The following is a 54,860-nucleotide window of genomic DNA, read 5'->3' as shown; positions in this document are numbered from 1 at the left end:
ATGAAATAACAAAATCAACATGCTAGTAATTGAAGACAGCGTAGAGCTTGAAATGATAAAACAATCGAACACCAGTGACAATCATTTCATCACTTATTTAGTGTTAAATAGGCAGTTTTGATAGAAAGTAATAGGGGGAATTAGATTTAAACTAATTGCCATATTTAACTCAAGATCTGCAAATCAGCAGTTAAATGTTAATGCATTGTCAATGAGCTAACCACCTAGGCAAAGACATTTAAAGGGCATGGGACATGTTGAAGACTAATTTGCCATGAATTATGGTTTAAAAGTTAACCATTATGATGGTGTGCCATTCATCCTCAAAAAAGCTGAAAAGAAGAAAATGAAAATAATATTCCTCGTAGCATAAAGATTCTTTATGAAATTTGCTCTTATTTTATGTTTAATCCGTGTTTGTATTGACAGGTATGGAATTATGAGGGGGCGTGTCTACGAACATTGACGGGACATCAAGACGCAGTGACCTGCCTACAATTTGACTCGACGCGGATAGTCAGTGGTTCGTTAGACTGCACCCTGAAGTTCTGGGACATCCATAATGGGACCTGTATAAACACCATAGACTGGAAGGACGCGGAGGGTCACACTGGTGTCGTGAGGTATGGATCAAACGGGAGGGGATCTAAATGTGGGGTGTAAGACAGCACTAAGAGATTGTCATTGACTTAATGAACACTCAGCGGTGACAGTGGTGTTGGTGGTTGTTCGTGCTGTATATTTTACCACATGATTTTACCACAATTAATGACTTCGGAAGGAGGTGCATCTTTGAGAAAGTGACATAGCTAAACTTGACCTTTCCCGAGAACTGTTCAACATGTATCTTTCAGGAATCATAGAGTGCTGATTTTGACAACAATTTTTGTTTTATTACTTTTAAAATTGTTGTGGACAGATGACTCTTCATTCTTGCATACCAGAATGTTGGTCTTTATTAATTTTACTGCCTGCCAAACCTCTAAATCAGTCCTATCAAGTTTTGTGCTTCATTTGGTCATAATTAGACAATTTCTTTGTATTCTTAAGAATCACAAGGGCAAATCCAGTAGGTCAGCTAGCAGAGGGTAAAATTGGAATGACAGCCTTACATACAAGAATGATAAATCTACGGGAAAGATAAGTTTGTCTAACCCTGCACTCCATATTTCCTGAAGAGGAACTGCTTGAAATAGCTACTTTGATGTCAAAATTACCACCAAGGAGGGGAAACATCATCTTTTTAATATCATATCTCTGAATCATGGTCATTTTGATTGTATTAAGTAAAATAGGTTCATCATCACTGCGATCAGCATAATAGTGGATAAATCCTCTTGTCCTGTCGGGGGTGGGGGGTATTCCTGTTTAGATTTTGTCTGTTGTAATTCTGTTGCAGTGGAACCCCGTTATTACGTTCCCCCTTTAATACGTTAGTCCGCATATTACGTTGGAATTTCAAAGCACAAAACCATTTCTTAACAAACGTATATAAAATAGACCTCGTTATTACGTTGTCCTAAGATGCCGAGACTCGGTATTACGTTGTAAAAATTCTGACGAAAACATAATAAACCCCTAATTATTCAATAGTGATTCTCAAAATAATAAGCCATTCACACCTTGACTGCCTGAGGCAGTCACCACGTAAATTTCCTGGTCTGTTTGGGGATTAGAGACGCTTGACTGATCACGCTTCTATAGATCTAGCGACATCAATACAGGTGAATACCCCGTATCGAAGCCAGTGATAAACAATTAAATAATGTTTATTTAGAAATTGTACTCTATGAAATTTACTTCATTTTTCATATTTTGATAATCGAAGAAATTTCTCAACTACCTGCGTGTTCAGCATAGTGTGATTACCTTCGCTATTAAAACTCTATTTACGGACAGCTTTGGTACCAAAGACAAGATTTATCGTAGCAATGTTAAAACCGCTTGGGTAACTTCTTGGACATAGGTGACTAAAGGTGTTCAATTAATAAATTGTCCGTCGTTTGGACATGCAGCTTGGGTGTTCGTAGATCTCGTCCATACATACACCAATCAAACTGTCCTGTGTTATCGACCGATTCGTGCACGGCATTTACCTCAGTTAATATTCTAAAATCCCTTGATGTGCACGTGATTTTAGTGCCATCACTTAGCGTTGTAAATGAAATCTTCGTGCATCATTATATTTTTTTATGTGGATTGCACTTAAATTGTTCTCCGTGTTTATCGTTGGTGAGAAAAGTGTGTAAGTGTTGGGTATCGTGCGTGTGTGTTTTGTGTCTATAGTTTTGTTGTTTTTTGGGTGGGATTTTTTTTATTGCGTTGTGTATTGTGTAATTAGCGAACTTAATAAAAACGATGTTTTGTTATTTTTTTAATGCGAATGTTGAATACGAACCGGAACGAGTTATTGAGAGAAATTTTCATGAACGCATTGTTTTAAAGTTGAACAAAATGGCGGTCCAAACGAATGCAGAAAAGCAACGTTTATCAAAACATCCTTATGTATCCTACACCAGAAATAAAGAAAAGGGATAAGAACATGAAGAATTACGGACATTAAAGATAAGATGTAAATAAAACAAAGTATCATAGTCTTTTAAACAAAGAAACAGTAAAGATATATTCACACACCCCTTCACGGAGTACCAACGGACGATATACAATTTCCAAATGATATTTTAAACGGATTTCACTGGGAACGTTTATTACGTTGACCCCGGTATTACGTTATTTTATCGTGACAAAATGGAAAACGTAATAACGGGGTTCCACTGTATAAATGTATTATTTCTGATTTGTTGTTGTTGTAGGTGTTGTAATTCTGTTATAAATGTATTATTTCTGATTTGTTGTTGTTGTAGGTGTTATAATTCTGTTATAAATGTATTATTTCTGATTTGTTGTTGTTGTAGGTGTTATAATTCTGTTATAAATGTATTATTTCTGATTTGTTGTTGTTGTAGGTGTTATAATTCTGTTATAAATGTATTATTTCTGATTTGTTGTTGTAGGTGTTTGCAGGCAGACAGTTGGAGGTTAGTGAGTGCAGCAGACGACAAAACTATCAAGGTCAGTACAATGTTACATTCTGTACATGTGATCAGGTGAATGCCCATCCGTGATCACATAATGTACAGTGATACACGTGTTCAGGTGACTTACTGCTGTTCACACTCATCACATAATGTACAGTGATACACACGTTCAGATGACATACTGCTGTTCACGCTCATCACATAATGTACAGTGATACACATGTTCAGGTGACATACCGCTGTTCACACTCATCACATAATGTACAGTGATACACATGTTCAGGTGACATACTGCTGTTCACGCTCATCACATAATGTACAGTGATACACATGTTCAGGTGACATACCGCTGTTCACGCTCATCACATAATGTACAGTGATACACATGTTCAGGTGACTTGCCGCTGTTCACGCTCATCACATAATGTACAGTGATACACATGTTCAGGTGACTTACTGCTGTTCACGCTCATCACATAATGTACAGTGATACACACGTTCAGGTGACATACTGCTGTTCATGCTCATCACATAATGTACAGTGATACACGTGTTCAGGTGACATACTGCTGTTCATGCTCATCACATAATGTACAGTGATACACATGTTCAGATGACTTGCCGCTGTTCATGCTAAATATTTGGAATTCTTGTCCTCTGGGTCAGGAGTTTAAGCTCCAGGGAAGGGCTATATGAATCATATAGTAAAAATACTTTAGATATTCAGCATTCTTTTCTACACCTACGAAACAAGCTACTGCATGTAGGTGGACAATTATATTGAACTTTGGTGTCTTTACCAGAATTGTGAAATTCATGGACTAAGGTGAGGTGTTACAAGGCTTATATATTAAAAATGCTTTACATCTTTATGAATTCTCTTCCCTCCTGAGCACCTAACTCAAACTTTGCACACAGGTTGCTGATGAGGGGACAATGTGCCCTGACCCTGAACCAAGGTCATATAAGGATAAGGTCATTGTTTAAAAAAGGGATATAGCTATTTTCTTGAATAAAGAAGTACTTTCTGGGCTGCTACTTAGATTAATCAATGGCTCATACTTGGCACAAAGGATGTTTGTAACCAGAATCAGAAAAGCCAGACGTCCTTTATTAACCGATGTACATCAATTTCTCTGAGTTTTAAAGAGGACATACCATTTACATGCAACACTTTTTATATATTATGTTCTACATTGTGTGATAATCGTACGACAGTTATGGCTCATGTGCCTCCCATTAAATGGAACTTTTTGATCGTGAAATCATGATGCCAAAATCATATTTCTGTCTTAAAGAGCAGTATAAAGGAACAAACTTAAATGCATTGTGCATCGCAGAAATATTTTACCCATCTGAATTGTCGTATTTTCTGTTTTTAGACAAGGTGTGCTATGGTTAATTTGTTTGAGATGAGGTGCATTATGGTATATGGCAATGTCGCAAGTCGTTTAAAATTTTTCATTTGGGTTGTATGTAAGGTGTACCTCGAGATATAGCGTGACTTTACATACTCACATCTTGTAGAAAGTTTTATGTTGATTGAGTTTTAACAGGAGTGACGGTTCTAAGAACCCATAGGCATGGAAGTTTTACAATTATTGTCTCTACATTTTTTCGAATTTGTTGAAAATATTTACTAGAGTTATGTCCCTTAACTGTTTCTTTTGCCCAGTTTCCAACATTTATTTCTCTATGGTTAAAATGATAGATCATTCATAATGTTGTATAATTTATAACAATATAGAATTCATAATGTTGCATAATTTATAACAATATAGAATTCATAATGTTGCATAATTTATACAATATAGAATTCATAATGTTGCATAATTTATAACAATATAGAATTCATAATGAGCATAATTTATACAATATAGAATTCATAATGTTGCATAATTTATAACAATATAGAATTCATAATGTTGCATAATTTATAATGAAACATAATTTATAATAAAAGATGTTTAAAGCTAATATTATAGACTAGTATGCAGAGATAAAAGTTGAATTATTCTTATCTAATTCACTAATGGAGTCCTGTTGTTTGTAGATGTGTAGTGGTTCTCACTGCTGCAACTCGGATTTCAATCTTAGAGATCACTAGTAGCTTTATGCCCCACTCCAACACACGGGTTTCTTCTCAATACTTCCGTTTCTTCTCATACCAATAAACCCTTTACCCGAATATCAGTGCTGATGATTGACATTATTATTATACATGTATACTCATAAATAAACTGTTTCGATACTGTTAAATTCACAGAGTGTGATCCACTGTTGATCTGACTTTCCAGTTCACGTCTCATTGATACTGATGACGTCGCAATACATCAAGGCTCGTTTTTTTTTGTGGAATATGATTGATGGGTCACAAACAAAGCTGCGTATACAAACAATGATTTCACTGTACACTTATCTTTCCATAATAGGAAAACATTCATTTTCTTATAAATGTGTATTTAAAAATACATAAGGGGGGGGGGGGTATATAATGAATTTATCATTACTACAGTATCTTGATCTGATTCAGAAGAGTTCATTGACAGGCGCATATCAGGAGATTAAACTCGACACTTCACATCTTGTTTGATCTGATGATCCACATCTGTCAACTCGACACGCGATCTGATTTCTCGGATCAAGTTAGCGTAGCAATAACAAGTTGTAGATCTTGTTTGTTAATATATGAAGTTGAACTTTAACATTGTTTTTGATGATGATCTTAATATTTAACTCTTTTTCTATTACATGGAGTTTGATGAACTTGGAAATCTTATTTTGGTCAGGTTTGGAATCTGGAGACGGGGGAGAGATTGGTGACCCTCAGGAACCACACAGATGGGGTCACCTGTATGCAGTTTAATGACTTCATCATCGTGTCAGGGTCATATGACAAGACGGTCAAACTGTGGGATTTCAGCTGCTGCTAGCCGTCTCTACGTTCAACAGCAATTCTAACATTTCCACACCCTGCATGCCTGCATATTAAGGGCAGTAGGAATCGACGTCAACTTATGAAGGACCACGTTAAATTCTCTTTTGGTGCAGAATTTGAGAGTAGAGGAATCGTTGAGAATGGGTTATGGGTTTATTTAAGGTGTTACATTTGTGAGAGAAAATGCCTTAAAAGACAGATTATGGTTAGACCTTGATATGATGGTTTTGTTAAGAGAGGAATGCTGTGATATTTGTCGTATCACACAGTACTGAAACACTACGAGGGACTCACAGGTCTCTCAATGTCTTTAATTAATAGAGACTTGCATTTTCACAGATGCTTCTGCTTTGTATTGAGTTTCCAGATTTGTAATCAAAATTTGGGCAGCCTCGCTGTTTTTTGCGCTATATTTGTAACTGAGGAATGGTTGTGAGTGGAGGAGTTCCGTCGATCCAGCTTGTGTTGTGCGTAAATCGAATGAGACACACAGGGGCTGGACTAAATGTTACGATTTTTCTAAGAAAATAAGCCTTGATTTTTTTGTACTGAGAACAAATTTTAGCCCAAAAGTCACGATATTGCAGATCATGGTCACATGATCAGGTGACAGTCTGTGATTCCTGCATTTGATCTCATATATTTTTGTTTTGTTCTATTGTTTGTTAGATAGGTTGTATTTTCAAATTTTAATAGCTACATTTTTTGTAAGACCTAAATATTGAGTGATCTCGTGTTTAGTATATAAGTTGTCTTCTATGTGTTTTTATATTTATGTTGATTAATATAGTACCAGCTGTATCCATTTTTTTGCATCAAAAAAGCTGTATTTTTCATTTTTGTCCAGTGAATTTTTTCTGAGATGTTGAGGTGTATATTATATTTGTTTTTTACCAAAAAAAAAAAAAAAAAGAATTACCGAAAATATTGGTGCAACATGGTATGAACACAGCGTTAAAAAAAATGACCATGAACTCTAGTTGAACATGGTCAGATAAGCAAGTCTTATTCCAATGATTTCCCGTAGATATTTATGATAGACTCTTTTTTTTTTTGTATGTGTAAACACAGATTTTTTTAACACAGTAGGTTGTGGTGTTAGTGTTGTGAGTACTTTTGTGTTGTGTTTGTATTTAAGACTTGCTCATTAGTATAAAAAAAAAATTCTCAGTTATTGGGCTGTGATATTCGTCTTTACAGATGGTTGTGAATGACCGATTGTTTTACACACCGCATGTGTGGCATGGAGTGAGCGATGTGTCCTGGAGACGTTCTTTTATAAGCTTATTTCAACAGTACTTCTCACCAATGCCTTCTTTCTGAATGAACTCGACCGAGTAAAAGTAGTGCGTTGTATAATATTAGGGAATAATTATCTTCTCATTCATTATTTGTGACCATTAATGCTGATTTAATGGTCTCAAACTAAGTTTTACCTGTGTTGCAGTAGTGGAACCAGTAAAAATGGATGTTTGAGATTGTTGAATACGCCAGTTTCGAGATAAGAGCTCTCCTGTGTAGGAGGTACATTTAGTAGAACATTGAGTGCCTAAGTGGGACAGAGTGAATTTACAGTCAGTGAGGAAGACGATAAAATGTATTAAAAAGAGTTTCTCTTTGAATATGTAAATGTAGGAAATACAAAATACTATCAAAAGAAATGTTTTACTAAAGGAGAAACATAAAAACGTCATATTTGAAAGTAATATCCTGGATATGATACCTATGACAAACAAAATTATATGATATGATAAGAATCTCACGTATTTAATTACTCCCTAAATACTTTTCACTTACTTAGTTTGTGTATCAGTTGAATTTTGGTGGTGAAAAAGCGTATGAGAAACTTACTGAGCACATTCACTTATGCCGTGATGAATATTCGTCCCACTCCCGCATGTAAACAAGTTGTTTCGCGCCTTACTATGTACGAGAGTTCTTCAAATGGAAATAACTCAAACGTATTTCGAAACCGGCGTATTAGCACTAATGTTCGCAAATAACAAATGGGAAGATTGTTACTTTCCATTCTAATGCAATTTTACATTTTTTTTAAAAATGTTAACATATAATTTCTTTGGGTTTGCAGTTTCGTTTTATGACAGTAAATATTTACGCTTGACGTTAAGTTTATGTGTTGTGGTATCTAATTTATGATGTCAGAATCAGAAATTCTCTATTTCATTCACCCATGTTACCTGCCTCAAACGTCAGTGTATTAGCTAATCAAAATGCAGATTACAAAACAGCTGTATTAGAATCACAAATTTCATGGGACTTGCAATCAAGGCTCCTCCTTAATTTAGTTTTTATTTACTTCCAACCTATAAAAGCAAGTTATCACACAGCATTGGATACCTTTCCATTCATTTAGTATAGTGAAGATGGATTATTTTTTTCCTTTACAGGGATTATTTTGATAAGAAATCTCAAGATAAACATTGAATTTTTTTGTTTACACACTGTTGTGTTTCATTTTCTTGTAAAACGAGGAGATATGTACAAATTGGCGTGTTTGCTTAAATGTTAAAAACCTGTTTAATATTTCATGATTTTTAAGATTTATGTTTTGTTGATGTGAATTCCCTATAGTCGGGCATCCTGTTGTCAGCTTCTGCTGTGTGTGTGGTGTGTCATTGTAGATTTCAATGTCCCTTCTCCCTTGGGGTAAGAGACACTAGAAGCTCGTACTCATTACAAATGTTGTTTAAGACAAGAGAAGATGTTGTGACCTTGAACTCCAATATGTTTGTGACCTTGAACTCCTGAAGTCTTTGCCCTGATTGTAACTTTGTCAGAGAGAAACATTACAAGTTCATGTTTTACAGAAAGGTTGCTACTGCCCTGATGGTGTCTTAACTTTGAACAAAATTTATTAAACTTTGAAAAGCTGAACTCATAGGATGTAAAAAATACATAACACCAAACCTACAGCATTTAATTTGCATTTACTTCTGTACTGCATGATAATGATGTAATTTGTTTCGATATGAAAGTGATTTGTAAGTCATGTGAAGGTGATTTGTAAGTCATGTGAAGATGGTTTGTAAGTCATGTGAAGGTGATTTGTAAGTCATGTGAAGGTGGTTTGTAAGTCATGTGAAGGTGGTTTGTAAGTCATGTGAAGGTGGTTTGTAAGTCGTGTGAAGGTGGTTTGTAAGTCATGTGAAGGTGATTTGTAAGTCATGTGAAGGTGATTTGTAAGTCATGTGAAGGTGGTTTGTAAGTTGTGTGAAGGTAGTTTGTAAGTTGTGTGAAGGTGGTTTTTAAATCGTGAAGTTAGTTTGTAAGTCATGTTCATATGAAGGTGGTTTTTAAATCATGTGAAGGTAGTTTGTAAGTTGTGTGAAGGTGGTTTGTAAGTCATGTGAAGGTAGTTTGTAAGTCATGAAAGTGATGTGTACATGTACATAAGTAAGTTGTGACTTTTGATGAGGCATAATCCTATAGAGACACAACATTGTACTAACCATTAGTATGCTAGTTAAGTAATAAGAAAGATTCTCCCTAACAAAGTTTTTTAACATTGTACAGAGTAATTACATCCTGAATAGAATATTGTAATATGTGGCTTACTGTCGCCGGTGCTTCTGATGAAAAGGATGTAGTGAGTTGTTAGATAGCAACAATCCTACAACAGTGATGATATATATCTATGGTGAGGTTGCAGAATTCATGTCCTGACATTTTATTACATGTTACTGGAGACATTACATTATTTCATTTGTTTCAAATTTGATCCTTTCATTTACAGTATAGAATGATGTAAATTGTACTATATCATCTATGTAAAGGGCAGATTACGCTTTATTTCACTATTTTTCCTACTGAAAATATAACAATTTGGTCGTCAGTCATCTCTCTCCTTGATAGCAGGCTACATGTTTTTAATATTTTGATGTAGAATACTAGATGCCTAGACAGCAGCTGACTCTTTATTTCACAGTATATTGTTCCATAGAGAGCATTTAAATCCAGAGTAATCTTATTAACCCATAGTACTTTATGGTGGCTCACTACACCCTGAAATAGTTTCTCAAATCAGTACGAATTGTAATCATAAAAGATATGATGTATAAGTATGTATGCCAAAAAGGCATAAAATATGCAAATTTGGAAAAAAACATGATTTTCAAAAAAATTGTTTGAAAACATATGAACAAAAGACTTGGGCAGATTTGAACACAAGATCTGAAGTTCACCACCCAATGCTTTAACCACTGAGCTATGATGATATACAAACAAATTGATTGACACAAATAATTTCACAAAACATTTAAATCGCCGTCTTGTGATGTAGTGTCATAAAGAGTATAAGCTTTAGTGTAGTGAGCTACCTTAAATATCAACAGTACTTTTTGGAAAATGTTTGGTGATAAATTTAATTAGAATGCTACTCGGTTTATTTTCTATTGATGTGCAGCAAGAATTCAGTGTGACAATCATCCACACAAAGACATGGTTATTTTCCCATCCCTGTCTGAGCCATTTATAAGACAAAAAAGAGGTGGTCAATGATTTTAACCTTATCAATTCACATGTTCCTGTAATATTGTGTGAGGTTCTGAATGTTTTTTTCTGAATATTTTATCACAGTTTAAATCTTACCTTAATTGTGCATTTTAAGACTATTGGCTATGTTGATATAGCAATGAACATTGGCTATGTTGATACAGACTCGGTATTTGAAGAAATGGGCATCATGCAGCTATTTTGATATAGACAGTACTTGTATCGTTTCATATGTCTCAGTGGCGGATCCAGAGGAGGGGGTTCTAGAAGTTGGAAACCACCACCACCCCTTTTGTCACAAAATTTTGCAGAAAAAAAATGCAAAAATAAAAATTCCTGGATCCGCCCTTGTCTCTTCATGATCCCGCAATACTGGGATTACTGTAATCTCTGTTTCACGACCCCACAGTACTTGCATTACTGTACTCAGTGTTTATCCAGCATTTTTACACTGTTGTTCATTTTACATGTCAAATAAACTCAAGTGATTCATTTGTTTGTATTTATTTGTGTGTCATAATGCTTTGGCATTACGTGCAAGTGATTCTGGGAAGTGCATTTATCAACTGATTGGTTTTAGAGGGTGTGGTGTTAAAAATTGAGCCTGAAATATTCGAGGTGACGCGGTCTATCCCATGATATTATTTTAAGGAGGTACTTTACATCTTCATAATGGCTGACTTTTCTTTTAAAACATGGGTGAAAATATAAATATCAGTGATATTTGTCTATTCATTTCAAAAGTCATCGCCTAGATGAGTATCTTAGTAGGTTAACATACCGACTGCTGAACTGTAGATCGCGGATTCGAGTCTTGCAGGAGTTTTAAATTTTGTTCAGATTGCTTTTTACTTAAACTGCATTTTTTGACTAAATAAAGTAAATATGAAAATTCAATTTCAAGATATTGATATACAATTGTAGATACCCTCCAGTTTCCATCTATATCAACTTTCTATGGTGTGGCATACGTCCTTAACACTGGAAGCATGAAGTGGTATATAACGATGAGCATACTACCTCCCCTTGAGAATATTGTTTTCCACAAGGTTTTGTATTTAGTATGCACAGTAGCAGTCCACCTAGCCTGGTTCCCTGACTAAAGGCAATTACTCAATCGGAACTCCTCGAATGACTCGCGCACTCGACACAGATATCGGATGTAATACGATGGCATCCATGAGTGAATTTGATGTATTGCCGTGACATGACATCCGTTTCCTCGTACCCTACTCTAGGACAAAGGGCCATCAGCAGTCATTCTTCCCATCTACCATCCGTCTTTGAAATGACCTACCAACAAGAGCTTTCACCGCTTCCACACTGGATGGATTCAAAGACAGCCTCCAGATGACCGCCCCTCCATAATACCAAAATGTTTTAGCTGTACATACTACCATACCAGCTATGGCTTTTAACCGTACCTGCACCTGATGTAAATATTCACCGTACAGTTTGCTAGGACGGTGGTTCCCATGGACATTTGTAAATAGTCATATGAGACAATATACCAGAGGTAGAATGCAGATTATTGGAAGAAGAGAAGATCCCCTATAACCGGATTGTCTGGTAGACAGTAACTGTTGATATGTCGTATGATGGTGAGTTTCTCAGTCCTACAAAGATATCATAAGTCATACTATTCTGAGGAAAATGCAATATCCTTGGTCAACAACCATAAGCAGGCATTTATGTCAAGACAAGAGATCATTTTTTTCCCATTAAAATTTTTGACCCAATATTGCGTCTCAATCCTAAATTAAAAAAATTCTAATGTGGTCTCAATTCTACTCTACGGCAGCGAAACATTGAAAATGACAAAGGGAAAATGGCAAGTCCTGAATACCTTCCTACGCAGGAGTCTAAGGAGGATCTTGCATATATACTTTCCTCAAATGGAGCTGCATGGTACAAAACGAGACAGTAAATGAAAGAGCAGGAATGGGGCCTTTAGTAGCATTGTAAGGAAAAGGGGGTGGAAATGGATAGGGCACGTTTTGAGAATGGAGAAGACCAATCACGCTAGAATAGCACTTACATGGACTACTGAAGAAAGCGCAAGAGAGGCAGACCTAAAGAAACATGGAGAAGAACAGTAAAGAGAAAAGGAAATGAAATTGGATTCAAGACCCGGACAGCGGCAAGAGCGTAGCAGAACGAAAGAATTGTTCACGACCCTATTCTCTACAGGGAGAGAAGGAAATGAATCAAACTTAAGTCATCTTAACCCTAAGGTTCTCTGAATCCACATAACATGTATGCTTCAATAACAAGATGACTAACATCAAGCTTTGCTGTTACGGAGAAGAGAACTGTTTCATGTGTACATGCATTATGTAAAATTTGATTCCTGATACATGTACATTGTGCAATCTATTGTGCGAAATGCACAGTCTCTCTGACCTAACCCGAGTCAGCTTTTTTGGCAGCAATACCCGTCACGCGTCTACATTGATGCAGTAACATTTTTCTGACATTATTCCATCGTGAGATTTCACTGAAAACGATTTTGTGTGGAGTCATCCTGTCTTTGTTAGACGGTAGTTAGCTAAATTATATCTCAGACCCTGGAACCTTACACCAGCACCGAACAGTAATTTTGTGAATTTGGTTATACCTATTGTAAGATACATATGTATATATTTTTTTCATTAATTGTAAACAAAGTTTGAATCTATGAATTGTTTTGTGATTGCTTTTTTCTTTAGGGTTTATTTGGAACCTAACAGAATTGGTGGCTCGTGTGGGATAAAGAATTATTGCGTTTTTCAAGATTTGTATTTCATTTATCTAATGTATTGAATCTCAAAGCTAGCAGAAATCAACATCTTTTCGATCAAATATTTCCTTGTCTCGCTAAATAATTTCTCAAGACTGCTGGCTATGAAATTTCAGATACTTAAAAACACATTTTCACTGTCTGTTTCTTTCTCTCTCTCTCTCTCTCTCTCTCTCTCGATCTCGAACTTTCGGGTAAAATCTCAAACTAATTGTTTATCAAGATGTTCATACTCAGATAAAAAGAGTGTTTCAGAGTATCAGTCTCCCTTTTTCCGAGTCTCCAGTCTCCACCTCACTATGATGTCATGTCCGGTCCAAGATCGGGACGATTTGAAGGTTCCCATGGTATAGGATCACTTCCTAATCCAACGTATTGTAAGAAAAAATGTCATCTGATTAGTAAATGTCTTTCGCTTAAGACAAAAAAGACCTTGACAAACCACAGTCGCATGCTTCCACATTTAGAAATGACAGAAAAGCCTGTTTCGTTTTGTTCTGACACTCCTGAGTTTCAGTGTTCAAAGTCCAGTTCTTTTGATTATATGGTGGATTATGAGCCCTTTTTGTCTCAGGGATTTTTCTCACTCAATGGCTTTATTGAAGTTGAGCCTGTTCAGATTTTGAGCTGTTTGTGTGTCAGTTTTATTACAGGATATAACGCTAGATGTCATTGATGCCCTCTTACATATAATTTATCTGAAATCAGATTTAATCACTGGACAAGTGGTCGTAGGTGTTTCATCTAACCTTCCTGTTCAAGGCGTGTCCTTGTTGTTATGCAACGATTTAGCTGATTGCAAAGTTGTACCAGATCACATAATTTGTAAAAAAAACAATTCTTTTAATGGCGCGTCCGATGATGAAGGCGATGATTTATATTCAGTCTGAGCTGTTTCCAGAGCAATGCCAAGAAGAAAAGAAATCCAATCTGACCATGTTCAACCCCTTAACACGGCTCGTTCGAATAATGAAATTGACCTCGTGACACTGTTTGACCTTGATGACAGTTCACGTAAAAGCAAACAGCCATCCAGCATTTACATATAACAAGGAGTCTCCATGATGGTTCCAATCCGCAAGTTGACCAGAGCAAGGACAACATCAGTGGAGAGCAGTTATTGTCCATGCAAAATAAAGCCCTGATATTGTCCAGTTTAGCAAGATGGCATTTCCACCAGAAGAGTCCGCCAAAGTAGTACTACACCAACATGACGACCATCTGAGGACCCCCAGATAAAGTATGGCGTGTTTTTTACCAGATAGTGGTCCCAGTGATATATCGTAGGGACATCGTGAGATTGGCTCACGACACACCCAGAGCAGGGCATTTAGATGTCAATAAGATTTTGATTCATATTCATTGGCCTAAGTTGAGAAAGGAAATTTCTGAATTAGAAAAAAAGACTTTTTGTCAGAGTGTCCTTTTAAATGATTCGAAATTCTTGACACCTTTTTATACCAAGCGACGTGGCAACCAGTACAGTATCATTATTAAAGAATATACTGGGTATATCGATCGACAAGTATCATCGGGGACAGAGTGTACACCAGCAGAGATGCATGCTTGGGGGGTGGAATGACATTGTGAAGATAACAAACAGTGATCAATACCATAACTCCTATACATAATACAAAAATTATGAGCAGAGAAACAGGTACCCCTGGATATCATAGAGGTGGGATCAGGTTCCTCGGTGAAGTAAGCATCACATGTCGACCGGCCACACTCTCCGCGAGCCCTATATTTTGATCAGGTAAGCGGAGGAGTAATCCGAAGTCAATATCTGCATGAAGTGTATGAAACGTGTCAGATAGCATTTGGTCAAATGTCACAATGAAAAGCGAAGATAACGAACAGTGATCAATCTCATATCTCCTACAAGCAATACAAAGTCGAGAGTTGGTCAAACATGGACACTTGGACACACGAGAGGTGGGATCAGGTGCCTAGGAGGAGTAAACATCCCCTGTCGACCGATCACACCAGCCATGAGGCCTATATCTTGATCAGGTAAACAGAGTTATCCGTAGTCAAAATCAGTGTGCCAAGAACGGCCTAGCAATCGGTATGAAACACGTCAAACAGTATTTGATCCAATGAAAGGTTGTATTGGCAAACATGATCGTTATAGCAACCATAGAATTTGCGAAATGCTGACTTTTGAAACCGGGCACCATCAACTTGTTTGTCAGTAGCCTGCCTCGATTTAAAAACTTACCATACGCAGATTAAGCTCTTGCGTATCGAATCAGTCGACAGATATAAACACCATATGCAGCTGATAATGGAATTTTATTGCTTCATAAATATGGGAAGTTGACAACAGAGAAGCTGAAATCATCCTGTTTGGCATAAAGTTGAGTTGTTAGTTAACCGTTCATATCTACTTTCAATAAAATATCTAAGTAAGAAGCAGAAGTGCACCACTCTGTGGTGTTTTTTATTTCGAGTTTACAGGGATATATCGAATCGACATATGAATGAAAGTTATTATTGTTAATAGATAAAATGTCGTCGATATATCGAAATATCGAACTGAAGGCCACAGCAAGAGATTTTATTTCACGTAGAAGTTTTTGAATAAATTCTGCTTCATAGGAATATAAAAACAGGTCAGCTAACAAAGAATCACAATGTGTGCCCATGGGGATTCCAACAGATTGTTGGACAACCTGATCACCAAAGAACAGGAAGATAGTGTCAATTAGGTACTGTGTGATTTCAACGGTTTTTTTAACCTTGCGTTTTGTTAATGTCAAATATTTCAAATATATAAATGCAGGAGGAATGTGTCTTGTCACTTGTGACTCTTACTGTGGAGGAGGAATGGTGTAACATTTAAAACTTTAACTTTTATTGACACCTAAGCTACGGATTAGATCTTTTAACTGCTTCACTTCATTGTATTTTCAAAATTATAAGGTTTGCTGTCATAGCCGTCTAAACTGTGAATAATCAGTGCTAGTTTAGTTTATAAAACAAAGTCGCTACACTCAGACATATCTCAACAGTGAAGAGTTAAATAGTGAGATCATAAACTTCATAGTAATATTTGTTTGAAAAACATTACTCGTGTAAATAGCATCTTAAAGGAATCAATCAATTGATTTAACTTTACCAGTTGAAAAGTTGAAAACTTTGTTATTCAGATTATGTTTTGTAGATTTCCATCATTCTCGCTGGTATTTGTATATTGAGGAGGGTAAGAGAGCACTCATTGATTTCTTGCTGAACAATCGTTTCCTCCACTAAAACACTGAAGGTAATGTTGTTGTCAGCAACTAGTGCATCCTGTTGGCACTCCGTGTTTCCGGCACAAAGCCGCACAGTTTATCATACAAAATATTTTTTTTTACATAGCCGTACAGTTAATCATACACGGTTTTTCTTGTTCATGCTATAAATATATATTTGTTTGCTGTACAGATCTACATTACACAGCGACAATCACAAATGAACTAGAATAATGTATATTCACAACAATAGGATTTCTCAGATTGATCACTGTTCGTTATCTTCACTTGCCCATCAGTTAACCTTGTAATGCTCTTATAGAAAATACCATAGTACCCTGTTTCAAATCTATTCACATTTTCTTTTTTCTTTCAATATGTTTTCACAGGCATACAGAGCGAAGTATGACATTTTTATTTAATAACAGTGTGGAAATGGATGGATTATGAAAAGGTGAAGATAATAAACAGTGATCAATCTGAAATTTTTTATAAAAATACAAATTAGGAGTAGGCCGAACATGGGCCCTGGGTACATCAGAGAAGGAATAAGGTACCTAGCAGGAAAAAGCTAAGAGCGGAGTATATGCTACAACACCGTAACTGGCAAATAGAATGTTGCGAACGACCAAAACAACATTTGTTAGGCCGTTCTTTACACACTGATTTTAACTGTGCATTACTCCGTTTACCTGATCAAGATGTAGGGCTCACAGCGGCCGGTGTGACCGGTCAGGAGGGGATGCTCACTCCTTCTTGACGCCTGAACCCACCTCCGGTATGTCCAGGAGTCCGTGTTTGCTCTCCGTTTTGTTCTGAATTCTTTATAGGATTCAAGATATTGATCACTGTTTCTTATATATTTACATGTACATATTCATGGAATACTTTGTAGGGGCTTCAGAATAAGAAAGCATCCTTATATCAAACACATTTCCAACTTGTTTCTCGAATTGTTTTCTTACCTTCCGTATTGAAATCTGAGAGTCAGATATGAATTTGTCTGATACATGTGTAAAACGTTTGAGTGATTTCGTGTAAACTGTCAGGCTAAACTTGTAATGCAAAATCACACATCCCTTCTAACACTATCGTCTGTAACGTTTTAAGGTTCGAAGTTTTAACTATCAAAGGTAATCCGTTATCAAATTTGAGGAAGTGAATCGCATATGAAAATGCTTAATACATGTGTATAGTGTTTGGGTAATTTTCTGTAGACTTCCAAGCTAAACTCGGGGTTTGTAGATAGTGGTTAGAATTACAATAATTCCCCCGCCACTTCTAGAATGTGAAAGTCAGCCGCCATATGATAGAGAACACTTTTCGTCCTTTTCTATCAGTTGATTACACATATTTACATTTTAATATATTATTTACAAATGTAAAAATTGCTGATTTACAAACAAGAACTGTTGTAGCTAGATATACCCGCATTTACATAGAAGAGTTTTTCCCAGGTCAATTGATTAATACCGCCAAACAACGATCCGAGCGGGACGCGAAACTGGTGTTAAAATTCCGATATCTAAAAACATTAGTTATACATCCGTTTGCCATTTGAAATCGAAATTGGAATCCACAGAGAAAGCCAGGTAAAGAACTGTGGCGGATCTAATGGGGGGACTTGGGTAACTGCTACCACCAACTTTTTTTTATCCGACACTTAACAAGCAACTCTCTCTCTCTCTCTCTCTCTCTCTCTCTCTCTCTCTCTCTCTCTCTCTCTCTCTCTCTCTCTCTCATAAATACCCCTCCGTTATAAATGTACTCATTACTTATGATACAAAGTTTGAGTGGCTATGCAAATGAAATTTGGTTTATTTGGGTAAATCATCGCATTTCCCGTTTAAATCACGTGACAGGACGGAAGGACTATAAATATAGTGTAGTTGGGCCGGTACATTAAATTCACTCATCATCATCATCAGGTCGATATACCAGGAAAAGGTGGCTGTAAAGAGCTTAAGAGGCCATTTTGGATATTTACAGGTTTGACAACATTATTTTACAATACACATTGTACAACAACTTAAGTGTAAGAAATGTATTACAAAATTGTACTGAATGAGTAAAATTATCAAAATTGAGATAAATATGCTTACAGTGATCATCTTAATTTCATGTAATTCAGAGTGCAGCGGGGGTGGGGGTATATATCTATATTATACATTTTATGATCCTCATATATCAAACATTCCATCTATAAATTTTAAATAAAACATTCAGGCTTTATAGCATAGTGTACTTATCCTGAATTGTAATTAGGTTTCGGTAATTCTGTAGAAATTAACCCATTCTTCCTATGTATATATTTCATGTATGATACAAACAAGAAAGCCAGCCATGTATTTCTTATTTCGATATAAAACCTTGATAATATATACGAGTATTACTTACAACGCATCGCTAAATGGAAATATATTGTTTTAGACAATCCACATTAATGTTAAAGTTGATTTCTTTTATTGACAGTTAACAACTCATGTGACCCCTGACCCCAGAGATGGACCCGCGTGCTCAGGACGTCTTACTGTGTGACCTCTGTGAAACTGACCCCCTACAATATGGCTGTGAACATTGTGATATAAATCTTTGTACTGACTGTGTCCGCAAACATATCTCAGATTCCTCCAAAAAACACGATATCGTACCCTATCATTTACACAGAAAGTTTACTCCTAAATACTCAAAATGTGTGAAACACGCCAACAAAGATTGCGAAATTTATTGTGAAAAATGTGACATTCCTGTTTGTGTTACCTGCATCTCCTCAAGTAAGCACAAAGGTCACAATATATCAGATATTCTCGAAAAACTCGGCTTTAAAAAACAGCGTATACAGAAAGATTTAGAACAACTTGAGAACAGAATTTATCCCCGATATGAAGAAATTTCCTCCGATGTCCAAATAGAGAAAGCCAAAGTAGAAACGAATTACGGGAAACTTGCCACAGCTGCTGACCAACAAGGAGAAGTCTTGCATCGCGAGGTCACCGCCACTGTCAACAAACGGAAAGCAGACATTGCGGAAATGAAAACTAAACATCTTGCTGTATTAGAGCAGCACACAGGCGAAATCACGCACAGAATGACTGAAATCAAACAGGTCATTCTAGAAATGAAAAATATTCTGGACACTGATGATATATCATCCTTAACATCAACTTACAAATCTAGAAATGATGAATTCAATAAACTGCCTCCTAAAATCATAGTTACATTACCAATCTTATCTACGCCAACAATTAGCACAGAAAAAGTTACCGAGATGTTTGGTTCATTAACTTCATTATCCGTTACAACAGCCAGATCTTTGCTCGCTGAACCGCTACTCACCGCCACCATTGACACTGGGTATGACAGACTACGCAGTGTTAGTTGTCTCAATGAGGAACAAGTCTGGACACAGGGGGAAGACAAAATCATGAAGCTCCTCAACCTCAAGGGTGAACTACTGACATCAATACAAACCAAGTCGGGGAACGAACCAGATGATATAGCAGTGACACGGGACGGAAATCTTGTTTATACTGATTGTGATGATGAAACTGTAAACCTAGTGAAGAATAAAAAGATACGGACCGTGATCACACTGCAGGGGTGGGTACCTCTTAATGTTTGCTGTACCTCCTCTGATGACCTCCTGGTTACCATGATCAGTGATGACTGGACACAATCCAAAGTTGTGCGTTACTCTGGCTCCACAGAGAAACAAACCATCCAGTTTGATGATCAGGGTCGTCCTCTCTATTCATCTGGTTATAATGATAAATACATCAGCGAGAACAGAAACCTGGATATATGTGTGGCTGACGGTGGAGCTAGTTCAGTAGTGGTGGTCAATCAGTCAGGAAAACTCCGCTTTAGATACACTGGTCATCCCTCTAATACCGAGGAATCATTTAATCCAGCCGGCATCACTACAGACAGCCAGAGTCACATCCTGACAGCGGACTTTCACAATCACCGTATCCACATCCTAGATCAGGACGGACAGTTTATCCGTTACATTCAGAATTTATTCTTTTCATGGGGTTTATGTGTGGACATCAACGACAACCTCTTTGTGGCTGAGATTAACAATGCTAAAGTGAAGAAAATCCAATATCTATAAACACAGTGTTAGTTGCACCTATCACCACGGTGTACATTACACTTCTACAAAGTTCTGTATTGATTACGGTAATAAACACCATGTTGATTACAGTCCTATGTTGATTACAGATGTGTTAATTACACCGGTGCTTGTAATTTGGAATTTATGTGTGTATTGACCGAAAATGTGTGTTAGATTATGTGTCTGATTGAACATTATTTCGTTTGTTAGTTTGTTATCTCTATTATGTTTAAATATGTATACATACAACATATTATACACCTATTTACTGGTTATGACGACAATAGCAAGTTTATTGTCCCCCAAGACAGCAACTATTTTCCGAGGCGCAGCCATTTCTTCTGGATAACTCTAGCCGTGAAATAGTTTCTGAACTATCTGCCTTAGGAAAATAGTCTCGAAACTATTTACCGGATGCTATATTTTCCCACGTTATTTTTGTTTTCGGAATATCTTTAGTGTTATCAAATCAGTGACGTAAAAGTCCGATAACTCTAATTAGTTTACCAAACCACAATGGAGACGGGTAAACTTCACTTTGGTATGTGTGACACAAGTAAAGTCTACTTTCCCAATTGGTATAATAAAACACCTATTAACTGATATATGAAACACGACTGAAGACGACCCTAACACGGTCGAAATATTTCTACAAAGTGTTTAGAGTATATATACTAGCGGAAAAAAGAAACTGTGCATTATTTAATATATGAAAAAAAAAAAAAAAAAAATTAACAACGAACAAATTTTATTTTTTGCAATACTGTTAACAAATGTATTTCTTACAACATTTCATAATCCATTAATGTTAACGTCGAATAACGTAAATCTCAGCACACTCGAAATGCACTGTTATTCGAACTTGAATTAACAGTTAATAACGCGTGTGACTACCATTTGCATTCATGCATGCTTGACAACGGTGCGTCATTGATGCAACTAAAGTGTTCAGAAATGCTTGAGGGATGTTGTAACAGATGTTGGTTAAAGCCTGACCTAAATCAGCCAATGTCACTGACTGATTTGGTAAACAGCGTAGACGTCGTTCCATTTCATCCCAGACTTGCTCGATCGGCGATAAATCGGGGAAAACAGCTGGTCAAGGCAAGGCAAAAAAGTCCCTGACTACATTTGCAACATGTGGCCTTGCGTTGTCTTGCTGCAGAGTGATGTGATTTTGCTGTCTCTGTGTGAAGGGTATCACATGGCGCTGAATAATTTCGTCTCGATAGTGTACGCCAGTGAGATTTCTATTCACAATTTGTAGAGGGGTCCTTCCACGTGCTGTTATTCCACCCCACGCCATAACGCTACCTCCACCGAATTGTTGACGTTGGACAACACAAGGGTCCTAGTACCGCTCCCCAACGCAACGATACACTCTATAACGGCCGTCACTTCTATCCAAATGAAATCTGGATTAATCAGTGAACAGAATATTGGCCCAGTCCTGTATTCTGAATCACAGATGTCGTCTGCACCATGCTAGTCTAGCGATACGATGACGTTGAAACAGTATTGGGCGCACCGCTGGACGTCTTGGTCTGATGTTGTGCTCGCGCAGATGATTACACACAGTTTTTGGACTAATTGGTTAAAGTCCAGGAATGTTACGAGTAGTCAAACTTGCTGTCTGGAAACGATTTCGCAGATGTACAAGTCTAATGTGTTTTCCTATCGACGCGACGTCACACGAGGACGCCCAGAACGTGGTCGATCCCGAGTGTTACCAGATTGTTGGAAACGTCTCCATAATGACTGGATGGTGTTCCGATGAACTCCAAAGTGTCTTGCTACAATATTTTGTACCACTCCAGCTTGAAGCATCCCAACAACACAATTACGTTGGTTTTCGCTGAGTCGTGGCATGACAGAAGGGTAAATTTTGTCAAAGCTAAAGTGCTCTCCTTAACGAATAGTGTCCAAACAAACCTTTTACACTTCTTACTCCAAACAGTATTGACCAGTAAAACTCGTGCGTACGAACACTTCAATAAACAACATATGTTCACTAACCATGAAAAAAATCCGTGCATCTGAGTCTGGTACTATCCGATATTGTTAAAAAACATCATCTTTATCGATTGTTTAGATTTTATGAATATATAGAAAAATTATACTAAATTTTATAATGCACAGTTTCTTTTCTCCGCTAGTATATACATGTATATAGGGAACATCTTTAAAAATATTTTTCTCAAGAACCCCTGGTCCAGAAATGTTCAAATTTACATGAAAGCTTCCTGACATCGTGCAAATTTAAATTTGTCAAAATCATGACCCCCCGATGGTAGAATGGGGCCACGATAGGGGATCAAAGCTTTTACAAGCGAGTATATAGGCAAGATCTTTAAAACTCTTCTTCACAAGAACCACTAGGCCAGAAAAGTTCGAATTCATATGAAAGCTTCCTGTCATAGTGTAGATTCAAGTTTGTAAAAGTGATGGCCTCCGGGGGTAGAATGGGGCCACAATGGGGATCAAGGTTTTCATGCGAGTATATAGGGAAAATCTTCTCAAGAACCACTGGGCCATGAAAATGCAAATTTACATGAACGCTTCCTGACATAGTGCAGATTCAAGTATGTTAAAACGATGGCCTCGGGGTAGGTTGGGGCCACTATAGGGGATCATAGTGTTATATGCTGGTATATACATGAAAGGTGAAGATAATTAACAGTGATCAATTTCATAACTCCCATAAGGAATACAAAATAGATAGTTGGACAAACACGGACCCCTGGTTACAACAGACATGTATAGGTAGAATGTTTGAAGATATCTCTTGAACTATTGACGCTAGGGTTTTCATATTTTGTGTATACATTCTTTAAGGAAATACCTTTCATGTGATACAATGGTGTGTGATATTTTGATCTTAAGAGGGAAGTTTTACCTATATTTATGTAAAAACCTGACCTATACAATATGTCCTGAACTAATTACCTAAGGCAGATCTTACATACACGTATCTTGTATATACATGTATATTTCTTATGGCAAGACCTTATATTTCATAACTTGATCCTTGACCTTCTGACCTTAATTATAAGAAAACATAACATATCAAATATATCCGGAACTATTTTAGGTGGGCTTTCGTATTCTGTATATAGATTCTTTATGGCAAGACCTTGTAAACAATGGTGTTTGATCTTTTGATGCATAGAAACCAATACGATTAACATGATCTTGCTGTTCTGGGTAAAACCAAGGTCACAAGGTCATTGATCTTGGTATGATATGAAGAATTTGCTTTAAGAAATATACGTACAGAATATGAAAGCTCCATCTTAAATACTTCGGGAGATATAGTTCTGAAGATATTCAACAGATTATGTGTTCTTAAAAGGAAGTCAAATTTTAAGGTCACGGGGTCAAAGTCATAGTATGAATTCGAAATCAAAGGTCTTGCCATAAGAAATCAAAATTATATACAAAATATGAAAGATCGACCTTGAATAGTTAAGAAGATATTGAATTGGTCAGATGTTTAAAATGTAGGTCCAGCTCTAAGGTCAAGGTCACAAGGTCAAACTTAACAAAATAAGGTTTTGTCATAAAGAACTATATACAAAACATGAAAGCCCTACCTTAAATAGTTCAGGAGAAATCGAATAGGTCAGGGACCTTTTTTAAAGTAGGTCAGACTCCAAGGCTTAATTATAAGAAAACATAACATATCAAATATATCCGGAACTATTTTAGGTGGGCTTTCGTATTCTGTATATAGATTCTTTATGGCAAGACCTTGTAAACAATGGTGTTTGATCTTTTGACCTTGGAGTCTGACCTACTTTAAAAAAGGTCCCTGACCTATTCGATTTCTCCTGAACTATTTAAGGTAGGGCTTTCATGTTTTGCATATAGTTCTTTATGACAAAACCTTATTTTGTTAAGTTTGACCTTGTGACCTTGACCTTAGAGCTGGACCTACATTTTAAACATCTGACCAATTCAATATCTTCTTAACTATTCAAGGTCGATCTTTCATATTTTGTATATAATTTTGATTTCTTATGGCAAGACTTTTGATTTCGAATTCATACTATGACTTTGACCCCGTGACCTTAAAATTTGACTTCCTTTTAAGAACACATAATCTGTTGAATATCTTCAGAACTATATCTCCCGAAGTATTTAAGATGGAGCTTTCATATTCTGTACGTATATTTCTTAAAGCAAATTCTTCATATCATACCAAGATCAATGACCTTGTGACCTTGGGTTTACCCAGAACAGCAAGATCATGTTAATCGTATTGGTTTCTATGCATCTCGTATGTGAATTCATTTTCAGTTATGTTTTAATATTGTGCCGCTAGTTGTGACGAAACAAATTGATAGAACTGCATTAAATGCATAAAAGTTAGGGACAGCCGAAATCCGCGTATTCTCTCCATATCAAATTTTCCTACTTAGGATTCTGGTTCCAGCGCACAGGCACTTGTTTCATACATATGGGCCCCCTCCTTAATAATACCACAAGGTACCTAACTAGATTTAGGACACCTCTCGATTCAAGTCTCATTTTACGATAAGTTTGCCATTCATCTTCACCTTTGTGATATAAGTCGCTTTAATAGACATTGTCCTTGCTGATGTATAGTTCCCAGTACCCTACACGAAGCCCCATGGCTATAAACTACTCATTTATTCATCGATTCCTATCGTTTCACATTTTCAGACGATTCATCAACTACAACAACTTCCGGTCGTAAGATCTACGGACAATTTTTTTTTATAGAGATAATACATACTGCGTGTGAAAAATAAAAAGTAATTATTTTATGGAATAATATAATTTTTAGGCCTAAGTAAGACTAACATAAAAGTAATTGAGGTCTGTTGAAAAAAAAAGACTTTCGTTTAAACTTTAGTGTTAAGACTATAATAAATCCAGAGACAACCGAATGAATAGGTAAAATCTAGAGAATTTTGGAGGGAAATGTAAACGAGGGAAAAATCATAATAATGGATTGTTATCCATTAGCCTTATGGTAAACCATTTATCAATATTTTAAGAATTGTAATTTTTTTTAACTATATAAGATGTGAATGTTCAGAGTGGTGGTGGTGGTGGTAAACTCTGGCTAGTTGTGAAATTGCAAAAAAAGTATTCAAAAATCTTTAAATATTTATTTAAATATTAATTCAATATTCTTTTCCACCTCTTTCTTTCCTTTGTTTAAGAAAGGTCTAATTCTCCAATTTCTTGATTACCCCCCCCCCCCCCCCCAATAATTTCATTTTCAATATAATAATTATAGAATTAATTTAATAAAAAAGTTTTCCTGCTCTGTGAAAATTTTAATTTTCTTTCTTTGCCATTAGTGATTTGTTCACTGCAAATATAAATCCTTTTGGGGATCCAGAACATAATAGGTACAATTTAGCTTATGAACACAGGCACTTGTTTCATACATGGACCCCCTCCTTAATAAGTGCCTGTGTTAATGAAATATATGCTCCCTTGCATGCATGCAAGTTGTCAGAAAGGCCTGGGGTCAATTACATAGATCAGTGTAGTGCATTACATTATCATTACTTAGAAAATTTTGACATTACCATATTATCATTACCCCTATTTTGAAGTGTAATGCATTATATTACACATTATTTATGATTATATTACATTACAACACTTTAAAATTTCCTTTAGTATCTGTAGGCTATTCTAATTGGTTGACTGCTCAATGTTTAATTCAAGAATGAAAATGTCACTCAATTAGAAAGAACAATTTCTGAAAACAATTCACAACAGTTTACTTTGAAACCTTAAAAATACCCTTAGGGAAATGCTAAATGAAAATTTGAAGTGTTCCTTAGGTATTAGAATGAAAATGCTGTTCATTAAATTTTATACTGTTAACTTGAAAGACATTAATATACATGAGGTTGATCTTTTTGTCATAAAGTCTAAAAGTCAATCACTAATATAATGCATTAATCTAAACCTCCGAAATATCATCAAATATTTGAAGTAATGTAATGGAATGTAATATGTGCATTACAGTATATTTTCTACAAGTAATGCACTACCATTACTTGCAATGCAAAAATGGCCCATTTATTCCCACCGTAAAATGGTCGACATAATGTCAAAACAGCGTAAAACCATAATACAATGAAATTGGGTGTCATTACATTACCATTACACATTACCATTGCCCCAGGCCTGTTGTAAGAATGTGACCAACTTTCTTGTATATGGTGCACCTTTCATAATAGACTATTTAAAATACGCAGTGTGCTATGAAAAAAGAACCCTTAATACTGCATCTACTCTCTGACACTTAGAGCATGTCATTCTAAACAATTTGGAGCCTTAAATTACCAGCAAGTGGTGACATAAAAAAATGTGCCAAAGTGTCAAGTAAACAACATGCAAACAGATAGAATACACAAACAATAACAGAAACAAACAAAACCAATTTTTATTCAAACATATCTAACAAATATATTTCTTCAAGAAATTCTGCAATATTGTGGTTGACTCTAAATAAGAATTTTGATATTCCCCTTTAATAACTAGATATACCAATAGTAATAATAATGCAGTAATATTGTTATTGTTATCATACATATATAATCTTTCCTTCATATAGTGTTCTTCCCATACATTAATAAGGTTACAAAATTTTGAATAGATTTATAAATATGAAAATAATCATGTATATATAATTGTATATAAAGATTCCTGTGAATTTCACACAAAATTACACAACATTTTCTTAATTGAAACAAAATATGTTCTCTTTGTGCAGAAAAATTACAACGAAATTTGTAACAATGAAGTCATTAAGATAATTATGGTACATGTATTATTTAAGAGCACAATTAAACAAATACATTTTCCAAAAAAAAAATGAATGAGAATATACACTGACAGGAAGGCACAAGTATAGTGTGTAATGAGCCTGATATTAAAAGTCTAGGAAAACATTGATGATTTTGCATAACATACAAATTGAAATTAGGGCTTGATAAGTTTTATTTACTGCAGGTTAAGTGAAAATATCAAAGAAGTTGCTGGTGGAAACCTAAGTCTAGAAAAGATATGTAGCGCATTTAAAAATGAAAAAACTCAAGGAATAAAAGATCCCAAGAGTCTCAGTAATTTGGTTTTAAAACTGTTCCCCAATGCTGTGAGATCTACAACAAGAAGCGAAGTAGATGGAAAACCAGTTAACAGCTACAGAAATGTTGTACTTGCTTCTCATATTGATAGATCTGAAGTATTATTTGAAAATTTAGAAAACATGATACCAAATGATTGGTTTGTTTTGAAGAGAGAGGCAGATACACTTGTATTCGGACATTTTTTAAATATCCAGTTTAATGGGAGGAATTCCTTTTTACAGTTGAAAATATCGAGAAGCAACAAAATCTCAATATGTCTAGATAACAAAGATTTAGATTGTCTTTTACATTACAATATTCCACAAGAGGTAGATTTCAATATAAGCTCTGTTCCAGCATTATTCCGATGTATGAAAGTAATTCGTCCATGTCAAGGGTATGACATATCAAATAATTATGAAAACAAATATACAAACATTTCAAAATGTACCAAAGAGATCTGTGAACAAAATGGTGAAACTGTAACAATATTAAGATCCAAAGACTGTAATCATTTCATTCAATTAATGTCAAGATCATCAGTATGTGAAAAATGCCAAAAAGTTTTTAGAAACAAAAACTACTACTGCAAGTCTAAAATATCTGATAAAGAAAATGTCTGCCAATTTTCAACAGAGGAAGTATTGGAAAAATTAAAAATATTGGCTCCAAATTTGAAGCAAAATCAGATAACATTGATACATTCTCAAATCATTGCTTCCAATACAAGTAAAACAGGAATGAGATGGGACAAGGATGTCATTTGCATAGCTTTAAGTCTGTACAATAGAAATCCAGCAGCATACAGAGATTTAACACAAAATAATTGGTTACATTTGCCATGTGAATCATTACTTCAAAGATACAAAAATGCAGTTCATCAAAAACCTGGGATATCCTTTGACATGATGTCATGGATGAATAATGAGGCCAAATCCCAAAACTTAACAGTAAAAGGATACTATGGTGGTTTGATATTAGATGAGATGGCAATACAAGAAGATCTCCAAATTGTCAACAACAAAAATGAAACAAAGTTTATAGGTCTTTCAGACAGTGGAACTCATGTCAAACAAATGCAAGTGTTAAATACAAGAAAGGCTGAATGTGAATTAGCCAACCATGTTTTACAGTTTGTTTTTACTGGTCTCACAGGTTTCAGATGGCCTTTTGCCAATTTTCCTAACACTCAGGCACCACCTGCTGACATTTTTCTTACATTCTGGACCTGTGTCGATGCTTTGCATTCATGGGGATTCCAGCCTATTTACTCTAGCCTAGATGGTTCTGCTAATAACAGGGCATTTGTCAAAATGCACTTCCCTGACAACAATCCAGCTGAGCATAAAATGATAGCAAAATGTTACAAAAACCCTACTAGAACAATGATATTTTTGATGGACCCATCTCATTTGATTAAAAAAATAAGGAACAGTGTTTTAAGCAGTGGTTTTTTGTCCAGTCATCAAAGGCTTCTCACAGTAAATGGCCATTATATAATATGGAAAATGTGGGTAGATGCATACCAGTGGGACTGCACAAATGGTTTTAGAATTCACCATAAACTGAGTGATGAACATATTTTCCCCAACAATGCCCAGAAAATGCGGAATAAGTTAGCATTTGAGACACTTGATTTAGATATGTTGAATTTAATGACTTGCTACAGTCAGACACTGAATGCTGCTGGACAAGCAGAGATGACAAGTGTTCTTCAATTTCTGAAGTACACAAGCTCCATTGTGTCTTTATTTAATGATTCAAGACCAATCAAAGACATCAATGATACAAGACTTAAATCATTTACTGAGGTTTACAACTACTTTAAGGCTTGGGAAAGTGAACACTTACAAGATGATGAAAAAAATAAGAGACACAAGTCCCTAATTACCATGGAAACAAGAGAAGACATTGATTTCACATACCATGGGTTCATGTCACTTGTAAAAAAGAGTCTCCTTGAGTTGAAAATTGAAATTGCTCCGAGTCGAATTAATAGTGACATAATTGAGAACATTTTCTGTCAGCAGTGTGCTTTATATCATGGTGCAAATACTAACCCCAACAACAATGAGTACAGGACCGGAATAAATAGCATCATTCTTGGTCAGAAAACAACCTCAACAAAATCAAATGCTGGTAAACATTCTGCAAAACCATTTGCTCTTTCACTCCCTCCAAAGAGACCAAAGACAGAAACATAATTGACATTTTCCTAGCATTTCATAGCATCAATGTACTCAATATGACTACATTAATATGAAACATGTTTATGCAATGCTATGTAAATTCTCAATAAAATTCTCTGAAGATGACTAAGAAGTATGTTATTTTGGTAAATTAATTACTGTTAAGTGAAGTCAGTTCATTGAGAAATTTGACTTTGTTATTTCAAACAAAGAGGGCAATACCAGTCTTCCTGTTCAATTCCTATCCATTGATCATCAGAAATGTTAAGACACTGGCGATTGTACCAAGTGTCACATAAATCACACGCTACCCAGTCCTCCCCATCTTCATATTTCTTTTCACATAAAGGACATTGTAATTGACATTTATCTGCTTGTTTACATTTTTTCTTTGTAAACCTAAATTTTGTAGGCTTTCTTTTTCTTGATTTTATGTTTTTCTTTGGGTTTCCAGAAATACATGTACTAGTACAAGGGGGTGATTCTGAATGTGTTGATGATGAGGCAGGCTCACTCTGAGAAAATGTAGATATGGCAGGTTCTGGGGCAGAGGTCAATGTTTGATGGGGGAGATTTTCTATAGTACCACATTCATTCAAGTACAGTGGATGTGTAATCTCATCTGAAGACGCCACTATTGAACAAAGCATTTCTTTGATTTTATCATTTTTTGCTGAGGAGGAAACTTGAATACCATATGCAGAGCATAATTTTAATAAGTCTTTTTTGGTAAAATTTTGCAAACATGACTTGCCACTATCAAAAATAAGTGATTTAAGTTTCAAATGAGAGCTGCGCTTGCACTCAGATTTGTCTTCAAGTAAACTGTTCATTTTAAGCGTACATGATGCATTCTGCTTTAAATCAACTCTCCTCCTTAGTCGTTCAGTTTTTGTTTTTTTTAGGACATGAAGCAATTTTTTCCTAAACTCATTATCTGCAATTTTGCAGAATCTTTCAATAATGTCTTTGAACAATTCAAGCAGACACTCATTAGCATCTTCAATGTTAACCTTAAAGATAGGGTCTTTAGGTTCAAAATCAGAAAACAACCTTTTCCAAAATTCAAAAATACCTAGGTCATTCAAAATTTCATTTCGAGTATAATTCAGCAAATCTGCGCCCAGTGCTGGAAAAGTCTGTTCATTTTGTAAAGAAGACCTTTTGTTTTCTACTTTCATGATAAACTCAAATGATTGATCTTTTATGTTTGTCAATCCATTTGTCAAGTTTTGTTTTCTCTGTGTTTGAAATAGTGTTTCTTTATACTTTGAAGAATTTTCAAGAAATGCGTACGTTTCAGTAAGAGAGTCAAGCATTTTAACTTTCAAAAATAATTTTGAGTTTTGATTTCTATGTGTTGATTTATACACACTATTCATAGATTGTTTCATGTAATGGAAACGACTTTTTGCGATGCACCTCCCAAATATATACCTAAGCTTGCCTCTTCCTGAATCGGACATTTCTTTTATTGGGGAGGGAGAGGGATTACTCGGTGAAATAAGATCACTCTGCCTTTTTAGAACTTCAGATGTGACTCTATCAAAGATTTTGCTACACATTTCAAAGTGCTGACTTGAAGGCTCACATTGAAAAAGAGCTTTGACAAGGGAAACATAGGTCTCCGAAACAGAAAAATGATATACAGCTGAATAATATTTTGTCCAAGTTTTTGCTTCAGTGGGTTTTTGTGACACATCATCACAGTTTTGCACAAATAAATCTTTAATTTCAGAGAAAAGTTTATTGACAAAATACTTCAACTCATTGGGTTGTTTTTGTAAGATGTTTTCAAAAATATTACTCAAAATTTTATCTGAAGGTGCCAGCTGACTTTCAGATTTGAAAAGAGCAGAAATTTGTGCATTGTCTATGATCTCTTCAAATGGTTCATGGTGTGTTGGTTCAACAACATCAGAATCAGGAGACAATAAGAAGTCAATTTCACTCATCTCATTGTCACTGAAATCTGATAATTCATCATGACCAATTTCACCCTCAGAAATATTGTGCTCCCCTGTGGTATCTGAATATGAATACATAGCCCTGCAACATCCAAGATTTCCTTGAGTATCAAATTTGGGGATACCAGTGTTTTCATAGAACTGGTATAAATTAGGATCATGTTTGATTACAGATGAGTCATTGAAACCTAAAACTCTCAACCCCTTTTTTTCAGTAGCTCTACCAATTGCAACACCAAGTTGGCCTGCTGCAAAAATATTGCTGGCATCTACTTCCACTCTTTGCAAGGTCAAACCCTGAGATTTGTGTATGGTGATACTGTATGCAAGACACAGGGGGTACTGTTGTCTTGACGCAACAACCTTGCCATCAGTACAACTGTATAACAAAAATGTTTCTGGCTTAAAATTTGTTATCACATTTTCAGAATTAGGCCCCCCCGAAAAATTTACAGTTACATTGTTTTTTGACAGGCCTGTAACAGTTCCCCTTAATCCATTAACAAGTTTAACACTAAGATTTTTCAGCAACATAACAGGGCAACCAATTTTCAGATGTAATTTCTTTGGAACAGAAAGTTTTTCAAGTTTAGACATATCACCTTCATCAACTGAATTGTAAACAATTTCGTCCCCCTCTAAATCGATCAACTTCATGGCATTGTACATGAAACAATCAAAATTTCTGGCACACAAACGAATAGGCTCAGGACCTGGTGGTAGGGGACGGCTAAGTCTGTGTAACAAATCATGTGTTTCTTTTGGTAAATCCCCCCTAGAAACGTCATTTATTGCCTTAATGAAATCAGGCTGATGTTGGCGCAGAACTTCACTCAGAATGAATTTATGACAAATTTTTTTAGTGAAGGCTTCTGATTTAAAACAATAGTCACCACTGTCATTTTTAAGAAAGTCTGGAACTGGAGGAAGCTGAAAAAAATCCCCCACAGCAATAACCTGCATTCCTCCAAATACAATATCATTTTTCAAAATTTTCCTACAAATATATTCAATTTGATCAAATAGTTTCATTGAAAGCATGGAAATTTCGTCAATTATTAAACAGCTGGTTGTTAAAATGTTATTTTTGTATTTTTTGAAATTTTCATCTGTATTTAGCCGAAAAACAAGATCTTCATTAGTAAATCTACCATCAGCTATTCCGGACCAAGAGTGTACAGTCTGGCCGCCAACATTTAGTGAGGCAATTCCGGTCGTTGCTGTTATTGACACGGTTTTTCTATCGTGAGCCAATGCTCTAGCGATTTCCTTCACTAAATAACTTTTACCTGTGCCACTTTGCCCCAAAACCAGTAAAGAATGGCCATTTTTTTTTACGTTTTCCAAGATCAGCTGTTGCGTTGCTGTCAACGCCATGACCTTTACCTTCAAGTTTGTGACTTTAATTAGTAACCAATCAAATTACGTTCTAACTTTTAGCTCTTACGACCGGAAGTTGTTGTAGTTGATGAATCGTCTGAAAATGTGAAACGATAGGAATCGATGAATAAATGAGTAGTTTATAGCCATGGGGCTTCGTGTAGGGTACTGGGAACTATACATCAGCAAGGACAATGTCTATTAAAGCGACTTATATCACAAAGGTGAAGATGAATGGCAAACTTATCGTAAAATGAGACTTGAATCGAAAGGTGTCCTAAATCTAGTTAGGTACCTTGTACGGAAATAGCCGAGCATCTGGTTTACAAGATTATCGCTAGAATCGAAATCTCGTTAAATCTCACGGAACGTTGTGTAGCCCTATTATCCAGGAACTATTTTAAACATTGACACATTTTGTAAGTAGATATATCCCATAATAGCTTTTAGGGAGTTGTCTTAGTGTACAGAACTCTGAAGTATTTGGTCATCTCTGCGGAACCATGCCGGGAACATCACCTTAGAGATTAAAAGGTAGGTAAGTAAAATATTTCTTACCCAAGCACAGTCATATTAAATGTCCTACTCCTTGCCTAAATGGGGAGTCGTATTAGAAATTACGACGAGTAAGTTTATTTTAAGAACATGATATGCATTAAGAACTATTCATAACGGTACCTTGACCCCATCATAAAACTAAACATCTATAGAGACATACAACTGGCAGAGTATTGGTCATTAAACGAAGGTGGCCAGTATACGGAAGAAGAAACTTACACTTTTTGTAAGCTAAGAACAATAACTCTTAAAGGATTACGAATGACTTTCTCCATATAACCTTTTGCGTATAAAATCAGTCGAGAGATATAAACAATATGTGCAGGTAATAATGGAATATTGCCAAATAAATATGACAAGTTGACGATGAAGAAGCTGCAATCATCCCGTTTGATATAAAGCGTTGTTAGTTTGCCGTTAATATCAATTTTCAATAAAATATCTAAGTATGAAGCAGAAATGGACGACTCTGTGGTGTCTTTTATTTCGAGTTCACAGGGATATATCAAATCGATATATGAATGAAAGTTATCATTGTTAATAGACGTCATCGATATATCTAAAGGTCGCATTTGTGGCCACAGCAAGATATTTTTTCTTCTCATGTAGACGTTTTTTTTAAAAATAAATTCTGCTTCATATGAATATAAAAACAAGCCAGCCAACAAAGGAACACAATTCGTGCCCATGGGAATTCTAACAGAGTGTTGATAGACCTGATCACCAAAGACTACGAAGGTATTGTCAATGGGGAACTGCAGTATATATTTTTTATATCAACTTCAGAGTACTTGTGCGTGGGACAGAGTGGTGTTTAACGAAGTAATGTTTTGGATGACTAATCACCAGATATGAATATTTCCGCTTTCCATTAAAGTCTAGTCGAGTTGAAGGCTACGGCATGAGAATATTTCCTCTCATGTAGAAGGTTTTAAATAAACTCTGCTTCATAAGAATATGAAAACAGTCATAAATCTGCCATATTAATTCAAAGTAAATCTATATAATTATATCCAGAAGGCAAAGACACAATAAGATGAAATATTTTTTTTTTTTTTACGATTTACTGTTCACAGTTGACAAATGATATGCTGGAATTAAAAAAAGAACAACCCAACATTAGAAACTTTTGTATAAGCTAATTCTAGAAATTGAGGTGGAAATTGAAAACATACATTTGTTTTTGTTTACAATTTTATGTGATATGTATATAGCGTTTGTATGTAACTTAACCTTATATACTAATTTGTATTTTATCTGAAGAATACTGCTACATGTATATATGTTTTCAGAACCACATTGTGAACTAGATATGAAACTGACCGTGCTTTCACGCATCATTATCATTTGTTATTCATAAACTGAACATTTAATGGCGACAGTCCCTCCCCTGCTTTTAGTCCAGTCATTTCTTTCATATATATGTTGTGTATTCGGTATATCATGAACATTAGAGGAATGCTTTACGGTGTTTTTCAGAGTTTAGTCTGTGTGAGGAGTGCAATAGAACAAAGTTATCCGTGATGGAGAATCCTACCACAGAAGAAGAGAACGAGTTGAAGGAAGTTCTCACCAAAGCTGAATTGCCACATTTTCTGACAGTCTTTAAGTCCAATGGAGTAACGTTTGAACTTCTGCCCAAATTAACCCACGAAGACCTCAAAAGCATTGGGATGAATCGGCTGGTGGATAGGATCAATTTGTTCAAAGCAATGACATATCATGAAGGTATATCAAACCTGTTCAATACAATCTATATGAAACAATGTTGATTATACCACAGGCATTTTTGGTATGGATAATTTGATAAAGGGGATTTAGGGGTAAATGGTAGAGAAAATCTTAATTGTTAATACGCAACGGAGCACACCCGGTATTGAACACGACCCCCCTCCTGAATTTCCTGTCTGAAATCATTTGTATGACGAATCACAATTAAGTACTGCCCTGAAAGACGGTACCTTGAAATGACATGTATTTCTTTGTAGTCTAGTTCATCTGTTAAAATTTAGTACAAACCTCAAACTAATTGGCACAACGTTAATCACTACTTAAAATAAAGGTATTTATTTGTACAAATAACATGTTAAAACTGTACTAAACCGGGTATAATTTGAGGGAAATTGAATTTTTGGAGTAAAACTTGAATTTTCGTTCAAATATCACAAAACATTGAACTCTGCTTTATTCAATAATTCGTCAGAGGCGAGTTTTGGCAAATAACTGAGAAAACGGCATTAACTAACGAGTGCACGAGAAAGAATGTCTCACGGTGAACTTTAACGGTGAAAAACGATGCTAAAAACAAAAGATACTTCCTTTTTGTTATGAAAAATAATTCTGGACTCCAAATAGATAAAACGGAAATGATCAAAATACTCTAACATCCTTAAAAAGGATACGTGCTGCGATGTAAATCTCCCGGAATTACGGAATTGCATATTGTGCTCTATAAATAAAGTAAGAATTAGGGTGATCTGCTCAATATTTATACAATTGTTATAAGTCAATATCATGCAATGCATTTTGAAACATATCATTTTGCAGGAAATGTATCGAAAGGTTCCACACCTTCCCCACTGTCAGAATTGGAAAGCAATTTTCTGCGTACCACCCACCTAGCCTACGCCATTATACCAAGGGCTATACGGATTTTCTTTGATTCCCGGCATCCTCCAATAAACCTGATTAAACAGCTTGATTCCAAAGAAGGAGAATTAAAGTCATGCAAAGCAGTGTATAAGGAAAATTACCCATTACTTTTTTCGTCACACGGTAATTTTTTTTACATTTGAAACTCAGGACTATTCGCAATTGCTCTGAATTAAACAGCAACATTTTGAACGTACACTTCACATACATTAACCGTATGTGACCTACATGCTTGTACGTATGTAACCGGTATAAAAACACATTATAGATCTGTACATTTATCATAAATTTTCTGTGTACTGCTACCATGTATCATATGCTTTTAAACGTTATAAGTGATACATATATGTACATGGTAAGTAAAAAAGTAAGTAAGTAATTTTTATTTAAAGTCGGAAATTATATACAGGTAAACAATAAACATGAGCTAAGAGCTCTTTAACCGACTATATAGCATTAAAAAAAACCCACAAAGCACTAATGATATATTATTGCATGCATAGACATAAAAACAGAAATTTGAAATAAAACAGGACGCATACATGTATACAGACATCACAAGTCATGCATATATATACACAGGGACTAGCTATATTAAGATGAGCATGCATCACTGAAAACAGTTTGCAACACAAACATGAAAATATGGATAAATACATAGAATAAATAAATATGCATACCTAAGAGACAGAGCGGAGTAAAAATAAAACAGTTAAATTTGTACATGTAAGCTTAGAAGCATAGTTAGAAGTTAGATCAAAACTTTAAGATTTAGGCAGGAGAGGCTGGAATTTGCATGAGCTGCATTTACAATTTAATTCCCCACACCAATTTTGAATATAATTTGAGAATAGATTATATGATGTAATATTTCTTGCTTCGTTTGGCAAAGAGTTCCAGAGCTTTGCTGCCTCATATCTGAAAGATTTAATCCCGTACCTGGTTGTTCTAGGTCTTGGTACTTCCGCTGTATTTGTATATCTAAAATTGTATGAATGGTTTTTTTATAACAACTAGATCTTGTAAAAAAAAGTGGGGACAGTTTGTTGATAATTTTAAAAGTTTCTAAAGCTATTGTTCGCATTCTTCTGGTTTTTAGTGAAGGCAATTTAGATTGTTTTAATAGGTTTTTGTAAGTACTTTTATAGTCACCATAGATAAACCTCAGAGCTCTTTCCTGAATCTTTTCAATTTTGCGGGTGTTTTGTTCAGTGCAGAAGTGCCATGTCAACGGGCAATAACTAAAATTTGACATAATAAATGAATGATATATGGTTAATTTACCTAATTTGCTAAGATGTTTGCCTATTCGTTTAAGAACATTTAATTGCCTTGCTCCCTTTTTACAAATATTGGTAATATGTGTGTTGAAAGAAAGTTTAAAATCAATTGTAATACCCAACAATTTTATTTCTTCATCACATGAAATTTTTATCCCATCTAAATCAAAAACTATGTTTTCATTGTGTGTTTTGTTTCCAACAGAGATAGCTTGGAATTTTTCTGGATTTGCCTGCATTTTGTTTGATTTAAACCATTTAATCAGAGATCTACTGTCATCTTGAAGTGCTGCTATTACATGATTTAAAGATTTATCTGATTTTGATAAAGTATTGTCATCTGCATAGTTGTAGAGATTACATTTATTTACAAAGTGAAAGAGGTCATTGATAAAGATGTTAAAGAGTAAGGGGCCGAGGATAGACCCTTGTGGCACACCTTTGATTATATTTGACATGATGCTGGTGTGCTCCCCTACTTTAACACACTGTTTTCTACATGAGAGATAGCTACTTAACATCTCTCGTGCTGCTTTTGAGAGACCATATGCTTTTAGTTTAAGAAGAAGTAGTTCATGAGGAAGGCAGTCAAAGGCTTTAGAAAGGTCCATTAAAATTGCTGCTGTGTACTTGTTTTTATCCAATGCTTGTTTCCAATCTTCAATTACTCTTAATAAAGTTGACTGACATCCAAAACCTGACCGAAAAGCTGCCAAAAAAGGATTGAAAACATTTTAAAAAAACATTGTTAACTGATTTTCAATTGCTCTTTCAAAAACTTTTGAGATTGCAGGAAGAACACTAACAGGTCTATAGTTGCCCTTCTCTAATGAACTATTCTTCTTGTGTAATGGTGTCACTTGTGCTATCTTAAGCTGGTTAGGGAAAGTTGATGTTGATAGGGACATGTTAATTAGTTGACTTAGAGGTTTGCTGATAACTGGTAAAGCGATGTGTAAGAGTTTTGGAGAAATTCCATCAATACCAGTGGCTTTTTTAATATTTATTTTCTTTATACTTTTTGTTACAAAGTCTTCAGTGACAGCTTTAAAGGAAAATGGATGTTGTTGTGGTAATTCTGTTTTATTTGCTTTTATTGCCTGTATACTTGGGTGATTTTCATCTACTTGTTCTGCATCCCCAATATTTTTAGCAACATTTATGAAAAAGTCATTAAAAATTTCACATACTTCTTTCTGGCTGTTTACAAGCGTGTTATTTTCCGAGAGAATTAAGTCTTTCTGTGTGGTGCATCCTTTGTGGTGGAAGAGTACTAGCCTTCCTCAGGTACCCTATGTTAAACGTATGAGACCGACAGGGTTCCCCATAGTTTAAAACTTAACCTTGGAGTATATAGCGAGACATAAAAACATAAATTAAGCATTTTCATTTAACCATCGAGCATGTATTTCTGCTGGTGGACAGTCCGTCTCCGATGATACTTGTCACTCGATATATTTTCTTTCAAACAATAATAATCTTATAAACAATAACGAGACAATACTGGCTGATACGTCACCCAGTTTAAAAGGGTGTCTATGTGGAGTCTATGAGGGACAAAACCTCTTACAGAATGTTTAGTGTCGATCGAATTATCCTTCGAAATCACTGTTCGTTATCTTTATTGATAATATTACTAGTACTAAACAAATTAAAGAACCAGAGCCACGAATAGCCAAAAATGGCCCTTAGTCAGAACTTGATATTATTCTTGGGGACAGAAGCCAAGAATATCTATTTTTCAAATGTGTTATCCTTTCTCCGATATCTTTTCAATTTTTTTAGGTATTGACATTCGTAGTACCCATTCTTTTTAGCGAGATTTTTATTGACGTCACAATTTTGCAACGTAACGTCACAATTTTACAACGTTTCATGTACATTTACATGAACAATAATAATCTTATAAACAATAACGAGACAATACTGGCTGACACGTCACCCAGTTTAAAAGGGTGTCTATGTCTATTTATGCTGAGCAATATGTAATTACTACTCATGTTTAAATATATAGTTCAGGGTTCTCCATCATTTCAAGTTGTGATGTGTTCCTATATACTGCGTGTGAAGCATTTCGTGATATTTTGAAAAGACTGATGATGTGTAATAAATAGTCTATAGCATAAAAAACAAAAATGGGTTAAACATGCCAACAGCTTATACATGTATGGTGCAAAAATTAAACACTAATCAATTTTGGTCTTTAGCTATTCCTAAAAAAGAAACTCATCAGGATCTGGTCCTTGGGTGGAAACCAGCATCAAACAGTTTAAAATCTTTTTTCTGAATATGTTTCTCAACTGGCTCTTTACTTTCTTGCAAATGAGAACAAGAAATCGGATTGTCCTCTTTTACAATCTACAAAATGTAAATGTAATACTTGTATTGATTTTAATATAGCTTTTCAAATGAACGCAAAAAATACATGCAGTATTAGTCAATGGGATTGTTTATTTATCTGCTATAAAACAGATGTTTTGCACATAAAAACGCCATGCTGGGTCAAAAGATCATAGGGGAAAACGTACATCCGGGTTCTTAATCAATGTGAAATAGCACATGACAACAGTTGGTCAAGAGCGTCTGAAGCATGACTGTGATATGATCAAATTATATCAGTCGTAAAAATACATAGTAATGTTACCACTATTAAACAGTTACAGATGATAATGTTCCATAATGTTTATTCAATTTGATCTTGTGGAGTTGATTGTACGTGTCTATGATGTACATGTATGTCTGCTCGCTACTTTCATTGGCGATGCTTTCTATAAATTACAGTCACTCGCCCTATTATCATTGAAATCAACACCAGCTGGTCCAATATCTTCCGGGTTAATCTGTTCCTGTCCCAGATTTCCGCACACTTCCTGCACAGCATGTTGTGACTGATATTATCAAAATCATGTTATTTCCTTCAATGGCGATTAATTGAAGACAGGAGCAACCGATGGTTTTGATATTTTTTGCAAATTAGGCTGATACATAGCGTAGGCAGGTAAACAAATTCTAAATTTACATGGACATCTACGATACCGAATAATAATAGTGAATAATTTAGTGAATTGTGTAATTAAAATGACAAATAGTTGTTGCCTTTAATTGGCTTGTTTATATTATGTTATTAGTATACATAGTGTAATCTACTTTAAGGTTATAGGATCCTAAAATACTTTTTGCATCAGATATAAAGTAATTTTTTCAGTCAATTCAAAAATGCTTTAAATTAGATCACACACAATCAGTCATAAATACATGGAATACATCAATGAAAGGTGAAGATATCGAACAGTGATCAATCTCATAACTCCTATAAGCAAAACAAAGTAGACAGTTTGGCAATCACGGAACCCTTGATCTATCAGAGTTGGGAGCAGGTGCCTAGGAACAGTAAACATCCCTGTCGATCGGTCACACTCCCCGTGAGCCCCATATCCTGGTAAGGTAAACGGGGTTATCCGTAGTCAAAATCAGTGTGTCAAGAACGAGATAACAATCGGTATGAAACAAGCATATTCCATTATCACCTGCATATGGTGTTTATATCTCTCAACTGTTTCGATACGCAAGAGTTTGTTCTGCGTATAATCAGTTTTAAATCGAGGCAAGCTACTGACAAACAAGTTGATGGTACAGGGTTTTCAACAGAGACTGTCGAAGTCAGCATTTCGCAAATTCTATGGTCGTTATAACGATCTAGTTCGTCAATACAACATATCATTGGTTCAAATGCTGTCTGACATGTTTCATACTGATTTTGACTACGGAGAACTCCGTTCATCTGATCAGGATGTTCACGGTTGGTGTGACCGGTCGACTTCTCCAAGGCACCTGATCTCACCTTTGGTGTGTCCAGGGGTCCGTGTTTCCCCAACTATCAATTTTGTATTGATTCTAGGAGTTATGAGATTGATCACTGTTCGTTATCTTTGCCTTTTACATAGCAGAAAGCATTTGAACCTATTTCCACAATGATAACTTTAAACAAGACTGTTGAAACCTCTGCACCATGAACGTGTTTGTCGGTAGCGTGCCTCGATTTTTAACAAAAAATGATCATACGCAAAACAAGATTTGGTGTATCAAGTCATTTAAGTGATATAACACCATATGCAAGCGACAATGGAGTATTGCTACATACATATTGGGATTTGACGATAGAAAATACTAGTACCAGAATGAGAATATTAGAATCGAACATTTAGCATCCTGCGCACAGAATGAGCGCTGTACTGAGCTATTGTGATGGTATATATTTATGCTGTTACATCCACCTGATATCTCTAGGGGAGAAGTATGGAGACCTTTGGATGATATCTAATGAAACTTAGGCTCCACATTATCCCTCCCTGGGTTAGTATGCTTGTCTTAGTTTGATCCTCTAGATATATCTACAAATCTATATTAGTCTTTTGGCATGGTTGAATATCTTTGCTAATATATTTATAGCTATAGAAGCACGTGTTTCTAGTGCCTCGGGTCCATTTTATCAGATCACATGAGACTATATGTGATTTCATTCTACATATTTTACAGGTTGTACCATGGCCAAATCTGAGAACTTCGACTTGACCCTTTTAATGGCTCTTCTGAGAAATTTCACGAACATTAAAGAACCTGTCACAACGTGGAATAAGATGCCAAAACAAGCTGACACGAGTGAGGGAGCTGATTTAGTCAGGATACGATTTCATCGGAATGCATTGGCACACAATACCAATGCCACCTTATCAAACAAAGAATTCCACGATATGTGGGACGAATTGAAATATGTAATTATAATTACATTAATGATATGATGATAGAGTAGGGGGTCGGGATCCAAATAAAAATGGTAATGGTCAAAATAGATACAGTGACCCCCACCCCCACCCCTTATAACGCCAACATTTGTACCTCGGCAATTTTGGCATTATAACGGGGGTGGCATTATATCGGGGGAGGGTGTGTGTGTGTGCAGCTGTCATTAGAAATCAAACAAATTTTATCTACTACGTCAATGTGCTATTAGATTTCGGTGTGTCCGCCATACTTAGATTTAAAAAAAAAATACTGCATAGTTGTACTCAGATGCATATGATTATCGTTTACGTAACTTATTATCTGCTCCAAACTTTGATACCTGGAGGACTAACGGCGGAAAATTGATTAAGCCTACTCACTGAAATTTTCCTGCCGCTCTTTAGCGATAATTAGAGGGGGTGATTATAACGGTAATTGACCAAATCGTACCTGTAAATAGGTTGGCGGATGGCGGTATGCGGGGGATGGCGTTATAACGGGGTTTTACATAGCAAGGAAAACGGGACTCTGAACTTTTTTGGCGATATGCGGGGGTGGCATTTTAAGGGGGGCAATATAGCGGGGAATCACTGTATTTGTAATTATTCTTATGTATTTTCAGTATCAAAATGCTAAATTCCAGAGACTCTTTTCCCAAATAAAATCTTACGATGAAAATGAAAAAAATATATCTACCTCGTAATGAAATACACATCAGATGAAAGTATGCAAGTTTTATTATCAATAGACACATTCTATAGTCTAATTAAAAAAAAAAGCTAGATCCCACTTCTGGTATAACCAGGGGTCCGTGTTTGCCCAACTCTCTATTTCATATTCCTTTTATGAGTTGTGAGATTGATCACTGTTCGTTATCTTCACCTTTCATCTGAGAAACTAGAAACAAACTAGAAACAAAGAAACTACAATGTATTGTGGTTTTTTTTTTTTTTTTTATATATGTGACATAATCTTTATGCTAGATACAATTCTATATTCGCACATGAGTACCGTAGTTACAGAGTTGTAGCTCTCTGGGGGAGGCTTTAAGAGTAAGGTAAGTATTTTACGTACTTTAAGCTTACATGTTTGTTCTGCTCCTAGTTTTTTTTTTATTGTGGCTGATCACAGTTCTTTCCCAAATTGAGAAATCTCTGACCTTAAAGTCATGGTTTCTGTGGTACTGGAACAGGGTTCTATTGCACATATAGTGAATATGAATTATTTTTATAGACTTGGACACCTAACAACCAATCTGAGTACAATGTAATAATGAAAAGAGAGGCTTCTTCCAAATTAGTGAAATCCATGGTACCTGGGTTAGATTCTTTAATGTAAGACGGAGCTCTGCTTTATATCCTGAACACCAAATAAGTCAACTTATTGGTGAAATGATAAACATAATCTTATGGAATGAGTGGGAAAACTTTGCTTTAAATATAATATTTCTGGTTCCAGGGAAAAACAAAAGTTGGGCAACTCGATTGGGCAATATATACTATGTCATATGTATTAAATCTTCAAAGGTATACTCCTTTACTCATAAGCAAACAACAAGCAAACGATGTATGTGTCCGTATTATATTTTCCACATCCTACTTTGCATATAGGCCACATCCTCGTAATACAGAGCCAATAGAAGCTCCAACTTGCTTCTGACCAGATGGTGTGTAGTGACTCTGAACCAATACTTTAGCCAAAATTTGTGTACAAGTAAACAAAATAATTCTTTGTCCTCTACATACGAGGGTCATAAAAAATACGTGGATAAATTCTCTCTCGTATGTATGTATATTGAAATATAAAATTCAACACATTATGGGATTTAAAATCATATATTTTATTGACCTGCTATGTTTCATTCTATTTGATCATTTAGTATCCGTGATATTTGATTTTAAAAGTAGTATGTCTTTCGCTGCGGAACATCGTCAAGTCAAAAACACAACGTCACAGCGTCCCGTTTTACAGTTTCTCAAAATAGTCTCCTCTACATTTCACACACAGCCTGTGGTGCCCTCTAGCTTTATCGTCATTGTATCTAGCGGGCTGCAACTTTTCTCATTTCCAAATGTTCAGTAAGAATAATGAAGACGGTGCCAGAACTAACATAAAATATATTTGTTAATTCCGCGACATTGAGACCGCCATCATTTCCCATAGCATTACTTATCATTTTGACAAGTTCTTCACAAATAATTCGTTTTACTACCAGGACAACCGTCATCCGATATAGAGTCCCTACTACAAGAAAATAGTTTATGTCATTTTTACACCGAAGCACTATTCACTTTTGACATATCATCCGCTTCTTCCAGCAATTCAACAGTTTATATTGACGATTTCCGGAGTGCGACACAAACTTTTATGGTAATTCGCTGCTCCTTGATTTCCCGCGACGTCATGGATTTTTTACCATCACGAAAGAGAACTACCTGTCTTCTGTAATGACACATATAAAATATGATGCATTTTTGTAAATAACAAACCTTTACCATGCGCCGTGAACTCGTTTTTCGGTTTTAATTTTTGAAATATGTTTTGATATGTCGTAACATATTTTGAGTTTTCTTCAATATAATTGAAATTATTTATTGTCTGATTACGTCTACCAACTTTAGATGCAATATGACGTTCAGAAAAAAAAGTTATAGCAAAAGTCTACGTATTTTAATGACCCTCGAAATTTTATAATAGATAAACATTGCTTCAGATTTCGCACATACGTTGCTAATGAGTAGATCTATACATCCTCCTAGGCACCTGCTACCACTGCTTTTGACTATGGGTTACTCCATTTTGTGACTAGTCGCTAGAGAATGCTTACTCCTCCCTCATCCGACTTCTGGTATATCCAGGGGTCCTCTTTTGCATAACATGGAATTTTGCATTCCTTATATGAGTTATGGGATTGATCGATGTTTGTTATTTACACCTTTTCATATGACATTTTGCCATTGGCGAGGTCGATGTCTTTGGCATTAATAAAGGTAAAAATGATTGCTTAACCTACAACTCTCTTATAACCTTCGATAAAACAAGTCATAATATTTGTGTGGGAATTACTTTTATAGTAGATGAATATCAAAAACTTACACTACTCATGGGGATGAATTATGACCAGACAATGTGTCATGTCCATATCTACTAGCCGAAAACAAATTTCTGGTACACATCTTTGAAATACCCATCTACGATCATCAATATATGATAGAGAAACATCTACCGGTAATAGTTGATATAGACGTGCTTATGACCAAACATAAGGTTGTACCCCTTTACGAGTTACATTATCGTTTGCCGAATCAACGAAACTGGTATAAAACGTTACAAATTTTTGTCCATCTCATATGATCGAGAAATACAAAACTGCTATCAGTGTTTGAAAATACATACTCGCAACGCTATGTGTACATTGTAGGGTTGTTTTATTCAGGTAACCGTTAGGGCCCGATCTTTATGTTTCCTTATAGAGCTACAGATCTGCATATAAACTGACCAATATTTACGAATTCATTGGTTGCATTTCCAAGTCTTTTTTTGTGTGATTGAAAATGAAAATGAATGCATTTGCTTTTATATATACTGACACACAAAGTCAACCACTAACGGTAACAATTGCATTAATTCATTTAAATATATCATATTGTTTTTATAATTAATTAGTTTGGATAATACAGCGAATTTGGAGTTAGCAATCATCAATTTGGCAACAACTTTAGGGCTCAAGAGCTGGTAGTCAAAATGTCCTAATGCATTAAATGATGTGCCCCTGTTACTGCTCAAATTCTCCAATGTATAGAGCGATAGCTATACGTTCTTTGGATAAGTTTTCCTGGGTGAATGATACGTTTGAACAAGATAAACCTGGTGTATTGGTATTAGTTGGCATGTGTTTTGTTTACAGGCCGGATCCCGTTTATCTGGTGGTCGACTGAATAGTGAAATAGACGCCCAGAAATGTGCTGCTTTAGACGACAAAAACAAAGAGATATTGCATCACTTACTGTATCAAGAGAAAATGCTTCAAAGGCAGCAAAGAGAAATAAAGAACATTCAACTGAAGCAAAGCGACCGAATCCCGCCAAACATTAAAGGTAAAAGGAAGACAGATGCAAGTAATAATGATCACAGGCCACAGCACACATATTTTGTAGGCATTTTGCAGGCTGTTAGTATATAATTCCTCACACATACTTCTTTATGCAAGGTAGTTGACTCGTGTAAGATAACAGAGTCCAAGCCTAAAAAAATAATGCTACTTTATGTAATCATAGCTTGGTCTACTAAGGTGACATTTTGACTTTTTGGGGAATTTTCATGGGTTGTACCTCCCCGAACTTTATTTTCGTTGACGCAATACATCTAAATAGATAGTATGTACAATTCAAGTCAAAACTGCTTCAATTCATTTCCTCTATTTGGAATGGTATTTTTGTAGCAATTTATTTCATTTCAATATCTTTCAGATCTTCACCTAGAGATTCTTTCCAGATGGAAGACAGAAGATAAGCCATTTATTCAGACACAGGCGTACTTAAAAATAATAGATATTGTTGATCAGTATACACTGATCTTCATTATCGGACGACCAGGCGAAGGAAAATCTGCTATCGCAAGACACATTGCGCTGCAGTTTGAGCAAAAAAATTATGAAGTTATCCCCTTTACCAAGTCTGAGGAGATTTTTACATACAGAAAATCAGGAATGAAACAAATCTTTGTATCCGATGACATTTTTGGCATTTTTGGTGTACATCAATCTACACATAAAAACGAACTTGATAACATTTTTCATCATTTTACATCAAAAAGAAATGATCTTAAAATAGTTTCCACATGCCGAAAATTGGTGTATAACGAGTTATCAGATATGTACCCCAGGCTTGCTAAATATGAAGCCGTGTGTGACATTAGTGACAAATCATATGAAATGAATGATGACGAAAGAAGAAAAATATTCGCGAGTCATTGTTTTGTGGAAGGTGTGGAGAGTACTGCATACAGAGAAACTTTGCCATTAGGCAAAAATCTTCCAATGTTTCCATTTATGTGCAGACTCTTTTCAAAAGACGAAAAATTTCGAAAATATGGCACAAAATTGTTCACTAATTCTCATGAATGTTTGTTGAAAGAAATTGATAGTTTAATGGTTTCCGAAGAAAATGTTCTTGAAATTCCATCAATGCAATCGATTCCCCACTGTAGAGTAAAATATGCTGCTTTAGTTTTATGTATGCTGCAAAGGAATGAATTATTGGAAAATGTTCTCGACAACAAAGAGTACGAAATAATGAGAAACGAAATATGCAAGAAGTGCAAAATTAAAAGTTTTTCAAGTTGGGAATTTTCAGATGCTCTTGATGCAATGGAAGGAACTTATATTACAAAAAGTGGCAATGTGTTTTCATTCATGCATGATTCACTATGGGAAGTGGTTGCGTACCACTATGGCAGAATGTTTCCTGATCAGATTGTTCTGTATCAGAGCAGCAGTTATGTTGCAAATAACGTTACACTATACGAGAGCAAGGCCCGAGCTGAATTAAAAGTGTTCCTGAAAGATAAATTCTATCCAGTATTAGCTGCAAGGCTTTTTCGAGATATCAAAGCACTCGTACTCTATGATGTTTTTATGAATGAATCTTTGCATCATGAAAGATTTTGCACAGCGTTCCTGGAAACCATTGACAATCTTCCGAATGATGATTTGATGGTATTTTTTAAAAGGACACCTTCGAATTCTTGCAAAGATATTCTTGAAAGGAGTCGTAACATATGGAAAGTAGAAACTGATCGCCACCACTGGAGAGAAATGGAAAGACAAAAGGTTCTTAAAATGACCCCAATACGTCCAGTGAATTGGGTACTAAATTATGGACATCATCGTATTATGCAGAAATTATTTGATATCTTAGCTTCAAAATGTATGTCATTAGATCTGCTGACAAACGATGCTGAGGAACAGACAAGAATGTTGGTTCTTGCATGTTACAGTGGAAATAAAAACCTAGTTCGCACTGTCATGGAACATGTTCCAAACAGTTGCAGGAATATGCATTACTCTTTAAGAACACCGTTAACAGCAGCATGTGAATATGGACATCTTGACGTTATTGAAACACTTTTACAAGCTAAGGTGAACGTGAACCACTTCGATGGAAACAATGACAGTCCTTTGCTAATAGCGGCTACAGTGGGCAACAACTTCGTTGCCGAGATACTCCTGAAATATGGGGCAGATTGCAACAAAAGTGACAATCATTCGAGATCCCCCATATTAACTGCATCTCGGTTTGGTCAAGATGACGTTTTAGAGACTTTATTAAAACACAATGGCAATTGCTCTATAACGACATTAGAGGGGGTGTCCCCGCTCCATGAAGCATGTAGAAATGGACATTCAGGTATTGTCAAACGTTTACTAGAAGAAATCAATATTAACCTGAAAGATAACCAAGGAAGAACACCTATCTTTGAAGCTTCCCGATATGGTCATAAATATGTTGTTGAGCTTTTATTGACCAATCATGCAGATGTTAACATACCAGAAATGAAAGATCATAAATATCCTATTCATATGGCAAGTAAAACTGGTCATTATTGTGTTGTGGAAATGTTGATTGAACATGGTGCGGATGTGAATGTCAAAGATCGATATTCACAAACCTCTTTGCATTTGGCGTGCAGGATGGGTCATTCAAATGCTGTAATGTTACTCATTAGTAATGGGGCTGATTGCAACAGAAGAGATTATGAAAGAAAAACTCCTCTACATGTTGCGTACGAAAATCATGACCAGAAAATTATTGCAATGCTTCTAGAAAACTGTCCATCTATATATATGAGCAAGAACATGGCGCAGAATATCTTAGATATGGGTATTAAGGAAGGGAATCAATCAATTGTGCAAATGATCATAGGCAGAGATATTGACATTAACCTACAAAATATATATGGGCAAACACCAGTACATGCCGCTTGTCGCCTTGGCGTACCAATCGTTTTAGAATTGCTGTTAAAGAAAAATCCAAATTGTAGTTTAGTTGATATCGGGGGATCTATACCGTTGCATTACTCACTATGGATGGGTAACACGGATGTTACAAAGGTACTTTTGAAATATGAGAATGGACGCAGTAGCTGTCAAGGAAATCGTCTTTTGTTCAGCATTCTTGTTAACCTTCAGCATGTCCAAGTTGCACTGGACGCAAGAGATGTCCCAATAATCATCAAAATTCGGACATACTCTAAAGAGGAATTTTACAGTCTGTGGAAAATCATCAAGTCAGAAAACAGTGACAAATTAAGTCATCTTTTACAAATAGGTCTGAATGCAAACCAACATGTAAGTGTGTATGGAGAAGTAACTGATGGATCTGATTATGATGACAAAATGAGTCTGCTCTACATCATAGCATGTACAGAAGAATGTGTCCAAACTCGAGAAAAATTTCGAATTCTTTTACAAAACGGCATAGAAACCCAAGAGAGAAATTTCAGGTGGAAGGATTTTTTCCCAGATATGAAATTAGATTTTGTTGGCAATAGAAAATGTGTATCCCTACTAGAATGTTTACGACAATCTGAAAGAACAGACCTGGTCACGGAACTGAAAAAGCACACTCGCAGATATTCAATTTGAATGAGACATATCAAATTGCTGTTATAAAGAAGAAGGTACGGTATTGGCGGTATTTGGCTGCTAAATCTACGGAATTTCTATCGTCTGTCTTTCGTGCGTGAATCATATAAATTAAGATTACTTTGATATCGGCTAAACCCCACTACAAGAAAAGTGACGTGATTTTCATCTATAGCATTACAAATACGCGCCAAACATGGAACAGTTAACAGAGAATGTTACTTTAAATTGCATTATGACTTTCTGTTTTTGAAATTCGAACCTGTTACATACGGTTTAGCATCACTGAAGAGACATTATTTGTCGAAATGCGCATCTGGTGCATCAAAATTGATACCGTATAAGTTTTACATACAACAGCCAATTCCATATTATATTCATTTGTTAAAAATGTGGTCGCAAATTAAAAAGAAAACAAAACTGGTGTTGGTTTTATCTGTAATCAATATGAATTTTGAAAAAGAAAATAATGCAGAAACCGTTTGTTTTTCGTACTTTGTGTCACTTACTCATTTACCCTATGAAATATACGTTCGCCACGCTGTGGTAATAAAAATGACTCTGTGTAACAATACACGATGTGCTTTTCCTTAATGTGTTATACTTCGTGTAATGCATACAAAAGTGAAAGTGAAAACCATGAATGAAATATTTGCCAATAGTCTACACGTATAACTTTACGAAACGCACAGTATGCGATCGTTATAAACATTACATAATAGCGTATCATTGAATTGTATGTGTTTCGAAAATACATGATACTTTCAAAAGTCACAGTTTATGGGAAGTGAAGTGAAAAAGCACGGCATGTATTATACGCAGATAATATAGCAAATTTATCAGAATAATAATGCAGAAATGATGCACAGAACATTTGTAAATTTGATTGAATTTTACACTCATATGGAGACGTCAACAATACCGGTGAAGTGCTTAAATCTAGGCCTACATGTATACTCGTCGCTTACGGATTATTGAGCAGTGAGGGATTTTTAGCGTGCCCTACTTGTTGTGACACGAGACATCCGTTTTTAAGGTAATCCCCGAGGACCCATGACGTTCACACCTGATGCCGAGCGCTTGGCGATTAAACTGTCGTTACCTGTTTTAACTACTTGTATCTGTCGCGGCCGGATAAAAGCAAAATATACCCCCTCGATTTTTTGTAATGAAATATAACCATGGACTCCAAAAATAAAACTGAGATTATCAAATGTTTTCACATCATTGAAAAGTAGTATTGCAATGTAATTCTCCCTAAATAGGGGATTTTCGAGTTCTTCCATTCCGTGCGTATTTTGTGTTTTAGAATCGACCTACGTCATGTGATTTGGCAATTTTTAAGGCATGCTTTCTTCCAGTTAAATAGCTAACAATCAGACGATTTCGTTCCTTCATTTTACTCTCTGGTTTTGATACCGAATTTAGGAACCAGTCTCATTGGTGTGTGACAGAGGGATGTAATACGTATTTACGTAAGAGAGGAAAACAGGCACGTAGCACCGTTTTTCAGGGGGGGGGGGGGGGGGGGGTAGTAAGAGAAGATGCCTTCACACTATTTTGTCTAAGATTCTTGGCAAGAATATATATATATATATATATATATATATATATATATATATATATATATGCAAGGTGAAGATAACGAACAGTGATCAATCTCATAACTCCTACAAGCAATACAAAATAGATAGTTGGGCAAACACGGACCCCTGGACACACCAGAGGTGGGATCAGGTGCCTAGGAGGAGTAAGCATCCCCTGTTGATATATATATATATATAAATTAACATGTTCGTTTGACTAATATTCAAAATCTGATAAAATTTAAAATGCATGGGTTAAGGTTAAGTAATGACATACGATTTATACCTCAATATATGTTTTTTTTTCACACCTTTTAGAATTCAGGAGGGTGGTGATGGTGGTGGTGATTGATTGATTGTTTTCACGACTTGTCGAGAAGTTTTCACTCATCTTGAGACACCAACATATTTAGGTGAAGTACCGCAAATTTAGACATATGCATAACCCAGGGCCGTAGCAGTGAGGATTCTTTATCGTGCCAACGCCGGGGGGGGGGGGGGGGGGGGGGGGGGGGGGGGGGGGGGGTAGGACAGTAGCATATCCCAAACTTATTATTTGAATCATGGGGAGAACACATGAATTCACTTCATAAATTGCATTCGTACCATTCAATTATGCCGCCATAAAAAGTCAGATGGGGGCTTGGTGGTTGTGTCACGAAATATATCTTTATTTGTATATATAAATAATCGAAAATTATGGTTGTTAAAATGGGGACCAGTCCCCCCTCCCTCATTCTAAGTGCATGTCTCAGAAGTACCGATATTTCCAGACTCGGTAGTTGTAGAAATTGGCATCATTCAGCTATTTTGATATAGACAGTACTTGTATCGTTTCATATGTCTCAGTGGCGGATCTAAGGGGGGGGGGGGGGTCTGAAAGTTGGAAACCACCACCACCCCTTTTGTCAAAAAATTTTGAAGAAAAAAAAAAGATATCCAAAAATAAAAATTACTGGATCCACCCTTGTGTCTCGTCACAAAATGAATAACAGTCATCTGAAATTATACTGATTTTCGTAAGGTAATATTTCGTAAGAAAAAGGTTGCAAAGAATTTGGTACTGCAACCACTGAACTTGGGTATCAATGTTTTTTTTAAAAAAAAACAAACTTTAAACAACTCTTTGACTAAAATGTCGCTTTATAAATGTATAGATAAGTCAGTGTCCATTTTTAAATTGATTTGGGTATGAGATGATTACTATTTATTATATCATAAAACACTTGGAACATTTGTCGTTCAACAGTATAGATTCAAAGTAAAAAGGAATAAATGATGTACAATTTTTTTAACATTTGATCTCTTAACAGACACAGCCTTTAAAAACTTGGATACAGTCCATGGGTTTGGTGTTGAGACTGAACTCGACAATTCCGTTAACAATCGTGGACTTAGTGTCTAGAAAGGTGTTACTGGATGCGGATATATCGACAGTGAACTTGCTAGAAGCATGAAATGCATTTGCTAGTTCAATGAAGTTCTCAAGGTCTCCTCGACTTTTTACCCATTTCATCTCAATGTCGTCAATGAATCGCAACCAACTCAGAGGCTTTATTGATGCCCGCATGAGTAGGTTACGTTCAATTCTCCACATAAAAATGTTGGCATAATTTGGAGCCATTTTATCTAGCACAAGACTGATTAGTTCAGTTCAGTTGTAACTTTCGATCAGAACAGACTTGCCCCATATTAAACTCGATAGGTTCAATATGTAGATGTTTTTGTGTAGTTTAGTTTGCATTTTATATTCTTTTCTATGTAAATATTCTATCGTCCTGAGGAAGTACAATTCAGTTCTTCGTGTCGCATATATATATATATATATATATATATATATATATATATATATATATGTAGATAGATAGATAGATAGATATAGATACACACACACACACACACACACACACACACACACACACACACACACACACTTTAAGTAATTATAATTTTGAACACTTGATAATCGTGGAAAAAAGAAACCCATCCCAATAGTCCAGCAACCCAAGCGAAATGATTGTGGACCGTAGACGCCTTCAAGGCTATAACAATTTATTTTTGGAATATCATTTAAGAGACTTATTAACGCATATACCAAACACCGTGAATAGTTTATATACATGTATAATACTTTAAAAATTAATAAATGATACATATATGTAACTATGATCTAACTAGTTCTTTTACACAACATTCAGATCAACTGTAACATAATAAAGCACTACAACACGTGTTTTCAGGTCATTCTTTTTTATGATTTTTTAAAGTATAAAATGGTTTTCCACCAATATGAATATTTGGTTTATAAAATAACGGTGCATCAGCAGCAACATCACAATTGTTACTGTGATTATATAGTATAAGTCATGTTTTGAATACATCTATCCAAAATTTATTTTTCAATATGTTTTAGAATATTAGCCTATAATATAATCAATTCCGCAGGTTATTAATTTGTAAAGTCCAACTTTAGAATAAAATGTCCCATCTCTCTATATTTGGAAACATGAGATATCTTATCAAGAATAATTTCATAGAAGCTACGTACATGTATGAATGCCATTAGGTTTACCATTTTCACCCCCCTCCCCATCATCTTCATATTTTTTTTTAAGAATTACATCAGTTTTTACCCTATGTGTTGAATTATTGCATATAAACAAGAAAAATATCTTTTCAAATTCCTTAATATAGCATTCAGATGGGTTTAGGATTGACATTAAAATATGGATTAGTAATGTCTTGATAACTGATTTTCCCAACGGGAGTTTAAAACTTTTTCTTGTTTGATTATAGAATTTTGTTTCATAATTTAATTGTAGTATCTTTTCTTATTCCACATCAAATGTATTTCTAACAAAGTAAATCTGGTAGTACCCCACCTAAGCCTAAGTAGCAAAGTTTCTTTACTTTAATTTGTGGAACCTTACCATATTACTGGTACATGAGTTTTTTTTTATACTTAATATGAAGTCCAGATATTTCTGAATTTTTTTCCAAAGAGCGTCTATGAGAGATTCTTCACCGCCATCAAGAATAAGTGAGGTATCATCAGTCAATTTTTTTTTCTACATTATTCA

At 35.5% G+C, this 54,860-nt stretch overlaps 4 protein-coding genes across 5 annotated transcripts in view; 3 read left to right on the top strand and 1 right to left on the bottom strand.

The window, feature by feature from the left end:
• LOC125654333 (beta-TrCP-like) overlaps nt 1–10,982 on the top strand; it is a 55,007-nt gene extending 44,025 nt beyond the window's left edge. Inside the window, exons 13-15 of the mRNA XM_048884273.2 lie at nt 430–623; nt 3,015–3,072; nt 5,828–10,982. Coding sequence (XP_048740230.2) covers nt 430–623; nt 3,015–3,072; nt 5,828–5,971 — 396 coding nt within the window. The 3' untranslated portion in view covers nt 5,972–10,982. The remainder of the gene's footprint in view (nt 1–429; nt 624–3,014; nt 3,073–5,827) is intronic.
• Nucleotides 10,983–18,388: 7,406 nt separating this feature from the next.
• On the top strand, nt 18,389–20,869 carry LOC125656859 (uncharacterized). Its single transcript, XM_048887471.2, has 2 exons — nt 18,389–18,492; nt 18,976–20,869. The coding sequence occupies exon 2, from the start codon at nt 19,007–19,009 to the stop codon at nt 20,615–20,617; it is 1,611 nt and encodes a 536-aa protein (XP_048743428.2). The 5' UTR covers nt 18,389–18,492; nt 18,976–19,006; the 3' UTR covers nt 20,618–20,869.
• Nucleotides 20,870–27,036: 6,167 nt separating this feature from the next.
• Nucleotides 27,037–33,274, bottom strand: LOC130048078 (uncharacterized). The gene has a single exon (XM_056144210.1). It carries the CDS (start codon nt 33,272–33,274, stop codon nt 30,128–30,130), a length of 3,147 nt encoding a protein of 1,048 aa, XP_056000185.1. The 3' UTR covers nt 27,037–30,127.
• A 389-nt stretch (nt 33,275–33,663) lies between these two features.
• LOC125655030 (uncharacterized) lies at nt 33,664–50,619 on the top strand. Of its 2 annotated transcripts, none has more exons than XM_048885146.2 (6): nt 33,664–33,811; nt 35,315–35,563; nt 36,383–36,610; nt 42,304–42,539; nt 46,457–46,646; nt 47,019–50,619. In XM_048885146.2, exons 2-6 carry the CDS (start codon nt 35,359–35,361, stop codon nt 50,192–50,194), a joined length of 4,035 nt encoding a protein of 1,344 aa, XP_048741103.2. In that variant the 5' UTR covers nt 33,664–33,811; nt 35,315–35,358; the 3' UTR covers nt 50,195–50,619. The 2 variants fall into 2 exon arrangements, with proteins under 2 accessions (XP_048741103.2, XP_048741104.2); XM_048885147.2 differs by having other exon boundaries at nt 33,664–33,815.
• Nucleotides 50,620–54,860: the final 4,241 nt, after the last annotated feature.

This window comes from Ostrea edulis, chromosome 7 (genome assembly GCF_947568905.1).
Source record: "Ostrea edulis chromosome 7, xbOstEdul1.1, whole genome shotgun sequence".
NCBI classification, from domain to species: domain Eukaryota; kingdom Metazoa; phylum Mollusca; class Bivalvia; order Ostreida; family Ostreidae; genus Ostrea; species Ostrea edulis.
Note: the sequence above shows the minus strand (reverse complement) of the source record. Positions and strands in the feature narration are given on the sequence as shown.

Bases quoted from the DNA above. Each gene is read 5' to 3' on its own strand.
- LOC125656859 (XM_048887471.2), top strand. From the start codon at position 19,007: ATGGACCCGCGTGCTCAGGACGTCTTACTGTGTGACCTCTGTGAAACT.
- LOC125655030 (XM_048885146.2), top strand. From the start codon at position 35,359: ATGGAGAATCCTACCACAGAAGAAGAGAACGAGTTGAAGGAAGTTCTC. The intron at 35,564-36,382 runs GTATATCAAACC...ATCATTTTGCAG, and splicing joins AGCAATGACATATCATGAAG to GAAATGTATCGAAAGGTTCC. The intron at 36,611-42,303 runs GTAATTTTTTTT...CATATTTTACAG, and splicing joins ATTACTTTTTTCGTCACACG to GTTGTACCATGGCCAAATCT.
- LOC130048078 (XM_056144210.1), bottom strand. From the start codon at position 33,274: ATGGCGTTGACAGCAACGCAACAGCTGATCTTGGAAAACGTAAAAAAA.